This window comes from Mobula hypostoma, chromosome 10 (genome assembly GCF_963921235.1).
Source record: "Mobula hypostoma chromosome 10, sMobHyp1.1, whole genome shotgun sequence".
In the NCBI taxonomy this organism is placed as follows: domain Eukaryota; kingdom Metazoa; phylum Chordata; class Chondrichthyes; order Myliobatiformes; family Myliobatidae; genus Mobula; species Mobula hypostoma.
In genome coordinates this window covers 25,980,207-26,052,295 of record NC_086106.1, presented here as the reverse complement: position 1 = coordinate 26,052,295, position 72,089 = coordinate 25,980,207, and the positions used below count along the sequence as shown (strand labels likewise).

At 45.1% G+C, this 72,089-nt stretch overlaps 4 non-coding genes across 4 annotated transcripts; all 4 read right to left on the bottom strand.

The window, feature by feature from the left end:
• Positions 1–12,293: 12,293 nt before the first annotated feature.
• On the bottom strand, positions 12,294–12,376 carry trnal-uaa (transfer RNA leucine (anticodon UAA)). Its single transcript has one exon. It is a non-coding gene; the product is annotated as a tRNA-Leu (tRNA).
• Positions 12,377–16,613: 4,237 nt separating this feature from the next.
• On the bottom strand, positions 16,614–16,696 carry trnal-uaa (transfer RNA leucine (anticodon UAA)). Its single transcript has one exon. It is a non-coding gene; the product is annotated as a tRNA-Leu (tRNA).
• A 36,891-nt stretch (positions 16,697–53,587) lies between these two features.
• On the bottom strand, positions 53,588–53,670 carry trnal-uaa (transfer RNA leucine (anticodon UAA)). The gene has a single exon. It is a non-coding gene; the product is annotated as a tRNA-Leu (tRNA).
• A 12,338-nt stretch (positions 53,671–66,008) lies between these two features.
• Positions 66,009–66,091, bottom strand: trnal-uaa (transfer RNA leucine (anticodon UAA)). Its single transcript has one exon. It is a non-coding gene; the product is annotated as a tRNA-Leu (tRNA).
• Positions 66,092–72,089: the final 5,998 nt, after the last annotated feature.

The following is a 72,089-nucleotide window of genomic DNA, read 5'->3' as shown; positions in this document are numbered from 1 at the left end:
CGTGTTTTTCATGTTCAGTGCGATCCGGCGCCGCTCACACACTCTGGGATTTGTTACAGGTACGAGTGCGGCAATCTCGGTGACACAAGATCGGAGGGAATTAATGATCGAGGAAGGTCAGACAGCGTCGCTGAGCTGCAGCTACTCGGAAACAGGCAGTGCCTATTTCTGGTACGCTCAACATTCTGGAAAATCTCTGAAACTATTGTTAACAATATTCAGCTCTGGAAACGCGGATCGGCCTGAAGGCATTTCGGACAGGGTTTCAGGTTCTCTAAACAAAACTGGCCAGCGGTTTTATTTAAGTATTTCCAAGACTGTTATGCCGGATTCCGCCCTGTATCTTTGCGCCGTGGAGACCACAGTGTTCCAGAGTGACGGCGGATCAGGACAAAAACTCACCCTGAGTGTAGTGGGCTCTCGCTGTAGAGGGCGCCCTGAGTCACACTCACTACATCAAATAAGTTCCTTCCATGGTACCCTGTCAAAAATGTACCCTCCCCGGTGTGGCGCTATTGAAGTCTGCAGCGCCGAGCAGCAAGTGATTCAATACCCTCACTAAACCGCTCCGACCACTGCCGAGCAAAGACGTTCCCATTTCCCTCTGTCCTCAGTGGCGTGTCCCTTACTTTCGGACTCGGCGGGGAGGAAGGCGAGACATGTATATTACGTGTGGATAGCGTTCTCAGAAAGAGCGATAGTGCAGTGGAAGATGGGGTGAGATTGTGATGATGTATGGCGGGATAGAGAGAGCGAGAGAGAGAGAGAGGGAGAGAGAGAGTAGTGTAAGTGAAATATGGCGGCCCAGAGGGCAATGAAGAAGTGAGAGAGCGAAAGGAATGGTGGCCAAGTGAGCAATACGCTGGATGAGAGAGAGGGAGGGAAGCGGAAAAGCAGCGGAAAGAGAGTGCGAGCAACTGAAATTGAGTGTGGGGGTACAGAGAGAACCCGAGAAATGGAAAAGGATAACGTGGAAAGAGAGGACGAGAGCGTGAAGGAAAAAGCAAGGGAGAGCGATGAAAGCGTGCAAAGTAGTGAGCGATGAAATAGGAAGAAAGAAAAAAAAGTGAATAATGGATAGTTGGATGGAAAGGAACGAGATAGAGAGCAGGAATGGGAGGGGAAAAGGATTAAAAACGGGAGGGAATGAACGACAAAGGGGAGGAATTGAGAAAAGGAAGGACAGCGATGAATAGTTTAGTAGAATGAGTAACGGAGGTAGTTAAATCTCGTGCAAGTAGAAAGGAAGGAAGAGTTAGGGCGACGAACATGGCGACTGTGGACACAGTCTGTGAATCAATGCGGTACGGACAGGGAGCGATACTGTGTGTGTGCTTGTTTGAAAGAGGGAGAGAGAGGTAGACGACGAGAAAGGAAGAGGCAGATGGTTGTCTGCGTGAGAATGAGTGAGTGAGATTGCAGATAAGTGGATGTAGGAGAGACAAGGCAAGGTGCAGGATCGAGAGAAAATAGGTTGTAAAGACTAACAGAAACAGGCAGACGAAGTGAGGCACTACTAATTCTGATTGGGAACCGGAGCTTTTGTTCACACCAATAAATCGATTGACTGAACAACGGCCCGAGTATTACACATGCTGAGACGGGTAGCAGGACTAATCTTATTCTGCAATATCGGTGAACGTAACTAACTATTTGGAAGTAAGCTGCTTTTCAATCGACACCATGTGTTCCGTCCGTTCTTTGGATTATATTGGTTGCCCTTTTCGTGAAGGAGCGAGTGGGCAAGATTCAGTGACTCAGCAGTCGCCTGAATTAACGTTTGAGAAAGGGCAGATCGCAGGACTGATCTATAATTACAATGGCGTCAGTGCATTGTGTTTGATACATTTGTCATCTTGGGGAAACTCCAAAGTACTTGCTGAAGTTATATACCTCCGGATCTCCAGAAAGTCCAGTGAGATTTACCGCTGCTTTGTAGAGAGGCAGAAAAAATGGCTCATTTTAATATCTCTAGAGGTCTTGTGTCAGACTCCGCCGTGTACTTCTGTGCTATGGGGAACAATGCATGGCAAGGAGACTGTGGCTTCCAATAAAATATGTCGTGGTGTGATGCAGTAAGAGGTCGTTGGAGGACGTCTTTCGCTAGAAAATTGGAAGTGGCGCACCCAAATATTTGCGAGGGTCATGTGTTTGATTTACGAGGACGAAACTCGGTAGCAAAAGACATCGGTCAGGATTTCAGGTTGTTTGGACAGAAATGGCCACTGGTTCCATTGAAATATCTCCAGCGGTTTTGAGCCCGATTCCGCTGCGTATTTTTGCTCGGATCAGCACTCATTAATGCAGAGCGACGGCTCGGGCCAAAGGCTCATCCTGCATATATTAGGCGCATTAGAAGGCACCCTCGCCCCACCATTTCCTGTTGAACATCGAACACCATCCCATTCAGGCGACAACACAGCTCCTTGCTCAGAGGCTACTGGAGGTTGCAGGGGCCGAGGGACAAGAATTAAAGCACACCCAGAACCTGGAATAGCAGTGTCCTTTGAGGAGTGGAGATCAACTAATTCGTAGATAATGTTTTGCGAATGAGAAATAACTGCAAGTATCCGAGCAAAAGGGGAAATAGATAGGAACAGTAATCTGGCGGGGGAAAGATGGCGGTACAATTGATGGAGAAGGTTAGGGAGGGAGTAAGTGAATGAAAGAGTGAGACGTGGAGAGCAATGAGATAGCGAGAATGATGTTGGTTGAAAGAGCAGTATGTAGAGCGAGAGAGAACGCGAGAGAATAAGGTTAAAATTATATCTTTTCGTCGAAAGGAACTATACAATTGTCTTATAACAGTTGTCACTGAGCCTGGTGGTGCGTGATTTCAGGGTTTCAGGGGTTGTATCATATGCCAACGTAAAAGAGTCAGAAGAGAGAATGGCTGGACGGAGTGAAGTCTTTAACTATTCTGTCTATTTTAAAGAAGCAGTGAGAGGTATAGATAGAGTTTAGGGAGGGGCGTTCCGTGATGTGCTGTGTTGTGTCATCGACAGTTTGCACTGGAACCCCAACAGGGAGAGCTCTCTGCCGCCTCTCTCCACACCCACGACTGTGTGGCTGGGCACAACTGAAATACCATCTATCAGTTTGCTGACGTCACAACTATTGTTGGGAGAATTTCACATAGTGACGAGAGGGCGTCCAGGAGAGGGATATCTCACCTCGTTGAGGTGTCGCACAGCTACAAACTTGGAGTCAACTACAGTAAGTCCAAGGAATTGATTGTGGACTTTAATGAGTGGACATCACGAATAGCAACAGGAGTAACGCATACCAGTCGTCATAGAGGAATGAGAAGTGGATAATTAGCAATTTGAACTTCCTAGGTGTCTATATCTTGCGCCCAGCATATCGATACGGCTACAAAGAATGCACGATAACGGCTAATTTTCAAGGACTTTTGGTATGTCACCAAAGAATCTCGCAAATTTCTATAAATCTATTGCGGAGAGCATTCAAACTGGCAGTATCACTGTCAGGTGTAAGACCACAAGACATAGGAGCAGTATTAGGCCATTCAGCCCATCGAGTCTGTTCCGCCATTCCATCATGGCTGATTCCAGATCCCAATCAACCCCATACACCTTCCTTCTCGCCATATCCTTTGACGCCCTGACCATTCACGAAATGATCAACTTCCGCCTTAAATATACTCCCGGACTTGGCCTCCACCACAGTACATAGCAGAGCTTTCCATAGATTCACTTCCCTCTGCCAAATAAATTCACCCTTACCTCTGTTCTAAACGATTGTGCTGCATTTACGAGGCTCTGCCCTTTAGTTGTGGATACTCCTTACAATAGGAAACATCCTCTCTATATCCAGCCTATCTACTCCTTTTAGCATTCCGTTTCAATAGATCTCTCCACATACTTCTAAATTCCTGTGAGTACAGACCCAAAGCTGCGAAACGCTCCTCAGATGTTAACCACTTCATTCCCAGAATCATCCCTGTAAACCTCCCCTCTTATGACAGCACATACTTTCTGAGATATAGAGCCCAAAACTGTTGACAATACACTAGGGTCTTATAAAGGCTCAGAATTATCACTTCGCTTTTATATTCTATTAACCTTGAAATAAGTGGCAACATTGCATTTGCATTCTTTACCGTAGACCTGACCTGTAAATTAACTTTCTGGGAGTCTTGCACGAGGACTCCAAAGTCCCTTTGCAGCCCTGCTGATTTGAAACTTCGCCCCATTTAGATAATGGTCTCACTATTGTTCATTTTACCAAAATGCATTATCATACATTTCCTAACACTGTGTTTCATCTGCCAATTTTTTTTTTTAATCCATTCTTCCAATTTGTCTGTCTGCTGCAATCGTATTGCTACCTCGGCACTTCTACTCCTCCACCTATATTCGTATCATTCTCAAACTTTGCCACAAAGCCATCAATTCTATTATCTAAATCACTGACAAACAATGTGAAAAGTAGCTGTCCCAATACTGACTCCGAGGAGGAACAAAACTCACCGGCAGCCAAACAGAAAAGGCCCCTTTTATTCCTACTCGCTGCGTCCTGTCCGTCAGCCTGAGATACCATGCCAGTATCTTTCAGTCACTTCTCTTGGATTGACAATCCCTCATGAGCACCACAGATCCTGGTGTGATGTTTGACCTACTGGACGTCCATTTCCTTCGTAACTGCAAGGTAAACAAGTATCTGTCCCAGAAGGTACTGGCGAGGCTTTGCACCTGTCGCCACTGTCTCGTGTACAGGTCCTTGCTGTCGAACTCACCTGGAGGAATGGGATAAGGGCCGCTTTTCTGTGTGAGCAGCGTGGCAAGAGTGAGAATGAATGGATCTACTGCATCTGTAGACACGGGCACTAGAGGCCTATTGTTCACAATGGCCATCACCTCGGCCATAAAGATGGTGAGCACCTCATGAGTGAGTCTAGAAGGCCCTGGATGGAGAAGTATGGAGTTCAGGATTTTGAGGGTGATGCCGATCATTCTCTCCAAAGCACCTCCCATATAGGAGGACAGAGGCTGAATGAATGTCCAGGTACACCTCTTTTCTGAGAGATACCTCTTCACCGTACCTTCATCAACATTGGAGGAGATTCCTAGATCTTAGCACGCTCCGATGAAATTCGTTCCCCGGTCATAACGGATTTCCTTGACTGGCCCACGGATCGCCAGGAACCTTCTCAGGGTATTTATAAAACTTGAGCTGTCCATTGTCTCTATGACCTCCAGGTGGATAGCTCTGATGCTTAAACAGGTAAATAAAACTGCCCATCTTTTACTTTCGGCGTGCCACCCCTCCTACGGCGCACAGAGATGGTCCAGGGTCCAAATACATCAACACCAACATGCGTAGCAGGCGGTTCCATGCTGAGTCTATCAGGAAGGAAGTCAGCCATTTTCCGGACTTCACATGTCCCCCGAAGCTTACGGCAGGTGATGCAATTGAAGATCAAGCTGCTTACACACTCTTTGGCACCCGGATTGCAGTAGCCATAGCCATCTGAGCGGACAGCGCTCTCGGTAAATTAGCGTCCTTGATATTGTGACTCCACATGGTAATATTGCACAAGGAGGGATATAACATGATGCCGTCTGGGAATGATTAGGGGCCTCTTCTATTCATGTCCCAACTATTCACTACAAATGTAAAAAGAAAGAATCACGGCTGTTGCAACATTGGTAAGCCATTTCGCTATCACAAATACTCCTGAGAATACAATCACTTTATTATAATGAGTACACAAAATATGCTATGCGGGTAGAGCATCAGCATCGACATGATCGAAAACCGACATACGTGCAAATGCAAAGCATAGAACGGTGTATGTATGATGCTTTATAACCTTCTTAAACCTGTCCTACCATACAGCCCCCATCCTGCCTGAGCATGCCTGGACACGGTAGAAAACTTTTTCAGCTTACATGATGTGCAACATTTTAGTTGATTTGAGTTGTGAATTGAAATAAAAATACAGGTGCTTTCAAAAGATGTTGCCTTCCAGGGAAATTTGATGATTGTTATTGTCAGCAGCTCAAAATATGTATGATACATGCAAGTGTATTCAGGAAACATAATCATTGACCAGTGCAACTGGATCATTTTAGGTATAGCACAATGATTTTATCTAGTTCTGTTATAACTGTTGAATGTTGCGTTGTCAACTATTTTTACCACTTTCCTCCCCTGTGCTTTTGATCTGCACAACACCTCCCACTGGTTTCCAACCTCCTTCCTTTTATTCAGTAGTCCACAGTTCAATCGTATTATATTTCCTTCTCCTTCAGTCCTTCTTCCACTAATCACCCCCAACTTCTCAGCCCCCTTCCCCCATCACCCCTTCCCCCTTACCTGATGTAACCTACCACCTGCCAGTTTCTATTCCACCTCACCCACCTTCTTATTCTGCCCTTTTTTCCTTTCCTTTCCAGCCCTGATGAAGGGTCTCAGCCTGAAACATCGAGTGTTTATTTCCCCACATAGATGCTGCCTGACCTGTTGAGCTCCTCCAGCATTGTTTAGGTGGAAAAGAAGAGGAAGCGTATCTTCACTCAGAGGTTGTTTAATCTTTGAAGTGCTCTTCCATGAGGCCTTGGGTTCTGAGTTCCTTGCAAGCCGAGGGTTCTGCACCTGGAGGAGTACAGGGAGGTCAACAGAACACCATGGGAATCACAAAGAGTTGCACAGCAGAGAAACAGCCCCTTCGGCCCATTGCCGCAGGGTTCATCATCTTGTCTATCTATGTGATGGGGCAATGACCATTTGCCTGGTTGAGTGCAGCTTCAATGACTCTGGGTAATTAGATTAATCCCACATGTGTTTAATCCTCTTGAAGTTTGTTACTGTTACTTCTCCCACCAGCCACTCTGGCGGATCATCCCAGTTTCCATCTACCGAACTCAGGATTGAACCAGGTTCACTCGAGCTCTGTGGCAGTCGTGCTAAGTACTCAGGCGTTCTTCTGCTTTTATTCTCCTTATTCCTTCTGCACATCACACAAACCAATCTTCCGTCCTTGGACTCACTTTACACCACACGCTGTCGGAGCAGTGCTGCCAGAATAATCAAGGACACGACCCACCCAGCCAACACACTTTTCGTCCCCCTTACCTCCGGGAGAAGGCTCGGGTGCCTGAAGACTCGTACGGCCAGATTTGGGAAGAACTTCGTTCCAACTGTGATAAAACTGCTGAACGGATCCTGACCCGGATCTGGGCCGTACCTTCCAAATATCCGGACCTACATCTCGTTTTCTTTGCACTACCTTACTTTCCATTTTTATATTTTCTATTTATGATTTACAATTTAAATTTTAAATATTTACTATCGATTTGTAATCTAAGGAGTGGGAAGCGCAGAATCAAATATCGCTATGATGATTCTAGTATCAATTGTCTGGCGACAATGAAGTATAAAGTATAAAGTATACACACACAATCGGGCAACTTACAATAGCCAGTTAAATTATGCTCGGCCTAAAAGTTGGAGGCAATGTTTTCAGTAGCAGAAACACGGACAGTCAAATAATGGGACATTTCTTTCCCCTTGCCGAGCAGTCAGAATAAGACATGGAGCATTACCGCAGCTGCTCTCCCTTGGAATGAGCAGCCCTCAAATGTTTATGAAGAAGAGACATCCTAATTTTTTAAAATTAAGTGGCTTACCTTGGCAGTAGTTTTGCTGATGCTGAGAGTAAAGTGAACCAATTGTCATTACACACGAGGGATACAGTTGACAGAAATCCTCTTGAAATCCAGCCAAGTGTTCCCCATCCTACACTCTCTGCCTTGATATAAGTTTCTCTGCCAAACTTCAGCTGGTACTTTGGAGCTTCCAGTTCATAATGAAAGATCTGATAAAAAATGCTACAAAATTAATTAATGTTCTATGTTATTACAGGTTTATCCCCTGTGATTCCCTTGAATCATCTTCCTTCTCACTTTAAACCCTCCAGTTTTAGACAACAACACCATGGGAAGTAGATGCTTAGCTCAATCTATAGCATCCACAATGTTATAAAACTATCTTGTCACATCTGAGCCTCCTTCACTCACCTGAAAATGATCCCAGTCTATCCAGTTTCTCTTTATAACTCAAGCCCTCCAGTGCCGGCAACATCCTGGGGAATCTCCTCTGCGCTCTCTCCAGTGCAATGCTCCCTCTTTCCCCCTTTCTCTCTCCACCTTGAATCTTTTCTGACCCTTTTCCAGCTTCACAATATCATTCCTGTCGCCATTTCTCTCAATAGATGCTGCCTTATCCTTTGACTTCCTCCATATTTTTTCATTGGCGGCCCGTTCAATTTTGCCTCATAATCCAAGCACTCCCTTCCTAGCAACATCCTTGTGAATCTTTTCTATACACCGGCCAGCTCAGTGAAATCCTTGCTATAGCTGGGTGACCAGAATTGCACACACGACTCCAGATTTGGTCTCACCAAATTCTTGTACAGTTGCAACGTGTCATCCCAACTCCTGTATTCGGTACCCCATGCAATGAAGGTAAGTGTGTCTAATGCCTTCTTCACCATCCTGTCAATCTGTGTCAGTTTTAGGATAGAATGTATCTATACCAGAACGCTTGTTTCCTCTACAATACTCCTCAGCATTCATCGCCCCTCCCCAGTTGATGTTCTGAAACTTTATCATTTCTCACCTTTATGTCTGAGATAAATTCCACGTACTATTCCCCAGCTCGCTTGTCCAATTGACCAATATCCCATTGTAACCTTAGACAACCTTCTTGACTGTCTACTACACCACCAATTTAGAACATGGAATGAACAGAGAACAGTGTAGCACAATACAGGCTCTTCACCCTATGATATTGTCCCGATCTTTATTCGACTCTATGATCAATCTGACCTTTCACTCCCAATCTGCCCATGACTCTTTCTATTTTTCTTTCATTCCTATGCTTATCCAACGGTCTCCTAAGTGTCCCTAATGTATCTGCCTCTGCTACCATTCCCAAAAATGTGTTACAGCCACTTATCACTCTCTGTGTAAATTCCTACATCTGACATCTGCACTCAACTTTCCTCCACTCTCCTTAAAAGGTTACTCTCTGGTATTAACCGTTGCTGCTGTGGGAGAAATATAGGCTCTGACTAGCCACAGAATTGAATCCTCTTGTAATCTTCTACACTTTCTTACTTTGCTCCAAAGAGAAAACTCCTCAAATTTGGGTTCATCTGCAAGCTAATCACACTTCCTACATCTTACTCAAAACCATTCGTGTATATGATGGATGCAATGAATGTGCAGGATGTGGTCTTTAAAAGCAAAGGTTCTGAGTTTGTTCATGATCGTTGCTCAGACATCCAGAGTCTGGGTGAAATGCAGGATGAAATGTTCCACTTTGGAAGCAAGCCGTGAGCACGAATCTTTCTCTTCAGGTCATGGACCTGTAGATATTCATCTTTGCCTTGACCCCTGCTCCATACTGCTTTTTGAGGACTGAAGAGTTCATTCGCTAGAGATGATGACATCCCTGAATCATGAAAAACTCTCATGTTATATTACCTACTTAAATTCCTGAATTACCAAGGCAGAAGAGCAATGGGCTAGGCTGCTGAAAATGGTTCCTAACTGCAACTGCAAACAAGAGAAAATATGCAGACGCTGGAGCTCAGCAAGACTGCCAAAAGGTTTTGGAACGAAACGTCAACAGTCCTCTTGTCCATCAATGCTGTCCGGCTTGTTGAGTCCCTCCTGCATGTTGTGGGTGTTGCTTCTCTGCAACGATTCATGCGGATAGAAACTTGATGCTTGATCATCATATGGTAGGCAGTTTGACTTGTTTCGGTGTTGTATAATCAGAGTAGACAAACACTTAGACAAGCAATTGACAGTCAGTTGGACATGTAGATTTGGTTTGGTATTCCATGTTCACAGGAAGATCGAGAGACCGAAATAGAGGCAAAGACGCTGTGAATGAGAGAGGCCAAGAGAGATAAAGAGATAGAGTGAGAAAACAAAGAGGATGAGAAGAAGTAGAGAGAGGAATAGGGACAGAGTGACAGAGTCAGTGGCATTGGGAGACAGACAGACTTTAGTGTAATATCTTTTTCATGGAGGGATTATGTCCTCTGCAGGGGTGGGGTGTGGGAGAGTTGAGAGACAGAGATAGACTGGTGGATAGATAGATAGACAGATCTCTCTCTCTCTCTCTCTCTCTCGCTCTCTCTCTCTCTCTATATATATATATAGAGCGAGAGAGAGAGAGAGAGAGCGAGAGAGAGAAAGGGAGGGAGAGAGATAAATGAATCACTGGAGATTCTGCAGATCTTTGGAGAAACCAGAGCAATACACACAAAATGCTGGAGGAAGTCAGCAGGTCGGAAAGAATCTACTGAGGGGAATAAACAGTTCGGGGCCGAGAACTTCCATCAGGACAAGATTCAGAAACAGACTTATTATCACTGACATATGATGTGAAATTTGTTATTTTTGCGGCAGTAATAAATTTGCTGAGCCTTAAAATTACTATAAATCACAAAACAATAGATATAAAACGAGGAATTATGAACTAGCGCTTATGGGTTCATGCATCGGCCAAAATTCAGATTGCTGAGTGGAAAAATCTGTTCCTGAATCGTTTAGTATGTGTCTTCTAGTCCTGTAGCGCCTCCCGATGGTAGTAACGATAATCACACACAAATTGCTGGAGGAACTCAGCAGGCCAGGCAGCATCTATGGAAAAGAGTAGTCTCTCGGCCCTTAACGCTGTTTGTACATGTTGAAAATACACAGGGTGAAGTGCATGGGCGTCATCCCTCTAATTATGTTTTTACAGCTCTGTGGACCAACCATTAATATGAGTAGGAAATTTTTACATGGCCTGGAAACTGCAAGGCATTTAATTTATTTTTGTAATATGCATAATATGAATATTTGGAATGAAAATTGAAAAAAATCGCGTTCTTTTAATTTAATTGATTAATTGAAGGGTATAATGCAGCACAGCAAAGAAAACTTACATTGTCATTATACAAAAGAAAATATGTGCGCGGGAGCATTTCAGTTACTGCGCGGCCACATACCTGTTCCCCAAAGAGGAAATAGTGGCCTCATGCCTCTCTTTTCATTGGCTATGTGGAAGAGTCCATGTTTCAAGCTCTCCAAGGTAATGTTCCCAGCTCTTTCTGCGCTACGTTGATGGCTGCATTGGTGTTGCTTCATGAGTCCATGCTGAGTTTGTCAATTTCATCAACTTTGCCTCCAACCTCCACCATGCCCTTGCTTTCACAGTGCATTTCAGGCCCCTCTCCCATTCCTCGATCTCTCTGTCTCCATCTCTGGAGACAAACTGTCTACTGACATCTTTTATATCCCAAGGATTATCTTAGCTATACCTCCCGCTAGCCTGTCTCCTGTAAAAACGATATTCTTCATCTCCGCTGCATCTGTTCCCAGGTGAGGCGCTCCTTTCTCGGGAATCAGAGTATCGAGGGCATTGGATACCTCTATTTACCCAGATCTCCCGATACCCTGAATTGGTGAGACCCAATGGACATTGAGGGACTGCTTTGTCTAACACCTTCACTTCATCTGCCAAAACCAAAAACGGAACTTCCCGGTGCCAACCATTTTAATTCTTATTCTCATTCTTTTTCTGACATGTTGTACTGGACTGTATGGTCTCCTCTTCTGCCAAGGTGAGACCTCGGTGGAAAAGCACCTCATAATCCGTCTAGGTAGGCTCCAACTTAATGCATAGACATTGATTTTTCCTTACAGTAATTGTTTCCCCTCCTGCTCCTTCCGATTTCTTCTATTCCCCACTCTGGCTCTTCTCCTCACCTGCCTACCACACCCCCATGGCGTCCGTCCATTTTCCCTTTCTCACATGGTCTACTCTTCTCCTATTAGATTCCCTCTTCTCCAGGTTTCCACCCACCCAACTTCACCTGTCATCTTGTCACTTATCCTATTTCTTCTCTGGCTTCTTCCAGTTTTCTTTCCAATCCTTATTAAAGAGCCTCGGCCTGAAATTTTGACTGTTTATGCATTTCCATAGTTGCTGTCTGCAGAACTCCGGTCCAGCATTTTTTGCGTTTTACTCTGGATTTTCAGCATCTGTAGAATCTCTCGTGTTTGGGGTAACGGGAAGCAGTGAGAGTTTAACCGGATTGAGGAGTTTGCGGGCTTTTTTTCATTCCAATGAGTTAACGGGGCAGGGCGGTGGAATGCGTGGGATGTCTCTGGTCCCAAACGGCCCCCCACCTGTGTGTGTGCGGAAAATATATGCATCGAAATGCCTTTTACAATGAAAAGTTCGGTGCGGGACTGATAATCAATTACCAGGAGTGGGGTTCGAACCCACGTGAACATTTGTTCACTGGAACTTAAGTCCAACGCCTTAACCACTCGGCCATCCTGGTCTGACAGAAACACAAAGGCGTAAACCCTTACTTTCAAATTGAAAAACTTCCCCGGAATTCCTGCTCGGATAGTGCTGAATGTACCCATGTGTACTCGCATTGCATTCAAAGAAATATATTTTTTTGCTTTCCTAATGTTCCATCTTTCAACATGTCATGTAGTGTATTACGTGGGCTATGCCACACATGTAAAGCTATACGATTAAAACCGAAAGGGAGAGGAATGAGAAATTATTTTACAATCGGAAGTGATGGTTATGTTTATTTTTACACACAGCGTGGTTAATATCAGGAATTGCCATGAAATGTTTTAATCAGATGCAATCACAGAACTTAGGTGGCAATCTGACAGGGAATGGAATAGGCAGTCCCTGACAGGATGAGATAAATAGATATATAGTAGATATATAGAGATAGAAAGAGAGGAGGTGCAGAAAGACTGGGAAAGAAAGACTGACAGAGATTGAGATCGAGAGAGAGAGAGAGAGAGAGAGAGGAAAGAGATAAATGGAAAACATCAAACATTGATTGGCAGAGTAAGTGAAAGGAATAATGAAAAAGTATGAATGAGAAAAACAATAGAAAGACGAGGGACAACAAAAGAATGAAACTGGGAAAATGAGATGTAGAAATAGAACGGGGTGGGTTTTGAGGGAGGGAGAGGGGGGAACAGAGAGGCAACGGCATTGAAAGAAAAAGATAATGAGATACATAGGTAGATAGATAAAGAGATAGAGAGGGAGAAAGAGAAAGAAAGAGAGAGAGAGAGAGAGAGAGAGAGAGATAAAGTGGCAAGGGAGTTGGTGGTAGCTCTTACGACAGTGGATGGATAAGAGAATGCGTACATATGAGGCAAATCGACACAGAAACAAAAGCGTCATTCCCCGGAAAAACATTGACATTTTAACAAGAAGGGATACAATTTGAACCAAAAAATGAAGCCCATTTTCGTGCAAAGTGATCAAAATGGTCACACTGCTCCAAACTCTGGTTAATATGGTTTTGCCGGTTTGTGGTTGGTTCAAAGACGAATTGTTGAAGTAAAGCAGCTGTTCTTGAACCCGGTTGTATAAGACCTCAGGCATGTCCAATATTTGAATTGCCCAATTCCTGATAGCCTCGCCACCCTTTCTTCACTTCCCTCCCTGGTATTTGCTCTCTCCACAGCTGGTACTACCTGTCCATCATCCCTACTTCATTTAGTTCCAATTACCACCTTTCAGTCCTGTCCTTATTCTTTCATCTGCACTTCCACACCTGGTTCATCTGTCCATCATTCCCTACCCGTTCGATTCAACTTCTCACCTACCATCCACTGTCTTTTCTTCACTTGCTCACCCAACTTCATCTACCTACTGATGTATATAAGTGTGGTTTCTAATCGCCGGCTGCTGTCGGAAGAAGGCCACTTCACTCGAGCGATCCACCCTCTCTCTCTCCCTCTTTTGATGGAGAGTGACAGCCTGTTATTCCTCGACACGGGCAATTGTAAATGCAACGTGGAAGGTTGTAGCATCGGAACAGCTGGTCTCCGCTCTCGCTGTCTCACCGTCGATGGAGAGACAGAGCCTGTCTGAGATGCTGACTGGGTGCTTGATCAATGAGCGATCATTAGCAAAAAGAGAAAGACCTGGTCATTCAAGAATTCCAGATTCCCTCTTCACTCTTTCATTTCTTTCACCCGCTTTCATTTTTTCGAGTCTCCATATACATTGTCGCGTAAATAATTTAAAATATAAATATCTCCTCTGTGATATTAATCGACTGTACTTCCAAAGCAACAAGAGAAGCTAGCCACCAATTCCTTATGGAAGTTAGATCTTGTATCCTTGTATACTCACATCAAGGGATCTTAGTGCTGAAATGTGGGACAGAGAGAAAGAGAGAGAGAGAGAGAGAGAGAGAGAGAGAGAGAGAGAGAGAGAGAGAGGGAGAGAGAGAGAGCGAGCGCGAAGAGGGAGAATGAAGGAGACGGGGAAGAGAGAAAGGTAAATAGAATAAACTGACAAAAGAAAAAGGGAGAAAATGAAAAGAGAAAGGAAGAGGGGAAAAGAGAAGGGGGGAGAAGGAGAGACAGGAAACAGGTGAGAAAAACCGACTAGAGAAAGTGTTGAATAGAGAGGAGGAGGAAGTATACAGCTGCAAAAAGAAGACGCAGGAGAGAGGACGATAGTGAGAAACTAAGAGGCTCTTTTAACACATGCTCTTTCTGATTGGCCACCTATTTTCCATGGAATGTCGGATGACCCTGCCGTCAAGCAATGAGCTTCTCTTGTGTCACATTTTCGAAATGTCCTACTGTTGATTATAATTCAAATACCATGTCTCTCCTGCTTTGGTTGCTGATCCTGACGACTTCTCGTCCTGCTGGGTCTCTGTCTAATTGCCAAGTGCTTGTCCTACGTGATCAGTGTCATCAGGGCCGCTCTCAAACTTCTGTGTTACAGGTACGAATGCCCCACAGCTCTTTCTAAACTACCCTGACGACGGCATTGGAGCTTCTTCATGCACCTCTACTGAACTTGTCAATTTCAACTTTGCATCCAACATCCACCATGCCCTAACATTCACTTAGAGAATTTCTGATACCTTCCTCCCATTTCTCGATCGCTCTGTCTCCGTCTCTGGAACCAATTACGCCACCATTTTCTTTTATATTCCACGGTAACTGGACTATACCTCTCTCTACCCTGTCTCCTGTAAAATGCTCTTCACTTTTATCAGTTCCTTCGTCTCCTCTGCATTTTTTCCCAGAAAGAAGCTTTTCTTTCTGGGGCATCAGACTGCTACGAGCTTCGGGTGCCTCTGTTGTACCCAGTGTTCCTGATACCCTGTATTGGTGAGACCCGAAAGAAATTGAGGGATTGCTTTGTCGAACACCCTCACTTCATCTGCCAAAAGCAGAATTTCTCGGTTACCATTTTAATTCCAATCCCCATTCACTTCCCGACATGATTGTCTGGACTCTGTGGACTCCTCTTCTGCCACAGTGAGGCGACTCTTAAGGTGGAGGAGTTACACCTCATCATCCGTCCAGGTAGGCTTCAACTTGATCGATTTCTCCTTATGGTATTTTTTTCCCCTCCTCCTCCTTCCGTCTTCTTCCATTCCTCACTCTGACTCCAAATTCACCCCACCTGTCTATCACCTCCCCCGGTGCCCCTCCTTCTTCCCTTGCTCACATGGTCCACTCTCCTCTCCTATCAGATTTCTTCTTTCCAGCTCGTTGCCTTTGTTTGGCAGATTTCTGAGTCTAGCACATGTAGCAATTAACGTAACTGACTTCGGTCACTGGCCTGCAGATTCGAACATACATTGTAGATTTAATGTAAAATACAGCTCTGAACAATAGGTTCCCAAAAGCTTTGTATCACGGGCCAGAGAATGCTGATTAAAATTCATTTAGATGTCTGTGGTGTGAGTGAAAATTGGGAGGTGTATACTTCCAAAGAACGCATTATGGATGCATTGTAAATATGTAATTGTCCTTTGATGTTTAGCACATAAAATATCGAAAGAGTCGATTTAAAGGGCTTCAATATGATGCCTGCTGTATCTTGTTTTGTCAAATATAGTAGTTGCTTCAAACCGACCAGTACTTTTCTCCAGTCATTTTCTTCTCCCCCTTACCTCTTCTTCCGTCCTCCACTCTGACCTCTTATCTTTCTCCTCTCTTGTCTATCACATTCTCCTGGAGCCAATCCTGCTTCCTTTTCTCACATGGCCCACTCTCCTCTCCCATTAGATTTATTCTTCTCCCGCTCTTTACCTTTCTCACCCACCTGGTTTCACGTATCAACTTTTGACTTGTCCTCCTTCCCCTCCGTCACCTTTATATCAGGGTGTCATCCCCTTTCCTTTCCAGTTCTTATTAAGGGAGTCGGCCCGGAACGTGGGCTGTTTATTCATTTCCATAGACGTTACCGGACCTATTGAGTTCCTTCAGCATTTTGTGGGTTTTGCTCCGGAATTCCAGCATCTGCAGAATCTGTTGTGTTTGGGGTAACGGGAAGCAGTGGGGTTTGCAAACTGATTGAGAGATCGCGGTACTTTTAGGCCTTCTGTCCTGTTTTCGCTCTAACGAGATCACGGGGGCGGGTGGTGGAGGAATGTGTCGGAAGTGGGGTCGCCCCGGCTCCCACCTGAGTGTTGTGGAAAATAAATATATATTTTAAATGTAATAAACGTGGAAATACTTCTGTGCCCCGAAAACTTCGGTGTGAGCCTGTTAATGAGTTACCAGGAGTGGGGCTCGAACCCACGTGAACATTCGTTCATTGGATCTTAAGTCCAACGCCTTAACCACTCGGCCATCCTGGTGCGATAGAAGCAAAAAAGACTTCATTACTTTTCAATACAAAAAACTGTCCCGGATTTCCTGCTCGGATACTGCCGAATGTACTGGGCTGTCTTACCCCTGTGCACTCGCATTCCGTTGACAAACAATATTTCAACTTTCCTAATATTTCAACTTTCAACTCCACTTGTTATTTCATACGTGGGCCATACCATATATGTAAGTTTATAAGTTTAAGTACTGAAGGGCATAACTTTAAGAGGAGAAGAAGGAGATTTTTCTTAAAACGACGGGATTTTAGCGACAGTTTCTTTTAACACACAGCGTGGAACTGTCGCAGGTTGGTGGAATCAGATGTAATCAGTGAATTTAGGGAGCAATTCCGGCAGGGAAACAAGAGGGTTGTACAGAAGATTATTTGTTTGCACGATTTTTCCCGTGCTATTCTAATATGTATAACATCGCTCCGAGAGGATGTTGGACAATTTATTCCAGTTAAAAGAAATGGTTATAAAACCCCACCCTGTCCAATGCAGGACCGCTCAGGCTTCTAATCCGAAGGTCACAGAATCGAACCATTGGGCCCATAATATACAAACTCTGTGCAAGACCGACCCACACAGCCCGAGCGATCCGGTATTTTTTTCACACTTCCTTTTCATTTCTCAATTCGCTTTTTAAAATTACTTCTAGTACTCGTTTTCAGCTCTCTTTCATACGGACTACACTCTGCCAGAAAATCGTTCTTTTGTATTTCCCACTTTGAGAGAGAAAAAAAGTCGCCGTTTTGTGCTCCTGTGCCCGGGTGTGCTTGTGCCTCATTTTGCAAGGATCACAATCTTTCCTAATTGATCGCTCTAGATTCGGTGTTGCCGAAACTACAATCCCAGTGGCTTCAAACTCTGCCTTGCACTCTCATCTCCTACCACCACATTCCTTCATCCTGAAGCAAATGATCGATTGTTGCATAAGCATATATGAGCAGAAGAAAAAAAAACACAATAAAAATACACTGCTGGAAGATCCCTGTGGGCGAAGCAGCGTCCGAGGAGGTAAAAGAGTAGCTGTCGTGCAAGATGGAAACCATGGAACGGGACTGAGAGTGTAGAGGGCTGATAGCCAATATACACAAGTGATGGGGACGGCATGTAGCCGAAATGGAGGAGGGATGATGGGCAGATAGAGCCAGGTAGAGGTGTGCGATGAATCAAAAAAACCAGGAACGTCTCCTCATATTCACCTTGAGTACGCAACAGTCCAGCTGCGCGAAAGCTTGCAGTCCAAACTATTTTTATCATGTGCACACGCACGAGAGAGAGAGAGAGAGAGAGAGAGAGAGAGAGAGAGAGAGCGAGAGAGAGAGAGAGAGAGAGTTAGAGAGAGAGAGGAAAGAGAGAGAACGAGACAGCGAGAGAGAGAGAGAGAGAGAGAGAAATGCGGAGACGGGAGGAGAGCGTGAGCAAGTGAAATTGAGAAATTGGGGTACAGAGGAAGTAAGTGAAAGGGGAATGGAGAATGTTGAAAGATAAGAAGAAGAGAAACGGAATGAAATAGCGGTGGAGAGGAATGAGAAGAGGTAAAGTAGTGAGCAACGGAATAGGAAGGAAAGAAAAATGGAAATCAAGAATAAGAGGAAGGGAAGGAACGAGACAGAGGGAAGGAAAGTGAGGGAAAAGAAAGAAGGAAGGAAAAAGCGATGAAGAGGACACAATAAGAAAGGGTAGGATAGCGATGAGATTAGTCGAGTAAGAAGCGAAGATACAGCAATCTCGTGCAAGTAGAAAAGAAAATAGAGCATAGGGCATAGAACAAACAAATCTACAGCACGTTACAGGCTATTCGTCCGCAGTGTTGTTCCCTGAACATTTGTCACATTTCTGTCGCGCCTTTCCCTGAGAACATACGCGCCCAATTTATTTTCTGAAGGTTCTGCCTAATAGCATCATATTTTCTCCCTATCCAATTACGTTATCTCAAATTGACTACTCCTATCGCTCTCTAGCGCGAGATCGTGCTGTGATCACTATCTCCAAACTGTTCTCCTAACGAGATCTGACACCTGGCCAAGTTCATTTCCCAATACCAGATCAAGTACAGCCTATCTACGCATTGCATCAGGAAACCTCCCTGAACACACCTGATAAACTCCACCCCATCTGTACACCTTGCTCCAAGGAGATGCCAGTCAATATTAGAAAAGTTAAAATCTCCCATCACAACAAACCTGTTATTATTGCACTCTCCTATCTGCTCCTCAATGTCTCTGTTACTATTGTGAAATAGGGGGTGGGGGAATTGGCTGTAAAACACCCAGTTGAGTTATTACCCTCCTTTCTTGTTCCGACTTCCACCCACACTGATTTAGTAGATAATCCCTCCATGACCTTCTCCTTCCTGCAGTGGTGACGCTATCCCCGATAAGCAATGTCATGCCCCAGTTATCTTGCCTCCGTCCCTCTTCTTTTTCAAACATCTAATGCTTGGCACACTCAGAAGCCGTTCCTGCCCTGACACAGTCTCTGTAATGGCAACAACGTGATAGTTCCAAGTATTGATCCGCCTTGTTTATGATCCTCCTTGCATTAAAATAGACACATCTCAAACAATCAGGATGAGTGCTTCTTTGCTCTATCATCACCCTAACCTTCTTCACAAGCTTCCAACAAGCTGTCACTACTTGTGCGCCAATGGCCTCATCCTCTGCCTCTTCCCTTTGGTTCCCACCCGTTGCAAAGCTAGTTTAAACCTTCCCCAGCAGCATGAGCAAACCTCCCCGCCAGGATATTGATCCCCGTCGGATTCAAGTGCAGCCCCTCCTTTTTGTACAGGTCACAGCCGCGTCTAAAGAGTTCCCAATGAACCAGAATTCTAAATCACTGTCCCCTGCTCCAATCCTTCAGTCACCCATTAATCCGCCAGTTCATTCTATTCCTATTTTCCAATTCGCGTGGCACAGACAGCAATCTCGAGATTACCACCCTGGAGGCCCTGCTTCGCAACATCCTTACGCCCTGTTATTCTCTTTTTCTTCAGGGCCTCCTCCACTTTTCTACCTATGTCGTTGGTACCAATATGCATCCCGACTTCTGGGTTCTCATCCTCACTTTTCAGGATATTGTGGACACGTTCAGCATCAACTCTGGTACCTGGGATCCAAACTACCATCCGCGTTTCTTTTTCTCGCCCACAGAATAGCCTGTCTGTTCCCCTAACTAAAGAGTCCTCATTGACTGATGCCATCCTCTTCCATTCCCTACCGTTCTGAGCCACAAGGCTAGACTCAGTTCCAGAGGCACGGCCATTGTTGCTTCCCCCAGATAGGCACTCCCCAACAGCACTCAAAATGGAGTACTTATTGTTAAGGGGGACGGCCACTGAGATATTTCCCATTACTTGACGCTCGCCCTTCTTCTCCTGACAATCATCCACTTATCTGTCTCCTCTGGCCCGGGTATGACAACTGCCTGTAGCTCCTATCGATCACCCCCTCACTGTCCCTAACAAGCCGAAGTCATCGAGCTGCAGCTCAATTTCCTTAAATCGGTCACTAACGAGCTGCAGCTCGATGCAGCTGGCGCAGATGTGGCCACCAGCGAGGCTGGAAGCCTCCCGGATATCCCAGGTCTGACAACCAGAGCAGAAAACTGGCCTTGCAGTTATTACCGCTATTCTTAAGTTGGAGGGAAAACGCGATATGAACGCAATTTATCGCCTTACCTCGCCTCGGCCTCCCTCGCCGAGGCTCCGATCAGCCAAAGCACCGCTACTCTGACTCACACTGCTCCGACGGTCACTCCTTCGACGACCGCTCCGCGACGCACTGACTCCCTTATATCCTGATCCTGCTCAGCCCCTTGCGCGATGATGGGCTACTGAGTCTGTGCACTTCGCCAAACTGAAAAGGGAGGGAGACTTTGAATGGGAGATATAGGTAATGAGTACAGAGGCTGTGAAGAAATGCCGGAGAGGCAGGGAGAGATGATGAGACAAAGAGAGAGAGAGAGAGAGAGAGAGGGAGAGAGTGAGAGAGAGAGAGAGAGAGAGAGAGAGAGAGAGAGAGAGAGAGAGAGAGAGAGAGAGAGAGAACTCGTAGAACAGAAGCTGAATGGCAGAGAGTAGAGTGCTTGGTAATGATTGCAAATGAGTGAAAGTAGAAGAGACAACGGTCGGAGAAGATCGAGAGAGAATGGGCTACAAAGACAAATGGAGACAAACACACAGACGGAAGCAAATCCCATTCTGATTGACGACGGGAATTATTGCCCTTCTGCTGAAGTCAGAGTGTCACAAACTTATTGACATTGCTTTGTCTTGATTCTGTTCACCAGGCGAAGTGTCCACTCGGCAGTTATCCTCTAAAATCCTCTCAATATCCTGTATGTCGAACAATACTTATCCAGCTAATCTCCAATCCATATAACCATATGACCATTAACAATTACAGCACGGAAACAGGCTATCTCGGATCTTCTAGTCCGTGCCGAACCCTCACTCTCACCTAGTCCCACCGACCTGCACTCAGCCCATAACACTCTATTCCTTTCCTATCCATATAACTATCCAATTTTACTTTAAACGACAACATCGAACCTGCCTCAACCACTTCTGCTGGAAGCTCCTTCCACACAGCTACCACTCTCTGAGTAAAGAAGTTCCCCCTCATGTTACCCCTAAACTTCTGTCCTTTAACTCTCAACTCATGTCCTCTTGTTTCAATCTCCCCCACTCTCAATGGAAAAAGCCTATCCACGTCAACTCTATCAATTCCCCTTATAATTTTTAACACCTCTTTCAAGTCCACCATCAAACTTCCACGCTCCAAAGAATAAAGACCTAACTTGTTCAACCTTTCTCTGTAACTTAGGAGATGAAACCCAGGCAACACTTTAGTAAACCTCCTCCATACTCAATTTTATTGACATCTTTCCTATAATTCGGTGACCAGAACTGTACACAATACTCCAAATTTGGCCTTACCAATGCCTTATACAATTTCAGCATTGCATCCCAACTTCTATACTCAATGCTCTGATTAATAAAGGCTAGCATACCAAAAGCTTTCTTCACCACCCTATCAACATGAGATTCCACCTTCAGGGAACTATGCACCATTATTCCTAGATCCCTCTGTTCTACAGAATTCTTCAATGCCCTACCATTTACCATGCATGTCCTATTTAGATTAGTCCAACCAAAATGTAGCACATCTCATTTTTCAGCATTAAACTCCATCTGCCATCTTTCAGCCCACTCTTCTAACTGGCCGAAATGTCTCTGCAGGCTTTGAAAACCTACCTCATCATCTACAACATCACCTATCTTAGTATCATCTGCAGACTTACTAATCCAATTTACCACCCCATAATCCAGATCATTAATATATATGACAAACACCATTGGACCCAGTACAGATCCCTGAGGCACACCGCAACACACCGTCCTCCAATCTGACACACAGTTATCCACCACTACTCTCTGGCGTCTCTCATCTAGCCACTGCTGAATCCATTTTACTACTTCCATATTAATGCCTAACGATTTAACCTTCCTAACTAACCTTCCGTGTGGAACCTTGTCAAAGGCCTTACTGAAGTCCATATAGACAAAATCCACTGCTTCACCCTCGTCAACTTTCTTAGTAACCTCATCAAAAAATTCAGTAAGATTTGTCAAACATGACCTTCCACTTACAAATCCATGTTGACTGTTCCTAATTAGACCCCGTCTATCCAGATAATTATATATACCATCTCTAAGAACACTTTCCATCAATTTACCCACCACAGACGTCAAACTCACAGGCCGATAATTGCCAGGTTTACTCTTAGAACCCTTTTTAAACAATGGAACCACACGAGCAATACGCCAATCCTCCGGCACCATCCCCGTTTCTAATGACATTTGAAATATTTCATATGAGCCCCTTTTATTTCTGCACTAACTTCCCTCGAGATCTAAGGGAATATCTTGTCCCGACCCGGAGACTTATCCACTTTTATATTCCTTAAAAGCGCCAGTACTTCCTCTTCTTTAATTGTCACACCTTCCATAACCACCCTTCTTGTTTCCTTTACCTTACACAATTCAAAATCCAGAACCATACCGTTCAATCGACATTTTTTTTTCGGTATATAAACACTCAGCCCTATAAACACCGAACATAAATCCTTAAACGGACAGACACATCACCCAAAATGAAGGTTCTGTGTATATCCTCCGTCATGGATTTGCACCTAGTCTATTTATATAAGGGAACCAGACCACAATGGAGGTCTCTCCTTTGTCCTTTACCATCTTTGCGGTGCTCCATACTCTGATTAGTGAGTATGCGAGACATGACGATCACACTCTTGATGGATGAACCACAGTTACAGATGATAGCAACAAGAGAAATATTGGCTATTGTATCAGACCAGATACGTTCATTATTCTTTAACATTCGTCGTCCCGTAATTGATCCTTGGGACAGTCACAGTGTGTAGCCATTATTATGGAAGCTCTCTGCTTGCATGTGGGAGGAAGAGTGAGAGAGACAGAGAGACAGACAGGTAGACAGAGAGAGAGAGAGAGAGAGAGAGAGAGAGAGAGAGAGAGAGAGAGAGAGAGAGAGAGAGAGAGAGGGAGAGAGAGGAGGGAGAGAGAGAGAGAGAGAGAGAGAGAGAGAGAGGAGGGACAGAGAGAGAGAGAGAGAGAGAGAGAGAGAGAGAGAGAGAGAGAGAGAGAGAGAGAGAGAGAGCAAAATAATTTAGAGAGACAGAAAAAGCAATAAAGAGACAAAGGAAGGCAGAGCAAGGAGAGGCCGGAAAGTGGATAGCGAGAGGGATGGAGACATTCAGGAAGTGGGAAGAGGGAGGGAGAGGAGAGAGTGGAGAAAATGAGTAAAGAGGGAGAACAAATAAAGAGAAAGGTAAAGAGAGGGATTGAGCGAAAGGGAAGAAGAGTTAGAAAACAGGTAAGAATGAGAGAAAACAGACAAGAAGGAGATGTGCAAGAACGGTCAAGAGCGAAAAAGTGAGAGACTCTGTTAAAACCTGCTCATTTTGAAATATGCCATAAGACCATAAGACCATAAGACATAGGAGCAGAATTAGGCCATTTGGGTCATCGAGTCTGCTCCGCCATTCAGACATGAATGATCCATTTTCCTCCCTCCTCAGCCCCTCTCTCCGGCCTTCCCCTCGTATCCTTTGGTGCCGTGGACAAACAAGGACCTATCAAGCTCTGCTTTAAATACACTCAACGATCTGGCCTCTACAGCTGCAGGTGGTAACAACTTCCACAAATTCACTACCCTCTGGTGAAAGAAAAAATTCTGCATCTCTGTTTTAAATTGACGGCCCTCTCTCCTGAGGCTCTGCCCTCTTGTCCGAGAATCACCCACTATAGGAAACATCCTTTCCATTTCTGTCGTCTCGGACATTCAGCATTCGAAACGTTTCAATGAGATCCCTCCTTATTCTTCTATATTCCAGTGGGTGCAGACCTAGAATTGTCAAAGTTCCTCTTATGATAACCCTTGCATTCCCCGAATAATCCTTGAAAACCTCCTCGGAACTCTCTCCAATGGCAGGATATTTCTCTTAGATGAGGAGCCCAAAGCTGTTCACAATACACAAGGTGAGACCTCACCAGTGCCTTTTAAAGTTTCAGCATCACATCCCTAATCTTGTATTGTACCCTCCCCCAACCTTCTTTATAGGGCCTCTGCCCCTTCCCTCTATGGTCCTGACGAAGGGTTCCGACCCGAAACGTCGACCGATCTTTTCCAACGATGCTGCCCGACCTGCTGAGTTCCTCCAGCGTGTCGTGAGTGTTGCTTTGACCCCAGCATCTGCAGATTATTGTGTGTTTACGATTCTACACCTCTTGAAATGAATGCTAATAGTGCTGTTGCCTTCTTACCGCCGACTCTACCTGCAAGTTAATCTTCTGGGTGCTCTGCACAAGAACTCCCAAATCCCTTTGCATCTTTGCATCTAAGAGTTTTGGATTTTCTCCCAGTTTTGGAAATAGTCTGCACATTTATTTCTTCTACCAAAGTGATGACCATGCATTATCCAAGTTTGTATTTCATTTGCCACTCTCTTTTCCATTCTCCTAATCTGCCTAAGTCCTTCTGCAGCCTACCTGTTTCCTCAACACTACCTGCAGCTCCACCAATCTTCGCATCATCTGCAAACCTGGCAACAAAACCATTTATTCCATCTTATAAATCACTGATATTCAGCATAAAAAGAAAAGGCCTAACACCGACCCCAGTGGAACACCACTAGCCACTGGCAGCCAATCAGAAATAAAGATCTTGTATTCCCACTCGCTGTCTCCCACCAATCATGCAATGATCTAAACATTCCAGTAATAACATGGGCTTTTATTTTGGTAAGGAGCCTTCTGTGTGGCACCTTGTCAAAGGCCTTTTGTAAATCGAAATGTACAACATGCATGCCATGTTTTTTTAAAATCTATCCTTCTTGTAATCTCCTCAGAAAATTCCACCGGGTTCGTCAGGCAAGATTTTCCCTTAAGGAACCCATGCTGACTTTGTCCTATCTTGTCCGGTGTCACCGAGTCCTCTATAAAATTATCCTGAACAATTGACTCCAGTCACTGAGGCCAAGCTAACTGGTCTATAATTTCTTTTCTGCCTTCCTCCTTCCTTAAAGTGTGGAGGGGCATTTGCAATTTTCCAGTCCTCTGCCACCATGCCAGAGTCCAATGATTTTTGAAGGATCTTTACTAATGCCTCCACAATCTCTATCGCTACTTGTCACAGAAACCCAGTGTGCACTTCGTCTGGTTTGGATGACTTATTACCCTTAGATTTTTCGGCATTTTGAACAGATTCTCCTTTGTATTTGTAATTGCATTCACTTCTCTTCCCCGCACCGTTTAACAGCTGGCACCTGCTATTGTCTTCCACAGTGAAGACTGATGCAAAGAATAATACTCGCTTACTTCCAAGGAAAACGGCTAGAAGTGTCTCCGAACAAATGAGAAAGGAAAAGAGAGGGGAAAATAGAAAATAGAAAGGAGAGAAGAGTCGGCAAACAGTTGAGAAATTGATTAAGGGAGAGAAAGAAGGGAAGGAGAGACGATGTGCGAACGGTTCTGACGACAAGATGAAGACGGGCGAGAAGGACCGAGAGAGAGAGTCCGTTAAGACACGCCTGTTCGGATTGGTTTCATAATCCTTTATCTTGCGTAAGTGACAAATGAGGTGCGAGAGACACGCCTCCTGTCTCCCATTAAGTCCCTGCTGGTCCAGACGTGAAGGTATTACCTTCTCTCAAGTCACAATTTCATAAATTGTATTGATTGTAATGCAGACACCATGTCTCCCATGTATTGGTTGCTGATTCTAACGGCTGCTCTCCCTGGTGAGTCTCTGGTTAATCGGATAGCGCGTGTTTTTCATGTTCAGTGCGATCCGGCGCCGCTAACACACTCTGGGATTTGTTACAGGTACGAGTGCGGCAATCTCCGTGACTCAGGATCGGAAGGAATTAATGATCGAGGAAGGTCAAGCAGCGTCGCTGAGCTGCAGCTACTCGGAAACGGGCAGAACCTATTTCTGGTACGCTCAACATTCTGGAAAATCTCTGAAACTATTGTTAACAATATTCAGCACAGGAGACGCGGATCGGCCTGAAGGCATTTCGGACAGGGTTTCAGGTTCTCTAAACAAAACTGGCCAGCGGTTTTATTTAAGTATTTCGAAGACTGTTATGCCGGATTCCGCCCTGTATCTTTGCGCCGTGGAGCCCACAGTGCTCCAGGGTGACGGCGGATCAGGACAAAAACTCACCCTGAGTAGTGGGCTCTCGCTGTAGAGGGCGCCCTGAGTCACACTCACTACATCAAATAAGGTCCGTCCATGGTACCCTGTCAAAAATGTACCCTCCCCGGTGTGGCGCTACTGAAGTCTGCAGCGCCGAGCAACAAATGATTCAATACCCTCACTAAACCGCTCCGACCACTGCCGAGAAAAGACGTTCCCATTTCCCTCTGTCCTCAGTGGCGTGTCCCTTACTTTCGGACTCCGAGGGGAGGAAGGCGAGACATGTATATTATGTGTGGATAGCGTTCTCAGAAAGAGCGATAGTACTGTGGAAGATGGGGTGCGATTGTGATGATGTATGGCGGGATAGAGAGAGCGAGAGAGAGAGAGAGAGGGAGATAGAGAGTAAGTAAGTGAAATATGGCGGCCCAGAGGGCAATGAAGAAGTAAGACAGCGAAAGGAATGGTGGCCAAGTGAGCAATACGCTGGATGAGAGAGAGGGAGGGAAGCGGAAACGCAGCGGAAAGAGAGTGCGAGCAACTGAAATTGCGTGTGGGGGTACAGAGAGAACCCGAGAAATGGAAAAGGACAACGTGGAAAGAGAGGACGAGAGCGTGAAGGAAAAACAAGGGAGAGGGATGAAAGCGTGCAAAGTAGTGAGCGATGGAATAGGAAGAAAGAAAAAAAGCAAATAATGAATAGCTGTATGGAAAGGAACGAGACAGAGAGCAGGAATGGGAGGGGAAAAGTTTTAAGCGGAAGGGAATGAACGACAAAGAGGAGGAAATGAGAAAAGGAAGGACAGCGATGAATTGTTTAGTAGAATGAGAAACGAAGGTAGTTAAATCTCGTGGAAGTAGAACAAGAAGGAAGAGTTAGGGCGACGAACATGGCGACTGAGGATACAGTCTGTGAATCAATGCGGTACGGACAGGGAGCGATACTGTGTGTGTGCTTGTTTGAAAGAGGGAGAGAGAGGTAGACGACGAGAAAGGAAGAGGCAGATAGTTGTCTGCGTGAGAATGAGTGAGTGAGATTGCAGATGAGTGGATGTAGGAGAGACAAGGCAAGGTGCAGGATGGAGAGAAAATAGGTTGTAAAGACTAACAGAAACAGGCAGACGAAGTGAGGCACTACTAATTCTGATTGGGAACCGGAGCTTTTGTTCACACCAATAAATCGATTGACTGAACAACGGCCCGAGTATTACACATGCTGAGACGGGTAGCAGGACTAATCTTATTCTGCAATATCGGTGAACGTAATTAACTATTTGGAAGTAAGCTGCTTTTCAATCGACACCATGTGTTCCGTCCGTTCTTTGGATTATATTGGTTGCCCTTTTCGTGAAGGAGCGAGTGGGCAAGATTCAGTGACTCAGCAGTCGCCTGAATTAACGTTTGAGAAAGGGCAGATCGCAGGACTGATCTATAATTACAATGGCGTCAGTGCATTGTGTTTGATACATTTGTCATCTTGGGGAAACTCCAAAGTACTTGCTGAAGTTATATACCTCCGGATCTCCAGAAAGTCCAGTGAGATTTACCGCTGCTTTGTAGAGAGGCAGAAAAAATGGCTCATTTTAATATCTCTAGAGGTCTTGTGTCAGACTCCGCCGTGTACTTCTGTGCTATGGGGAACAATGCATGGCAAGGAGACTGTGGCTTCCAATAAAATATGTCGTGGTGTGATGCAGTAAGAGGTCGTTGGAGGACGTCTTTCGCTAGAAAATTGGAAGTGGCGCACCCAAATATTTGCGAGGGTCATGTGTTTGATTTACGAGGACGAAACTCGGTAGCAAAAGACATCGGTCAGGATTTCAGGTTGTTTGGACAGAAATGGCCACTGGTTCCATTGAAATATCTCCAGCGGTTTTGAGCCCGATTCCGCTGCGTATTTTTGCTCGGATCAGCACTCATTAATGCAGAGCGACGGCTCGGGCCAAAGGCTCATCCTGCATATATTAGGCGCATTAGAAGGCACCCTCGCCCCACCATTTCCTGTTGAACATCGAACACCATCCCATTCAGGCGACAACACAGCTCCTTCCTCAGAGGCTACTGGAGGTTGCAGGGGCCGAGGGACAAGAATTACAGCACACTCGGAACCTGGAATAGCAGTTTCCTACGAGGAGTGGAGATCAACTTTTTCGTAGATAAGTCTTTGCGAATGAGAAAAATCTGCAAGAATCCGAGCAAAAGGAGAAATAGATAGGAACAGTAATCTGGCAGGGGAAAGAAGGCGGTACAATTGATGGAGATGTTTAGAGAGGGAGTAAGTGAATGAAAGAGTGAGACGTGGAGAGCAATGAGATACCGAGAACGATGTTGGTCGAGAGAGATGGATGGGACGCGGGAGAATAAGGTTAAAATTTACATCTTTTCATAGAAAGGAACTATGCAATTGACTTATAACGGTTGTCATGAGCCAGGCGGTGCGTGATTTCAGTCTTTATATCATATCCCAATGTAAAAGAGTCAGAAGAGGGAATGGCTGGAATGACTGAAGTCTTTAATTATTCTGGGCATATTACAGAAGCAGCGAGAGGTATAGATAGAGTCTCGGGAGGGGCGTTCCGTGATGTGCTGTGTTGTGTCCTCGATAGGTTGCACTGGGACTCCAACAGGGAGAGCTCTCTGCCGCCTCTCTCTACACGCACGACTGGGTGGCTAGGCTCAACTGAAATACCATCTATAAGTTTGCTGACGACACAACTATTGTTGGAAGAATGTCACATAGTGACGAGAGGGCGTCAAGGAGAGAGATATATCACCTCGTTGAGGTGTCTCACATCTACAAACTTGGACTCACCAACAGTAAGTCCAAGGAACTGATTGTGGACTTCAATCAGTGGACTTCACGAATGGTAACAGCAGTAATACACACCACTGGTCATAGAGAGATCAGAAGTGGGAAATCAGCAATTTGAACTTCCTCGGTGTCAATATCCTGCGCCCAGCATTTCGATACGGCTACAAAGAATGCACGATAATGGGTATATTTCAAGGAGATTTGGTATGTCACGAAAGAATCTCTCAAATTTCTACAAATCCTTTGCGGAGAGCATTCAAACTGGCAGCATCACTGTCGGGTGTGAGACCATAAGACCATAAGACATAGGAGCAGTATTAGACCATTCAGCCCATCGAGTCTGCTCCGCCATTCCATCATGGCTGATTCCAGATCCCAGCCAACACTATACACTTTCCTTCTCGCCATATCGTTTGACGCTCTGACCAATCTCGAAATGATCAACTTCCGCCTGAAATATACTCACGGACTTGACCTCCACTGTAGTCCATGGCAGACCATTCCACAGATTCACTTCTCTCTGCCAAATAGATTCCCCCTTACCTCTGTTCTAAATGATTGTCCTGGAATTACGAGGCTCTGCCCTTTAGTTGTGGATACTCCTTACAATAGGAAACATCCTCTCCATATCCAGCCTATCTACTCCTTTTAGCATTCGGTTTCGATAGATCTCTCCGCTGGCTTCTAAATTGTGAGTACAGACGCAAAGCTGCCAAACGCTCCTCATATGTTAACCACCGGATTTTCAGAATCATCCCCGTAAACATCTCCTCCAATGACAGCACATACTTTCTGAGATATGGAGCCCAAAACTGTTGACAATACACTAGGGTCTGATAAAGGCTCAGAATTATCACTTTGCTTTTATATTCTATTAACCTTGAAATAAGTGCCAACATTGCATTTGCATTCTTTACCGCAGACCCGACCTGTAACTTAACTTTCTGGGAGTCTTGCACGAGGACTCCAAAGTCCCTTTGCACCACTGCTGATTAAAACTTCGCCCTGTTTAGACAATGGTCTGCACTATTGCTCATTTTACCAAAATGCATTATCATACATTTCCTAACACTGTGTACCATCTGCCACTTTTTAGCCCATTCTTCCAATTTGTCTGTCCTGTTGCAATCGAGTTACTTCCTCAGCACTTCTACTCCTCCACCTATCTTCGTATCATCCTCAAACTTTGGCACAAAACCATCAATTCCATTATCTAAATCACTGACAAACAATGTGAAAAGTAGCGGTCCCAATACTGACTCCGAGGAGCAACACATAGTCACCGGCAGCCAACCAGAAAAGGCCCCTTATATTCCCATTCGCTGCTTCCTCTCCGTCAGCCTGAGATACCATGCCAGTATCTTTCCTGTAACGCCACAGGAGTTTAGCTCGTTAAGCAGTCATGTGTGGCACCTTATCGAACGTCTTCTGAAAATCCAAGTAACTAACTTCCGCCGCCTCTCCCTTATCCACCCTGCTTGCTACTTCCTCAAAGAACTCTAACAAGTTTGTTAGACAAGATTTCCTTTCGCAGAAACCATGCTGATATTGATTTATTTTATCATTGGTCTCCAAGTACTCCGAAACCTCATCCTTAATAATAGATAACAGCTCATTCCCACCTCTGAGGTTAGGCTAACTAGCCAATTATTTCCTTTATTTTGCTTTCCTCCCTTGTTATACGGTGGTGACATTTGCATTTTTCTGGTGACTCCTGAAAGATCACGACCAATGTATCCGTTATCTCTTCAGCTACATCTGTCAGGAATCTGGGATGTAGTCCATCTGGTCCAGGTGACTTATCCACCTTAAGATCTTTGAGTTTTCCTATCACTTTCTCCTTTGTAATAACAATGGCACTCACGTCTGTTCGTCCTTCCCCTCTTTATAGCTTTTTTTTTTTGCCTTTCCTTGGATTATAAAAGTTTCCCAATCATTCAACTTCCCACTGATTTTTGCTACTTTATATGCTCTTTCCTTGGCTTTTATGCAGTCCTTAACTTCCTTTGTCAGCCAAAGTTGCCCGCCCTTGCCATTTGAGAACGTCTTCCTCTGTGGAGACATATCTATACTGTGCCTTGTGAACTATTCACAGAAACCTTAGCCATCTCTACTCTGCCGTCATCGCACCTCCTCCAAGGGTCCAAATTAAGATCTGGGTTATTACACAACGCCCAATCTAATATAGCTTTTCGCAGAGTGGATTCAAGGACAAGCTGCTTTAAAAAGCCATCTTGTAGGCATTCTACGAATCCTCTCCTTTACGATCCGACACCAACCTAATTTTCCCAATCCCGTTGCATATTGAAGTCCGCCATTATAATTGTGTCATTATCATTATTATATATATTTTCCATCTCCCTCTGCAATGTCAACTCTACATCTTGGCTACTATTTGCAGGCCAATATCTGATGTCCATAATGTTTTTGTTACCCATGCAAATTCCACATCTGTCACCTAGAAAAGTCATCCAATATTCTCTCAAGATTTCAGTAAGAAATAAGGAATGGAATTACCTAATTAACTTGTCTCCTCCTGTAGTCGCCGAAGCCCTGTTGATCCAAAATATTATTACTCTGCCCCAGACTACTCCGACGTTGATCACTCCTACGATAACAGATCCGCTAGGCAGTACCTTTCTTTTATAGAAAGTGGGATTTTATTCTCTTTGCCTGACCTGTTGCGTCTGCGCAGTATTCCAATCAAGGATGGTATCGGGGCTACTGCAAAGGAACGAAATAAGCTGTATGGAATTGCAGATTTAGTCACGGGCTCTTGCCACCGTCATATCCAGGACATCTTCATGGAGTGATACCTCAAAAAGGAGGTATCAATCATTAAAGATCCCCATGAGATAAACATTGGCGAAGCTCGAAGAAGATATGCCGATCTTTGTCAGCCTCCCTAGGAGGTAGAGGTCCTGCTGAGTTTTCTTGCTCGTGGCGTCATCTTTGTTGTAGAAAGATAGACAATTGATGATTTTCACTCCAAGGACCTTGAAGCTATGAAGATTCGCGATCCCAGCACCCTGTATTAGGACAGTAGTATTTTTCACTACAGCTGGTCAATGAGCTGCTCTTTTGTATTGCTGACATTTAGGGAAGTATTATCTTCATTGCACTAGGACACCAGGCTCTCTATCTCCCTTCTGTACTCTGACACATTGATATTCGCTATTAGGCCCACTACCGTGTTTTCATCTGCAAGTCTGCAGATGGAACCTGAGAGAACCTAACCACGCAGGCATGGCTATATAGGAGAGTAATGTAGATGAATGATAATTCTAACTTGTGGGGCGCCGTTGTTGGGAATAATCGAGCGAGAGGTGCTACTGCCGATCCCAGCTGATTGCAGCCTTTTGGTCAGGATGTCGAGGATTCAGTTACAGTGGGAAGCATTGACTTCCAGGTTTCGGGGTTTGGTGCTGAGTTTGCTTTGAATTATAGCATATCAGATGGAGCTGAAGTCAGTAAACCAAAGTTTAAGTTAGGTGTCCTTCCTGTTCAGATGCTCCAGGGATGAACGTAGAACGAAGATGATTACGTCCAACATGGACCACATTCAGCAGAAGGCGAATAACATGGGTCGAGGATTTTCGGGAGGCCGGTGCTAATGTATGCCATGGTAAGACTCCCGGAACCCTTCTCTACATCCGGTCGAGATGACGCCGTGCTGCGTTCCCCTTTCAGGTCGTGGCTCAGATGTAGTTTTTCTTTTACTGTTGTAGGGAAGGTTCTGGCGGCAAAGTGGGGAGTTCTGGATCAGGTTAGGATCCAGTGAAATTGAATCTGGCCGGAGAGCCCGGGATGGAGCTCTCCTTAGAACTTCGAACTCCGCAGGAAGCCTGGAGTTCGCTTTCCCGTCTTTGCCGAGTCTTGGGGTTCATTTTGAAGGTCTAAGGCCGAAGTATGCGATTCCAGAAGTAGAGGTCCGATTCAAGAAGCCCAGGGCAAGTCTCTGGGTCCAATGGGGAAGTTGGAGGCTCGATGTCTTCGAGCCCAGTAGAGGTTCAAGCCTAGAGGTGGTCTGTTCTGGGGTTGGAGGTCTCTCTGAATGTGAGTAGGTGTGGGAGGGCGGCAAGGTTTAATTTGCTGTTGTTTGGTTGCTGTTGCCGTTGCTTGAGTGGTGCTGAACATTATGAGCACACTCTGTGGCACTGGAATGCGTGGCAGCAAATCCTTATCTTGTGTTAGTTGTTGACGTAAACGATGCCTTTCAGTATATGTTTCGATGGGTAAGGGATACATCAACGATCTGACCTGATTGCGGATGTGAAGATATTAGGGCGGTAGTCACAGACACAGACACGTAAGAAACAGGCGAACCTGTAGACTCTAAAAATTCTTGAGGAACACATGGAAGATGCCGAAGGAGCTCAGGAGGTTCATCAGCACCATGGGGAATGTTCATAGACAGTTTCCATCGGTCCATGGATCCTGCTTGGATTGATGAGTTCCTCCAGCATTTTCTGCGAGTTGTTAAGGAAGGTCATGTTCTTCGGGAACGTGCTGTTAGATGTCTTCTCAAAGCAGGTGGCAACATCAGGTTGAAGCAGAGAGAGTTAGAACTGTTTGCAACATAGTGAAGTGTATTGAGGACGTCAACGTTATTAAAGACACCTCAGCGACAGCAAAGCCGAAGCCATGTATGACGGTAGAGGACTGCGCGCGGGTGGCGGAGAAATCAGAATGCTGCCTTCAGATCGGCAGGGGAAGGGTGTGTAAGTCAGCTCTCAGGTCAGCAAGAGCTGCACTTTCCCGCGCCATCGGGATTATACACAGAGAATGTACAGCCATTTCTGTGACACCTGAGGGAAGAGGAGAACGTGCCGGCGCTTTCAGTCCATAACGGACTCCACGCCCACCCTGAGTGTCAAGAACAGTGACGCTTGTCTTCCTGACAGGCTGAATGTCTTCTACGCTCGATTTGCTGCACGGAACCAAATACCGGCGAGGAAAGCGCCTCCCGCCCCCGTGGAGAAGGCCCGCAGCTGATGTGAGGAATACCCCAGCTAGGGCTAACCCACGTAACGCTGCAGAGTCTGCTGATATACCAGATCGGTTGGCTGAGGGATAGTTCATCCCAGTTAACTAATATCCATTGAGAAACTTTTTATAGATCGCATTAAATCTCATCATCCTGTTGAAGTGGACCATTTTCAGGATACGTAGCTCTCACATATGCCCTTTGAGGATGCCACAGCCTCCGCATTCCACTCCTGACTGTTTTACCAAAAAATGGTGTGCCGCAGACGTCAGGATACTGTTCATTGACTTCAGCTCGACGTTTAATAAGACCATCCCTCAGCAGCTGGTGGGTAAGTTGCCCTCGATGGGTCTCAACACCTCTCTCTGAAACTGGATACTGGACTTCTTGATAGAAAGGCTACAGACAGTCCGTGTTGGCAGAATCACCTCCAGCTGCATCACGCTGATCACCGGCGCTGTCCAGGGTTGCATAAACAGCCCGCTTCTATTCACCCTGCTGACGCATGTCTGAATTCCTATGTCCATTTCAACCGAGTCATAAAGTTTGGTAATGACAGAATAATGGTTGACCTCGTCAACGGCGACGATTATTTGGCTGGTTGAAATGTGAGAACACAGCAATTTGAGTCTCAAGATGGAGAAGGCCAAAGAGATGATTGTGGACTTTCGGAGGGTGTTGGCTAACAACTCCTCATTGCACATGGACAAATCCACCATGGAGAGAGTCAGGAATGCCAAGGCTCGGGAAATGCACATAATGGACGATCTGAACTAGTCCCTCAACACTACCTCTATGGTCAGAAAAGCATAAAAAGTGTCTTCACATCCTGAGGAGATGAGGCGTGCGAGGTTTCCTCCGCCTGTTTTAACCATTGTTTACAGAAGCGCCATGGAGAGTGTTCTGACGAGCTGCATCCCCAACCTGCATATGGGAATTGCAAAGCACCTGACTGAAAGTCCCTACAAAAGGTTGCAAGCACTGCGGAGAGGCACATCGGCGCCTTTTTTTCATTCAATTTTAGATATCAATGAGGAAGCTGCACCTGGGCTCTTTGCATTGTCAATAATCCCTCCCATCCTCCCAACGATCTCTTCAACCACCTGTCGTCATGGATATGTACCGTAGCATTACAAAAGAACTGTTAGAATGAGAAAGACCTTCTTTCTCCAGGCCATAAGACTATTGAGCTCCCTGGCACCACGTAAGCATCTCATCGTCCGGTCTCATTACACCAGTAGCATTTTACGCGTCAACCTTTGAGTTTGTATCGTATATTTATTAATTCATTTGTAATAATATTACTGTATGTGTTATATGTGTGAGTAATATGTACCTCGTTGTGCACCTTGGTCTGTAGGATCGTTGTTCGTTTGGCAGAATACATGTGCCCAGTTCAATGACAATCAACTGACCTCTAACTTGAAACACGCCTGCAACCAGCAGAGCATTTTTAAGAGTTTACAAGCAGGTCGGCGAAGCTGGTATAAAAGGAAAGCTCCGCGGGCGTTCATACAGTCCAGTGGTCCAATCAGCGTCGGGGAGGAGCACGGCGAATTAAGCAAAGGTAGAGAGAGGGCAAGTGGGGCGGCCATTGTCGGAGCCCCCCATTGGTGACAGTAGGCCAGCGGTGAGAGCAGGAGCGTCGGGCTTGTTCCAAGAGGCTTCCAGGTGAAGAGGTTGAGGTCAAAGACACCGGTGAGAGGATTTTGTCTTGGTCGCCCATTTTACAGTACAGGCAGGATGGCAGATGTGGCAGTGGAATGCTCCACCTGTGGGGTGTGGGAGAGCATGGAGCCTCATTGTCTCTCTGATGACTGCACCTGCGGGATGTGCAGCCAACTCCAGCTCATGAAAGACCGCATCTAAGAGCTGGAGCTGGGGTTGGATGAACTTATGATCATCCGGGAGACAGCGTAATTGATAGATACGACTTCTCAGCTAAAATACAGAATTCGAGGAGTAGATGGGTGAACACAGAGAGAGGTAAAGGAAGAAGGAAGTTAGGGAAAATGCTCAGGAATCATTTACGTGTTTTATTGAGACAGAGAAAGGATAGTAGGCTAAACGAATTATGGTGTATAAAATACGTAGAAAATCTAATTAAGAAGAAAAGAAAGACTACGAAATGCTCAGGAAACTAGGTAATGTTAGAGCTCTGGAAAATTACAAGGGTCCCAGGACGGAGCTCAAGAATGAAATTCGGAGAGCTGGAAGGACCATGAGAAGCTCTTGGTAAGCAGGGTCAAGGAAAACCGCAAGGTGTTCGACAAGCATGTGAAGAGCAAGAGGCTGGGCCATGTGAGAATACGACCAATCAGGACTGAGAGTGGAAACATGTGCATGGACTCAGAGGAGGTAGCGGAGGTACACAATGAATACTTTGCTTCGGTATTCACCAGTGAATAGGATCTTGGCGATTGTGGGAATGAATTACAGCGGACTCCAACGCTTAAATAGACAGGCATTAAAAAATGTGCTGGATCTTTTGAAAGGTATTAAGTTAAATAAGTCGCCAGGATCAGACCTGATAAACCCCAGGCTACTGTGAAAAGCGAGGGAAGAGATTGCTGAGCCCCTGGCTATGATCTTTGCTCCATCAATAGGGACGGGAACAGAACCAGAGGACTAGAAAATTGCAAACATTGTTCCCTTGTTCAAGATAAAGATAACTCAGGAAATTGCAGACCAGTGTGTATTACCTCAGAGGTGGGCAAGTTGTTGAAGAAGATCCTGAAATGCAGGACTTGTGAGCATTTGGAGAGACATAATCCGATTAGGGATAGCCAATTTGTCAAAGACGGGTCATGCCTTATGAACGTGATTTGAATTCTTTTTAACAAAGCGCATTGATGAAGGTAGTGCAGTGGATCTAATATATATGGATTTCAGTAAAGAATTTGCTGAGGTTCCACTTATTCAGAAAATAATCGGGCGTGGGATCGAAGGAGACCTTGCTTTGTGAATCCAGAATTGGCTTGACCACAGAAGGCAAAGGTGGTTGTGTAGTTCGTATTCTGCATGGATGATGGTGACCAGTGGTGATCCGTAGGGATATGTTCTGGGACCAGTCCTTGTTATGATTTTTTAAATGACCTCGATGAGGAAGTGGAAGGGTGGATTAGTAAGTCTGCTATTGACACAAATTTAGAGGGTGTATTGGATAATCTGGAGGGTTATCAAAGGTTAGAACGGGCACCGATAAGATGCAGAAGTGGGCTGAGAGTGGAAGATAGAGTTCAACCCAGATAAGTGTGAAGTTGTTCATTTTGGTAGGCCCATTTTGAAAACAGAATGCAATATTAGAGGTAAGGCTCTTGGTAGTGCGGAGGATCAGCGGGATCTTGAAGTCCATGTCCATAGGACACTCAAAACTGCTGCACAGGCTGACAGTGTTGACAAGAAGGCGTATGGTGTGTTGGCTTTCATCAACAGTGAGAATGAGTTCAAGAGCCATGAGGTAATGTTACAGATATATAAAACCTTAGTTAGACCCCACTTGAACTGCAGTGTTCAGTTCTGGTCCTCCTCGTTGAGATACTTATATATCGATAACTATGTGTATGGGCGTTATAACATTTGGACTGATACATGCAGGCGAACATTTGAGGGGGTTATGAGCTAAACATGGGCAAATTGGATTAGCTCAGGCGAGTTGGGCCGAACAGTGTATCTCCGTGTTGTACAGCACTTTGACGCTACGACTAGAGAAGGTGGTTCCTTCTTCGGAATGCTCTGTAGGTAGTTCGAGTAAAAGGAGCCAGCGGTTTTCTTACGTACCTTGGGGGCAACTTGAAAGACTGGCCCGCGACGGAGGACTCTAGAGAACTGTTGTCGACAGACCATGTCCCAGTAGTGGTGATGGAGACTTCAGTAAGTAAGTCTCACCCCCCTCCACTCATCAATCCACACTGAACAGCACCTTAAAGAGCACAGCTGAAACTCAGTTGATAAGCGCGAAGAATGAGACAATTCAGTCTATCATGGTTGTATCTGAGTCTCAGCGTGAATCCAGGCTCTGCTCAGTCTTTGGCCTCCTCCACCGTAAGGATGAATTCCAATGCAAATTGAAGTGCAAATGCAGGCCACGTTCACCCAGCGGTGACTGTAACCTGACGGCACCCCGCTTCTCTCCCTCTCTCCTCTGTTCCATCAAATTACCTTTCCCCCTCACCATTCTCCAATCACCACCCAGCCCAATTACTTCCTCCTCCTTCACCCTGTCGACAAAGTAGGTTTCCTATCCGCTTCGCTCTCCATCGTCCCATAATTTCTACATTATCTTCTTGCACTCACCTCTTTCCTTTCCTATCAGATCTCTCCATCTGAAGCCCTTTGTTAGCTCGACACATCACCGCCACCCCGCCACCCCAGCCCGCAGCATCAGCCGCTATCCGTACACATTCTCTTTTCTAGTAACCGATCTGCACATAATACGTCAAGTGTGAGTTAGCCAACATTTTACATTTTCGCAATATAAGTATCTTTCATATTCTCAGCTCTGAATTATGAAGTGTCTCTGTATCCTATCGTTATCTCTTTGTCCTATCTGCCCCAAGAGTCCTTTGAGCAGTTGTCCTCAAAAGCGCTTTTAGTATCCTATAGGATTGAACACAGACATTGCTTATCCTTCTAATCTTTAATATAAATCACAGACTGTTAGATCGATATACTGTATCATTTCCGTAGAATATTATCCCAGCCCTATAAACAACGACTTTCTTCAATATTCTGCTCAAAGGACGGCTACTTCACTCCCAGTGTAAAGAATTCATGAATGTACTTCGTGGCGTGTATGAATTTTCTTGTTTCTTTAAGGAGCACACAAAGAACGAAGGTTTCTCCTGTACCCTTTGCGATTGCTGGAGAAGCTCCCTATTATGTTTACTGTGTACACAAAAGGCGTCACCTGTATGGTTGATAATGAACAGTAATCCGCAGTAATACGGACTGCTTACAGTAATACGATCATTAGCAGAGGGGAAAAGCTAGACCACTTAATCAATCAAGATTTCGTTGCTATTGTTTGATATCCGTTTATATGCAACACACACAAAATGCTAGAGGAACTCAGCAGTCGAGGCAGCATCTATACTTATGATATCCGTTTCTTTTGCCTTTTTCTGAAGTCTGCACGTATCCCCTACTTTGAGTTTCATAATGTAGTCTATGCCGTCTCGGGACTCGGAGGGAAGTCTTCTGCAGTTGTAGTGGTGCAAAATCAGTGAGGGAAGGACAGAGGGAATTGAAGAGAGCTAGTTTCAGAAAGAGAAAAACAGAGAAATAAAAATTTAGATGTAGGTAGAACAGAGACAAAGACGGGGGCAGGGAGTAGGAAATAGGAAAGGCGTCAGGGAGGACAGAGGAAGAGATAGAGATAAGAGAAAAAAGCAGAAGAGACATAAGTAGGAAAAACAGAGTTAAAATGGAGGGGTGGGAGGTGGGAGGAGGGAGTGAGGAAGAAGGAAGTGAGAGAGAATAAATAACAGAAGATAACAGATAGGCAGATACAGAGAGAGAAAGAGAATGAGACAGGATCCAGGGATAGGTATTGTGGAGAGGTTGGATGGTCAGGCAGTGGGAGAATGTTAGCGAATGAGAAAATCAGGAAGAGAAAGCATCGGAGAGAGAGGATAAGCAGAGAGGGATGGAGGCAGAGGAAAAGGAAGAGAGAGAAAGTTGGAATGAAATGGCAAGAGGAAGTGAGAGGAAGAACAAAGAAAGAAATATTGAGAGAAAGAAAGGGGAAGAAATGTGAGAAAACGAGGGGAGAAAATTGACAGCAGGAGGAGGACGTGTGAAAAGAGTCGACTGGGATTGTAATATTATATGATTTATCCTATTGGTCCCATAATCCCTTCTTCATCAGACAATTCATTCTGTCCCTATTGCCCTTAGCGTTTCTGTTGGTACTGATGTGAACTCATTCTCTTCCATTGGGGGTTCGCTATGTTAACATTAATGCGGAGATAAGAACAGAAGAACTAAGAAATAGGAGCAGGAGTAGGCCATGCGGTCCATCGAGACTGCCCCGCCATTCAATAAGATCATGGGTGATCTGTCCGTAAACTTAGCTCCATTTACCTGTCTTTTCCCCATATCCCTTAATTCCCTTACTATGTAAAAACCTATCTAACTTTTTATTAAATATATTTAGAGAAGAAGCCTCAACTGCTTCCCTGGGCAGAGAATTCTACAGATTCACCACCCTCTAGGAAAAACAGTTTCTCCTCATCTCCGTCCTAAATTTTCACCCTGAATCTTGAGGCAATGTCAGCTTTGTTACCAATGGAAACAACTTTCCTACTTCTATCCTTTGTTACCAATGGAAACAACTTTCCTACTTCTATCCTTTGTTACCGATGGAAACAACTTTCCTACTTCTATCTTATCTATCCTTTCCAAAATTTTGAATGTTTCTATAAGATCCCCCCTCATTTGCCTGTGCCAAAAAAATTTACGACCCTCTGCAGCTTCTTTCACTCCTGTGCAGTAGACCTCCCCCCCCCCCCCACCGTACCAGACAGTGATGCAGTCTGTTAGAATGGTATGGAAGTTTTTGAGTGTTTTTGCTGACATATCAACTCTCTTGAAACTGTTTATGGCCGGCATAACGTTGTGGCCCGAGGAGCCTGTAATGTGCTGTAGATTTCTATGCAGTATGTACTATGTTCTTAATGAAGTATAGTCGCTGTCTTGTCTTCTTTATAACTTCAACGGTATGTTGCGACCAGGTTAGGTCCTCAGAGATCTTTACATCCCGGAACTTAAAACTGCTCACTCTCTCCAATTCTGATCTCTCTATCTGAATTGCGTGTGTTCCTTTGTCTTACACTTCCTGAAGTCCACAATCAGCTCTGTCGTCTTTCTGATGTTGAGTGTAAGGTTGTTGCTGCCACTAGTTGGCATATCTCGCTCCTGTACCCCTTCTCGTCTCCATGTTAAATTTTACCAACAATGGTTGTATCATCAGCAAATTTATAAATGCTATTTGAGCTATGCCTAGCTACACAGTCATGGATATAGGGAGAATAGAGCAGTGGGCTAAGTACACACCCCTGATGTACATATCCTCGCTCCCAATTGAGGGAGGTAGAGAGGCCCAGGTTCTGTGACTTATCAATCAGTAGTATGGGAATGATGGTGTCAAATTCTGTACTAAAGTCGGTGAACAGTATTCTGTTATAGGTGTATGTATTGCACAGGTGGTCTGTGTGAAAGGCCGTGTGAAGAGCCGTTGAGATTGCGTCTGCCATTGACCTATTGTGTGGGTCCAAGTCGTGGCTGAGGCCGGAGTTCAGTATAGTCATGACCAACCTCTCAAAGCATTTCATCACTGTAGGCGTGAGTGCTAAAGGTGATAGTCATTAAGGCATCTCACATTATTCTTCTTAGGCATTGGTATAATTGTTAACTTTTTGAAACAAGTGGGAACTTTCGCCCGTAGCAGCGAGAGGTTGAAAATGCCCTTGAATACTCCCGCCAGTTGGTTGGCACAAGTTTTCAGAGCCTTACCAGAAACTGCTCCATATTATCCTGAAAGAACAACCAGAGTGAAGCTTCTGTGAACGTCCTTTTTGAGAGTGTGTACCATACCTCTTAAATAAGGGGACCATAGAAACCATAGAAAAAACTACAGCACAGAAACTGGCCTTTTGGCCCTTCTTGGCTGTGCCACACCAAACTGGATGTTTCTCGTTTGCTCTTTACCATCGTTGTAGAAGCTCCCTAGTCTGTTTAGTGAGTATGCCAGACATGGCGATTAGATGCTTTAACAACAAATCATAATGACAATAACCAGGAATCCAAGTACAGTGTTACGATCATTAGTCAAAAGAGAAAGGCCAGGCCATTGGATCATTCCAGACTCCCTCTCCATCCTTTAACATATACTTTCACTTTTCCAAATTCTCCATAAACTATAATTCGGAATTCTCTAAAAGTACAAATGATTTGTATTCCTTCTCTGTGATTTTTAGCGACTCAATGCCCCCAAAGCTGGTTAGCGCGGTGGAGGTACATCTTTACCAAAGGTGGTGTAAAGCGCTTCTTCCCTCAGGTAGTCAGCAGGTGACCCTTGGGAAATGCGTACTTGCTACATTCTGGAAAATCCTGATCAAGGTCGCGTGAAGCGATGGGAGCAGGTGATGGATAGACGTATGAGCAGATGGTGCATATCACATATCTTGGCTATCCAACCACTTACCGCAGGCAAACAATCTCTGAAGCGTATTGATAATAAGGGGAGTCCCTGTTTCTAAAGACACTGCCCAGAAAAAGGCAATAGCAAACCGCTTCTGTAGAAACATATGCCCAGAATAATCCTGTTCGTGAAAAAATACATTATTGTATATGCCATTCGACACGGCAAGTAATCGAAGAACGGACCTCCAAAACAGCCTGCAGGAGAGCAATACTAGTCAACAATCTCTTATAGAATTTCAGCATTGTTTGGATTATTCAGTAAGTTCATTATGAAGGGATGAAAGTGGAGGGTAACAGAATGAGATCGTGAGAGGGAGGAATAAAGAGAAGAAAATGGGAGAAAGTGAGGGAGAAGAAAAAAAGTAAGGGAGAGGGAAAAGAAAAAGGAAGCAGATGAGGAAGGGTGATTAATGAAGGGAATGAAGGGAAGGCGATAGGGTGTTGGAAGGATACAGACAGCAAGATCGTCCGCGAGCAGGGCCGAGAGTGAGAAACTGAGGGACCCTGTTATACTTGTTCACTCTAATTGTTTTCGTGATCAGCTCACCTTCAGTAAATTACCAATTAGGTGTGAGAGACGCGCTACATGTCCCCCTGTGAGTATCTGCTCATCCTGACATGCTTTACGATCAGATTTTCATAATGTCGGATTGTTGATTGTAATGCGGACACGATGTTCCCCTGTGGTGTTTGCTGATCGCAGCGACTGCTCTGCCTGGTGAGTCTCTGTCTAATCGGGTAACACGTGTTCTACTTGGTCGGTGCGATCCGTGCGCTCGCATTCTCTGAGATTTGTTGCAGGTAGGAGTGGGACAATCCGTTGACTCAGGATCGGAGGGTGTTAATGATCGAGGAAGAAGAGGGAATGCCATTGAGCTGCAGCTACTTGGAAGCAGGCAGAGATTATCTGTGTAATTGCTACATTCTGGAAAATCTCCGAAAAAAGCCCTGGAGGTGCGAGTCGGTGTGATGACAGTCCATTCAGGTTTTCAGGTTCTATGGACGAAACTGGGCAGCAGTTTAAATAAAATATCTCCGGTTTCCTGTGCCATTGTCTGCCGTGAACCTTTGCGCCGTTGATCCCGCGGTGTTCCATGGCGACGGCGATCCTGGAGGAAAGCTCACCCTGAGTGTAGTGAGCGTTCGTTCCAGGTAGCGCCCTCGTTTCCACTCTGAACATTCAGCAAGGCCCGTCCACAGGAACCGCGCAACAAGGCACACTCTCTGGAATGAGGCTGCAGGGACATGAAATTCAAAAGCCTCACCACACACACCTTGCCCGCCCAGCAATACCGAGCAAGTATTTTCCTCTTTCTCCCTGTCCTGTGGCGTGTTCCTTATTTTCGGATGTGGACGGAAGTAAGGCGAGAGATAAAGATTATGTGTGAACAGCATTTTGGCATATAGGGCGTGTGATGTGGAAGTCGGGGCAAGGGAAGATGGCGGCGAGGGGTGAGGTAGAGAAGGAGACTGAGGGAGATAGAGTGGGAGAGAGTTAATCAAAGATGGAGATGTAGACAGCAATGAAGACGTGACGAACCAGAGAAATGGTGGTCGGGAGAAAAGCGAGATGGAGATGAAGGTAAATAGATAGATAGAGAGAGACGGAAGATGCGCAAGTGGAGGAGAACAAGAGCGAGTGAAATAGAGAGTGCGGGACGGTGAAAGCAGGAGAGAGGAATGGAAAGGAAGACCGGAGAAAGGGAACAAGAATCCATGAAGGGAATAGCGATGGAGTGGAATGCGAGCGTGCAAAGGAGGGAGTGACGGAGTAGGAAGAGAAAAGAAGGAAATAAAAAAATAAGAGGAAGGGAAGGGACGATATATAGGGAGGAAAGAGAGGGGAAGAAAAAAGTAATGAAAGGTAATAAGGAAGAAAGAGCGACACAGATAAGAAAACGAGAAAGGAAAGGATAGCGATGAGGAGCCTAATATAGTGAGAAGCGAAGATAGAGAAATATTGCGCAAGTAGAAAATCTAGAGAGCCGGAGTGAGGGACATAGAGATTGAGGAGTGAGTCTGTAAATGAGAGACAGAGAGCGAAGAGGGACAGAGAGAAGTAGCAGATCAGAAAGGGTGAGTCAGAAGGTAGAGTGCGTGGAAAGCAGTGAGCGAGATTGTAAATGAGTGGGAGAGACAAACGAAACCAAACCCCATTCTGGTTGGTGACTGGGTTTATTGCGCTCACCAATAAATTGCCTGACAGAGCACCGCCCACCCCCCCCAGCATTATACCAGTTGAAAGGCGTCGCAGCTCTGATCTTACTTTCCAATATCTGTCAACGGCCTGCAGTTATTGGAAGTAAGCTGTGTTTTGATCGAACTTGAAGCCAGACGCCATGTTTTCCCTCTGTTCTTTGCTGATTATGTTGGCTGTTCTGCCCAGTGAGTATCCGCGCGAACGGCGTCTATCTGTTCCGTGTGCCCTGTCAAGACCGAGCTGTTCATGTATTCTCATCTTTTGTTTTTGGCAGGAGCGACTGGGAAAGATTCAGTGACCCAGCGGCCGCAAAAATTAACGGTTGAGGAAGAAGAAACCGTAACTCTGAACTGTAATCACAGTGGCATTACTACTTATGTTTTTTGGTACATTCAGCATCGCGGAGAATCTGTAAAATACTTGCTGAAATCATATGCTGCAGAAATATCTCCAGAATCTCCAGCGCGGTTCACTGCTAGTGTGCAGAAAGACAGCAAGACAGCGAATTTGAACATCTCTGGTGTTCTCGTATCGGACTCAGCCGTGTACTTCTGTGCCATAGGGTACACACTGTTGCAAGGAACCGACGGCCCTGCACAATATCTGTTTTCGGGGTGATACGGTGAGCCGTCGCTAGAGGGCGCCGGTTGCTGGAAAAAGGGAAGCGGCGCGCCCGAGTATCTGCGAGGATGATGTGCTTTCCTGAAAGTGGGTAAAATTCAGTAGCAAAAGATACCTGTAAGGATGTCAGATTGTTTGGGCAAAAATGGCCAGCGGCCCATTATATAGCCCCGAGGCTCTTCTGTCGGATTCCGCTGCATACCCAGAGGCAAAGACGTCCTCTGTCTGCTTCAGTGGCTTGTCCATTATTTGCCGGAGGAGTGGAAGGCGGAGAGCGATGTGTATGAGTGTGCATAGCGGTTTGCGAGTGGGGAACAAAGGGAGTGAAATCCAGTGAAAGAGGTGGAGATCTTATATGGTAAGTAAAATGGAGTGAGAAAGAGGGAGTTTAGGAATGAGCGAGTAAGAAAGTGAATGAATAAGGGAGACGTAATTGCAATGAGGAAGTGAAGGAGCGAGAGAGATGGTAATCGATGGATTATTAAGCAGAGCGAGAGAGAGGGTGGAGAAAGAAACAGGGAAGGAAAGACCCAGAGGAAGCAGAACATAAGGGTGTATTGACGTCTAGCCACGGTAACGACAAGCAAGGGAAGATAATTTTCTGTATAGCATTTTTGAAACCTTAGGCAGTTCGAAGTGCTTTACATAGAACTCAAACATTAAATTTCAGACAATGTAATAAAATCACATAAAAGATACGATGAATAGATTAAAAATGGAATACAGGCTACAGTACAGGATATTCTAATTAAAAGCTACAAAGGCAAAAAAAAGTTTTAAGCCTCAATATAAAAGAGCTTAAAATTGGGGTAAACCTCAGATCCTGTGGAAGGTTATTCCGGATAAGTGGTGTATAGTAACTAAATACTACTTCATCATGTTTAATTTTGACGACGGTGTCGATATGTAGAACCGTCCCAGATGACTTGAGAGCTTGGGAAGGTTTATAATGCAAAACGAGATCGGAGATAAATTTTGGTCCGAAATCATTCTGTGTTTTATAAACCGGCAGCAATATTTTCAAGTCAATCCTCTGATGGACAAGAGGCGATTTAGGTGATCTGAGAGCTGGGTTGATGTGTTCTGCTTTCTTGGTCTTGGTGAGGACTCCAGCAGCCAGCATTCGGAATGAGCTGAAGCTGTTTGAGGGATTTCTACAGAGACACGTGAAAACGGAATTAGAGTAGATAAGCTCACTAAAATTAAAGCATGCGCGAGTTTTACTATATGAAAGAACGAGAGAAAGGGAAGGAGCAAGACAGAGGGAAGACAGAGAGAAACTGAACGAAGGATGGATAGAATAAAAGAGCAAGAGAATGAAAAAATGAAGGGTGGAGTTGAGTAGGATGAGAGGCAAGAAGAGAGAGAGAGAGAGAGAGAGAGAGAGAGAGAGAGAGAGAGAGAGAGAGAGTGACCAACATGGAGAAATCCGATGAAAGTGCAAAGGGGAGGGAGAGAGCGGGTAGAGTAATAGAGATGGAGCAAGCACCGAGCAGAGGTTTGGAGCAAAAATGCGGGATAGTCAGGGGACATTGATGATGGTATGTGTGAGAAAGTGGGATAGAGTGATAAAGGAAGAATGGTACAGTGGAACAGAAATAGAGATGGAGAGGGGAAGGAGCATGGTAAAGAGTGACAGAGACCACAAATGAGTGAAAAAGGAGGAACAATCGGAGTGGGGAAAATGGAGAGTGAATGGATCATGCATATGAGGGAAAACAGCCAGCAAAGCTCATTCTTATTGTGCACGGATAGAATCAGTTCGGTGCTCACAACCAATCAATCCGTTCGCAGGCAGCACCCTCAGATATACACAAGGTCGAATGTGCCGCAGATATGATTTTATTCTCTCTAATGTCGGCCAAGGGTGTCAACTTATTGAAAGTAATCCGTCTCTCAGTCGCAATGGGGTACACCACTTCATGGAAGCTGCCCTCCAAGCTACTACCTGTGCCAACTTGAAAATATCTGTGCGTTCCATCGCGGCCAGTGGGGTAGAATCACGGACATCTTTCTCTAATGGTATTGCCGATGCAACCCGCACCTCAAGGGCTGCAAGAAGGCAGCAGACTACTCTTTGTCAACGGAAACGAGACATGTGCAATAGAATGGCGCTACAGACTATGAAGCATATATCCCTCAATTTAATCTGAAAGAGGCCCGCTCTGATCGGTAGAGTTTTTGAACCTCTCACCACCTAACACATCAGCCAGCACAATATGCAACTAGCAGGACAGGCTGCATCTCCCCTGTCCGTTACGAGGCGCTCCCAACTACGCTAGCTTCCGTTATTTAAAGGCCAGGAAACTGCTCAGTACGGGTAATTGTCATAGTCTCTTTCAGGACGTTACCTTTAATTGATAATCAACTTTTGGGCAGTAAAGTTAGCTTTGAGAAATAGTGTCACTGGCTGGAGGGAGCAAGAACCATTTAATTCTTTGGAATGACCAGAAGATCCTGACGTATATTCATGCAGCCAAGGCACTGAATTCCAGGCAGACCAGGTGGTCTTTTTTAAACGGATTAATTTCACCTTGATCTATCGAACAAATTCTAGGAATCAGAAGCTTGTTGCCCTGTCCCGCCAATTTGACAAGCCGAAACGTGAGGGGTAGCTAGCATCATTTTGCCCCAATCCAGGGTGGCGGCGTAAATTCATAGGGAAATCGACGCTCTTGTTCAGAAGGCCCAAGCGCAAGGGGAGATTCCCGAGAACGGTCCTGTTCGTTCCGAGTTCCGTCTAGCCACAGGAACAGTAATGAGGACATTCATCAAGAACGACCGCACACGCAGGGATTTCCAGGACGCTCAAATTTATCGGCAGGCATGGAAAGTGTACGCCCGGATCATCGATCCCTTTACCCGATCCCAAGGGCTACTCCAGCCCACACTCACGTTCCGCAGGACCTTGGGCATACATATCCATGGGTTTTTCTAAAGGCACTTAACATCCAAGAAGAAGTAGGATATGATCTTCATTGTCGAACGGTCTTTGAAAGCCTGCAATTTGATTTCCTTGGAGAAGCTATCTTCCGTGGCGGAGACGGCCGAGATTGTTCTGGACCAGGTCTTCCTGATCCACTGATTCCCGGGGTGAACATTGTTTCTGATCATGTTCCACAATTCTTATCACATTTCTGGAAGGCTTTCTGTAAGCTGATAGGGGCAACAACAAGCCTTTTGTTTGGGCTCATCGGCAGTCCAATGGCCAGACGGAGTAGACCAACAAAGATCTTGAATGTATCCTGAGATGCTTGGCCTCGAAAAGATATGAAGGGTGGTGTGACTATTTAACGCGGGCAGAGTTAACACGAAACATCTTACACTACTCGGCGCATGGGACGTCTCCGTTCGAGTGTCAGTTTGGTTATTCTCCGCCTCTCTTTCTGAAGCAAGAAGTCGAGGTTGAAGTCCCTGCGGCACAAGATCTGGACAACGCTGCAAGGAGAAATGGATGACGGCAAAATAGATTTTTCTCTACTCGGAGAGCGAAGAACAAGGCAAATGGAACCAGAAGTCTGGGACTAGGCAACGGGTCTGTCTGTCCATTCATGATTTGCCTCTGCGAGTGGAGGGTAGAAAATTGGCGCCCAAGTTTATTGGTCCTTTTAAGAACCCAAGGAAAGTAAACCCGGTGGCTTACGCCTTGCGGCTCACCAAGACCTCACCTTCCACATCTCTGAATTAAAACTTGTCTGCACCGGCCCCTTAGTCCCACCAACTTCGGCCCACATCTATTGAGGGGGAACTGGTTTCATGGTGAAAATACTTTATAACTCGCCCGCCTTTCGAGGTTTTCGACAATACGGAGTGAACTGGAAAGGAATCGGACCGGAAGAAAGGTGTTTGTTGCTGGAAAGAGACATCCTGGATCCGACTCATCCGCGATTGCCATCACCGCCTCTCCGAGCAACCCGGACTGTCAGGAGTCAACCGGAGGGGAAGGTGTCCTGTTACCAACTACGCCGGCTCGAGGTTTTGGACGCTCAAGTGCTCCAGAGTGCAATTATCTTTAAGGAGGAACTTATTTAGCCGGAGGGTTGAAAAGCTATGGAATTTATAGTCTCAAGCTGCTGTGAAAGCCAATTCTTTGGATATTTTTAAAGCGGAGTTAGCTTTTTTTTATGGGCTTGAAAGGTTACGGCGACAAGGCAGGGGAAGGAGGTTGGGAGGGATAATAAATCATCCATAATGGATAGGCAGAACAGAGTTGATTGTCCGAAAGGCCGAATTCTACTCCTTTGTCTTATTGTCTTATCATGTTAAGGTTGGCAGATGGCTGGATATTAAAGGAATTAAGATCAAGGTCAGAGTCAAAGTTCAGTTTATTTTCATATGCCCAGTTGCAATATAAGTTTATCAGCAATATCACGGCCGCATAACATTAGAAAAGCACAATTCACAGGAAAAATATAAGTGAAAAAATTAATAAAGAAAGAACACAATTAGAACAAGGAATATTGTCCAATCAGCTTTTCTATTAAGGTTCAAAGGTACAAGTTAAGGTTCAAAGGTACAAGTTAATGTCAGAGAAATGTATACAATATACATCCTGAAATGCTTTTTCTTCGCAACAATCCAGGAAAAACAGAGGAGTGTCCCAAAAAATGAACGACAAGTTAAATGCTAGAACCCCAAAGTAACCCCCTCCCAACTCCCCTCCCTCACGCGCGTTAGCGGCAGCGAGCAATATCCCCTCCCCCACACCGTCAAAAATAAAGCGCACCCGCTACCAGCACTCATGCGTGAGTAAAGCAATAGCAAACACACAGACTTGCAGTTACCCTAAAGACAACATTGTTCACCCGATTCTTCTACATGCTGCAAGGCTCTCTCTCTCCTAATAAGGGAGAAAGAGGTGACTCCATTTTTCAACGAGCGAGCAGACAGAATAAACAACGCGCTGGTTTACGATGTTAAAAGTCCGTAACGTCTCTTTCCTCGAGCTCTGTGCCGGAGGATCGTAAAAATCCCTGGTCCCCAGGCATACAGAAGATGTTCCGACTCCCTCAAGGACACACGGGTCTCCTGTGGCGACACGGACCCTTGATCAGCCCGTCTCCAGTTCCGCGAGATCCCTGGCGTCTGAGTCCGTGCGAAATCTTAGGAAGACTTCGGCATGCCGTATAGCGGCCGATTGTGGAACCCCAAGAGCGGGACCCATTCCCGCAAAGAACCATAGTAAGCATGTATTAGTTGAAAAATAAGTATTGTCCACTGCCTTGGGAATGACTTACCACGCCCTCCATCGAATACTGCAATGGGATATTTTTCCCTGTTTATTCATGCATTCAGCATGCGAAATTTGCACTATCTGCAGACAGCATCTTTTTGAAATTCTTGATTCCACAGATTATTTTGTTGTTATGATAGACAACTTGAATATGAACACAACTATAATTTCTGGCTACTGGAGATAGAAGAAATTTAATTTTATTGAATATGATGCATTTTATTTGTAATGGTTCAATAGTTCAATTCAGCTTTGTTCATTATATTCGTTTGTACTCAGTGACTAAGGCTTCTCGCCTCAGCGTCCAGCAGTAATCAGCCAGTAGTGATGGATTTCAGTTACACTGCTGCCGTTTCTCCATGACTACAATGTCCTGGTGAAATTTTTCACCAAGCTCGTCACTGCCAGTGCTAAGATTTTGAGCAAGGAAGTTTAAATGGGAATTCAGAAAACGAATCTTGGTTTTGTATTCTTGAAGCATGGTGTGAAATATCTGCAAATGCATTGGTGGTCTATAGTTGTCAAGAGAAAAATCAACAACATCCTTGATTGCTTCCATGCAATTTTCTCCGGTCCCAGTAGAATGTCTTTGAATTGCCTGTCATTGATGACCTATTTGATTAATAGACCAACATAAAAGCCTTCCTTAATCTTGGCCTTGGTTATTCAGGGAAACATTTGTCTCAAATATTGAAATTCTTCACCTTCGTTGTTCATTGCTTTTGCAAAAAATTTCCTAAGCCCTGGTTCTATATGAAGACAAGGCAAAAACATTGTTTGTTGGATCTACATGTGGCTTACATGGTACACTTTCGTTTCCTGGAACCAATTGCTTCCGGAGTAGCAAATCCTTTTAAATACAATGAGATTCTTTGGCACTGCTGTCCCAGTTGTAAATGAAAGAGATAGCACTTAGTCTACACGAGTTGCATTCCTGGTAGCAGCGACACTGCTTTTCGATCACCACGGATGTTCCAGTTGTAGTTGCTGTACTGTACGTGTCTCAAAAGGCCTTCCAAATTTTGGGAGTGTTCTTTCACATGTGCTGCATAGCCGATTGATATTGAAGGGTGGACATTGCCATTGTGTGCAGCAGCGCAGCTTTCAGCTTCACAATGAATAATCAATACAATGATAACATTGCGTGAGTAACGCTGGCAACCCAAATTCTTCAAAAACCCACGAATGACAATGCAGAAACACAGGTTATCAACCTGACTAAAGAATTGCGTCAGACTTTTTTGGAGCCATACTCCGTATTTGACAATATATCAGAAAGTATTGCGGCTGTCGCAACCTGGTGAGACAATTTGCTATTAGAAATACGCCTAAAAATACAATTACTTTATTATAATGAGTTCGCACAATATGCTATGCGCGTAGAACATGACCATCAACATGATCAGAAACTGATATACATGCAAATACGAAGTATAGCGTAGTGTAAGTGTGATGCCTTATAGCCTTTCTAAAACCTGTCCTACCTTGCAGCCCCTGCCTTGCCTGAGCATACCCAGGCATGCCTGGACAAGGTTAGAAAACCATCAGTTAACATTGTGTGCAAAATTTTTAATTGATTTTGAATTGTGAATTGAAATTATGCATTTAAAAATGTTGCATTATAGGCAAATTTCATGATGATTTTCATCGTCAGCAACTCAAAATACACATGATACACGCAAAAGTATTCAGAAAACACAGTCAGTAATCGGTGTATTTGGAACATTTTAGTTATAGCACAAAGCCTTTAGCTAGTTCTGATATAATTCTTGACTGTCGCCGCTTTGTCATCTATTTCCAACAATTTCGTTTCCTGAGCTTTTGATCTGCCCATTACGTCCCATTGGATTCCAAACTCCTTTCTTTAATTCTGTTGCCCACAAATTCCTCGGATTACATTCCTTCTTATTCAGCCCTTCTTCCACCAATCACCTCCTTGGCTCTCAGACCCCATACCCCATCACTCACCTTCCCCCTCACCTGATCTAACCTAGCACCTGCCAGCATCTAACCTTTATTCACATCCTTTCCAGTACTGAAGGGTCTCAGCCTGAAACGTCGAGCGTTTATTTTCCTTCACAGCTGCTGTCTGACCTGCTGAGTTCCTCTAGCATTTTTTTACCTTTACTCAGAGATTGTTTAATTTTGAAGTCCTCGCCCACGAAGTCTTGGCCTCTGAGTTCCTTGTGGGATGAGGATTCTGCATCTGGAGGAATACCAGGAGGTGAACAGAATAAGAGGGGAGTCACAACGTGTTGTACGTCAAGGAAACAGCCCCTTCGGCCCACTGCTCCAAGGCTGACCACCTTGTCTCTCTGTGTGATGGGTCACTGACCACTTGCCTGCTTGAGTGTACCTTCAACGACTCCCGATGATTGGATTAATTCCACATGTGTATAATCCTCTTGAAGGCTGTCTCCACTTCTATTCCCACCGTCTCCTCCGGCAGATCAGCCCAGTTTCCGACAGCTGAATTTATGATTGAACCAGGGTGACCAGCGCTCTGGCGCAGTGTTGCTAACCGCTGAGCCGTTCGGTAGCCTTTAATCTCCTTGGTCCCCTTGAATGCTGAAACTCTTCTCCCTTAAAAGCCCCCTTTAACTCTCACAATCCGGGCAATTTACAATAGCCAGTTAACTTATTCTGGGCGCAAAACTTGGAGGGAATGCTTTCTCTTCGCAGCAACACGGAGAGCCAGTTATCGGATCTTCCCTTTCTCCTTGCCAAGCAGTCAGAACGAGACATGAATCATTACTTCAGCAGCTCTCCCTTGGAATGAGCAGCCCTCAAAACTTTATTTAGAAGAAACAAACTATTTTTTTTCCAGCATTTGCAGAATCTGTTGTGTTTGGGGTAACGGAAAACTGTGGGGTTTACAGTCGGATTTAGGGATCGCGACACTTTGAGGTCTTCCGTCTTATTTTCGTTCATATCAGATCACGTGGGTAGCTGGTGTTCGAACGCGTCGGAAATGGGATGGCTCCGTCCCGAATTGCCTCGCAACTGCGTGGTGTGGAAAATATATGCGACGAAATATGTTTACTCTGAAAAGAGATCGTTGTAAAACTGATAACGAATTACCAGGAGTGGAGTTCGAACCCACGTGAACATTCGTTCATTGGATCTTAAGTCCAACGCCTTAACCACTCGGCCATCCTGGTCTGACAAATAGAAAACCGCGTAAACCCTTACCGACCAATTGAAAAACTTTCTCGGAATTCCTGCTCGGATACTGCTGTATGCACTGGGCTGTCGTACCCGTGTGGAATCGCTTTCCGTTAAAAGGATAATAATTCAACTTTCTTTATATTTCAACTTTCATCTCTTCTTGTTATTTCATTCGTGGGCCATAACACATATGCAAGTATACAAGGTTAAGATCTGAAGACATAGAATTAAGAGGAGAAGAAATAGATTTTTTAATATAGAGTGTTTAGTGATAAGTTTTTTTTTACATACAGAGTGGAACCTCCGCGATTTGGTGGAATCAGATGCAATCACTGAACTTATGATGCAATCCACCAGGGAAACATAAGACTGGGTGAGGTAGATAGATAGAGGTAGACTGAGAGAAATATTCGCAGATTGGAGCTGGAAGCTTAGAGGGAGATGATATCGCGGCTGCTGGAGTTTGAAACAGTGAGAATTGCTGCAGATCTGGTGCAGGGTCAACTCCTGCCTCCTCGTCCGCTGTGAGTTCTGACCCAGTGACCCCACAGACCGGGTTCGATGCGGTTAAGCACATGAAATTATTGCCAATCTTTCGCGCTAGTGAGGTGGATTCGTAGTCCAGCACCTTTGAGCACATAGTTGTGTCATTGCAATGGCCTAATGATGTTTGGAAGGTAGGTGCCGAGACTAATACAGAGAGAAAAAAGGCAGGTGACCAGAACTGAACACAGTACTCCAAGGGCGGTCGCACCACGGTCTTATGTAGCTCTAGAATTTCCTCACGGATCTTGAACTCAACTCCACAGTTGATGGATGCCAACGCACCATACGCCTTCTTAACAACACTGTCAATCTGCGGTACAGGTTTGAGTGTCCTGTGGATCCCGACTCCCAAGATCTCTCAGTCACGAAGTTCGGCGACCGTTGATGTTGTTCGGTCCATATTTGGAAGACTTGTGTTAGGGGTCCCGTCATCGGTGTGGTAGAGCTCAATACCAAAGATGGCGGCTTGTCTGGAAGTTGAAGACCGATGGTTGATATCCTGGGTCTGCAAGAGTCCAAGTCCAGTATGTCAGTCGGAGGCGTGATGTTTGCGAGCTTGCGAAGGCTAATCTCTGGAACTGTCCTGTGTTGCGGTTGGAATGCTCTGTGTGTGTGAGTGAGTGGGAGGGAGGAAAAGGGCTTGTTTCACTGATGTTGTTTTGTTGCTGTTGCTGTTGCTTGTGATTTGGTGCTGAACATTGTGGCCAAGCTATACTAGCAATGTAATGAGAGGCAGCAGTTACATGCTCCACCCAAAACATCTTTATGTTGCATTGGTTATTGACTCAAACAACGCTTGTCACCAGATGTTTCCGGACACATGAGATAAATTGATCATGGGGAGCAAGGACATGGCAGACCAATTGAATAATTACTTTGGTTCTGTCTTCACTAAGGAGGACATAAATAATCTTCCAGAAATAGTAGGGGACAGAGGGTCCAGTGGGATGGAGGAACTGAGCGAAATACATGTTAGTAGGGAAGTGGTGTTAGGTAAAGGCAGATAAATCCCCAGGACCAGATGGTCTGCATCCTAGAGTGCTTAAGGAAGTAGCCGAAGAAATAGTGGATGCATTAGTGATAATTTTTCAAAACTCGTTAGATTCTGGACCAGTTTGCTGAGGATTGGAGGGTGGCTAATGTAACTCCACTTTTTAAAAAAAGGAGGGAGAGAGAAACCGGGGAATTATAGACTGGTTAGCCTAACGTCGGTGGTGGGGAAACTGCTGGAGTCAGTTATCAAGGATGTGATAACAGCACATTTGGAAAGCGGTGAAATGATCGGACAAAGTCAGCATGGATTTGTGAAAGGAAAATCATGTCTGACGAATCTCATAGAATTTTTTGAGGATGTAACTAGTAGAGTGGATAGGGGAGAACCAGTGGATGTGGTATATTTGGATTTTCAAAAGGCTTTTGACAAGGTCCCACACAGGAGATTAGTGTGCAAACTTAAAGCACACGGTATTGGGGGTAAGGTATTGGTGTGGGTGGAGAATTGGTTAGCAGACAGGAAGCAAAGAGTGGGAATAAACGGGACCTTTTCAGAATGGCAGGCGGTGACTAGTGGGGTACCGCAAGTCTCAGTGCTGGGACCCCAGTGGTTTACAATATATAATAATGACTTGGATGAGTGAATTAAATGCAGCATCTCCAAGTTTGCGGATGACACGAAGCTGGGTGGCAGTGTTAGCAGTGAGGAGGATGCTAAGAGGATGCAGGATGACTTGGATAGGTTGGGTGAGTGGGCAAATTCATGGCAGATGCAATTTAATGTGGATAAATGTGAAGTTATCCACTTAGGTGGCAAAAATAGGAAAGCAGATTATTATCTGAATGGTGACCGATTAGGAAAAGGGGAGGTGCAACGAGACCTGGGTGTCATTATACACCAGTCATTGAAAGTGGGCATGCAGGTACAGCAGGTGGTGAAAAAGGCGAATGGTATGCTGGCATTTATAGCGACAGGATTCGAGTACAGGAGCAGGGAGGTACTACTGCAGTTGTACAAGGCCTTGGTGAGACCACACCTGGAGTATTGTGTGCAGTTTTGGTCCCCTAATCTGAGGAAAGACATCTTTGCTATAGAGGGAGTACAAAGAAGGTTTACCAGATTGATTCCTGGGATGGCAGGACTTTCATATGGAGAAAGATTGGATGAACTGGGCTTGTACTTGTTGGAATTTAGAAGATTGAGGGGGGATCTGATTGAAACATATAAGATCCTAAAGAGATTGGACAGGCTAGATGCAGGAAGATTGTTCCCGATGTTGGGGAAGTCCAGAACGAGGGGCCACAGTTTGAGGATAGAGGGGAAGCCTTTTAGGACCGAGATTAGGAAAAACTTCTTCACACAAAGAGTGGTGAATCTGTGGAATTCTCTGCCACAGGAAACAGTTGAGGCCAGTTCATTGGCTATATTTAAGAGGGAGTTAGATATGGCCCTTGTGGCTACGGAGGTCAGGGGGTATGGAGAGAAGGCTGGGGCGGGGTTCTGAGTTGGATGATCAGCCATGATTATAATAAATGGCGGTGCAGACTCGAAGGGCCGAATGGCCTACTCCTGAACCTATTTTCTATGTTTCTATGTTTGTTTAGGTACATTAATCTGATCTGACCTTACGGCTGATGTCAAGGACACTTGGTGGAAGTCATTAAGGTACATGAGACATAGCAGATCCTGCAGATTCTGGAATACTGAGAATTAATTACGACTGTTAATTTCTCTTCAAAGATTCTGGCAAACTAGCTGATTTCCTTCAGCTTTTTTTGTGTGAATTGTTAAGGCAGGTTGCCTTGGTTTTGTTGGCAGTGAGCTGATAGATGCCTTCTTAAAGCTGATGGCATCTCTAGACTGAATCAGGGAGAGATACAGCTGTCTGCAACTATCTCCCCCAGTTAATCCGAACAGCATCTAAGTACAGATTCCCAACAAATAGCCCTGCTATCCGGGCTAGATGCTTTCCACAGTTGCACTCTGCGGAAGACTAATCTGCACCTTTGAGTAGTAGTGACTTACACGGTGCAGGATTGCGAGAATGAGTTGGGGTGGGGTGTGGTTGTAGGGTGATGGTAGAATTTGGTGCCTCAGGGTCCTCCGGACTTTAATAGCTGCTGCAACATATGTTTGGTGCATTTAGCACCCTGGAGATGGCCTGAAATATTTTCTAAGAATATACGACTGAGAGGAATCCGTAAACATCCCAGTGGACCCAGTGAATTAAGTAGCGATGAGTATAATAGCAACGTGTGAAGACATTTAAAGGTATTCAGATCGTTACATGCGGAAGAACGGAATAATATGGGCCAAGCGTGCACAAATGGGATTAATTTAAGCAATTGGGTCGGAATCGACGTGCTGGGCAGAAGGATATTTTTCATCGTTCTTTGAAGCTCTTTAAGAGAAGAAGTTCCGTCTCCGAGATGGCCTGGTATGTTCTCCACCGCTCTGGGTAAAAGAACGCAAACGCTGCAATCAGATATCTCTCGACTTCTTACTCACGAATCGGCAATGGATTTCTGTTCCAGCGCGTCGGAGATTACAGACAAAAATATTGCACCGAAGAAGCTGCTTCGGGCTCTCGCCTGGGGAGAATTGTTACACCCCTTCCCTTGGTCACTCACAACTGAGCATGCACTAATTGCATATTAAAGACTATAATTGAAGTCCTGTTGATTAGATTAGATTATGAGGACTAGCAGTCCTCTTTTGCTGTCACTTAGTAATGCATGCATTAAGAAATGATACAATGTTCCTCCAGAATGATATCACAGAAACACAAGACAACCCGACAGGAAAACTGACAAAAATCACATAATTATAACATATAGTTACAACAGTGCAAAGTAATGACGTAATTTGACAAAGAACAGACCATAAGCACGGTAAAAAAGAGTCTCAAAATCTCTCAAAAGTCCCACATCTCACGCAGACGGTAGAAGGAAGAAAAAAAAATCCCCCTGCCATGAACCTCCAGCGCCGCAAACTTGCCGATGCAGCACCCTGGAAGCACCCGACCACAGCCGACTCTTGAGTCCGTCCGAATACTTCGAGCCCCCGATCAGCCCTCCGACACCGAGCACCAAGCATCATCTCTGTCGAGCGCTTCGACCCCGGCCCCGGCAACAGGCAATATGCAAAGCCGAGGATCTGGGGCCTTCCGCTCCGGAGATTCACTATCGCACAGTAGCAGCGGCAGCGAACCAGGCATTGGAGAAGTTTCTCCAGATGTTCCTCCGTACTTCTCACGTCTGTTTCCATCAAATCAGGATTGTGCACGGCTTCTACTTAACAAATACGATATTATTTCGGAGCGGCCGCGCGCGCTCCGTCACGCCGCCATCTTCTCCTCCCCTGTGTTCGCACAAAGAGAGAGAAAATTCGGACTATCTTCCGACAGGTGATTGATAAGTTCGCGGCCTTATGTAGAATAAGTCAATTTTTTAAAAACTAGCACATTTATCTATTAACATAGTTCCCTCCTACATTTACCCACAGTCGTGGATCATACTGATCTTGGACCTCCAGAGAGTCTCCACAGCGGGTGATTGATACGTTCGTGGCCTAAGGTAGAAGGAGATGAGTTATACAGCTGTCGTTACATGCATTTGAAGTTAATAACCCATCTCCTTCTACCTTGGGCCACGAACTTTTTTTTTGTAAATTATATTTGTATCTTGTATGATTGGCAGGTTTAATATCCGTGTGCCAACTGGGTTTGTGTTTTCTCCGGAGCTTGTCAAATTCCTCGCTGTAACCCACGTAGAAAACATTCACTGCCTTGCCTCCATCAACTTTCCCCGTAACGTTCTCCAAGAGCTTTCTGATTGGTTAGAAACGACCTATCGCTTACAGAGAGATACTGACTATTCCAAATCAATCCCCGTCTATCAAAACACTCACATATTCTGTCTCTTAGACTATCTTCTAATTACTGGCGCACGACTGATGTCAGTCTCACTTGCATGTAAAATCCCGGTTTATTTTTCGAGTCTTTCTTAAAGGTGGAGAAAGAGATAAGGGGTTGGAGAAGCTCCTTTCCAGCGCTTTATCTATTTCACCAATCGACTTCCAAAATCTTTATTTCACCCCTCCCACCTCTGTCGGTTTCACTTACTACTTTGTACTTCTTTCTTCCCTCCGGCAACCTTCTTACTCTGGATTCTCGTCATTTTCTCCTCCAGTCCTGATGAAGGGTCTCGGCCTGAAACACCGATTGTTTACTCTTTTCCAAAGATGCTGCCTGGCCTTCTGAGTTCCTCCAGCATTTTGTATGCGTTGAAAGCAATAAACTCCGCCTCTGTAATCTGTATAGTGTCCATTTCCCTTGCTGCTACTTTGCCTTGCCTTACTTCTATAGGCGGTTTCCGCCTCCTGAGTAAACACAGAAACAAAAGATCCATGTATGATCTCCTCCACCCCTTTTAGTTCCACGCAGTTACTGCAGTTTTTCATTCTCAGAGGACCATTTTTGTACCTTACCATCCTTTGGTTCTGTTCATATATGTGGGAGCCTATACGATTCTTTCTCTCCTTGTCTGAAAGTGCAACGTTATGCTATCTTTTAAACATCCCAATTTCTTTCTTTAGCATTCTTATGCATTTTGGATACGCCTCAAGTACCTCACTTGTTCCTACCTGCTCTGCACCACCGTTTCTTCTGAACCAGGGCGTCAATATCTGTCGAAAGCCAAGATTTCCTGAACCTATCATCTTTGCCTTTGATTCTGATGTGAATTATGATCACCTGATGGAAAATACTCTCCCTCAAAAACTTCTGTCACCTGCCCTGTCTCAGTTCCTCGTCAACTTCGCATTTAGGAATCCTGCAGATTCAATCACAGTATCTCGTTGAAACTTCTATGTACTGATTAAGGAAATGCTCCTCAGCAGATCTGACAAACTGCATCCCTTCTACTCCCTTTACAGTTTGGTTGTCCTAGTAAATCTACTAACACAAGCTTATATTTCTTGCACCAGTCTACGATCTCTCTACAAATTTGTCCCCCTAAGTCCCGCGGACTGTTAGCTGATCTATAATATAGCCCTATGAACGGGGTGATAAATTTCGTATTTCTCAGGTCCATACATAAAGCCTCAGTAGTCGAGTTTCCCAGTCTAACCTGGCTGGGCACTGCCGTAAATCCCCAGCGAGTAGGTGGAAAACGTCACTTCCGTGCAGTTCTCACATTCCCTAGAAGAAAGTCCAATGATCCAAACATCGGAAGCCGTCCCTCCTCCATTAACATGTCGCCACATGTTATTCTGTTAAGATCATCCCATTTCTGGTCTCACTCACACGTGGTATGAGTAGCAATCCTGAGATCACAACACGGAGGTACTGTCGTTTAACTTAGTACCTAACTCCCTGAACTCACTTTGAATTACCTCATCCCTCTTTCCACCTTTGTCACTAATACTGACGTAGACCACGGCTTGGTACTGCTTACCCTCCCACCTAAGAAACCTCAGGACTCAATCTGATATTTCCCTGACCGTGGCGCCAGGGAGGCAACATACCCTCCCGGAATTCCGTTATCGTTTGCAGAACTTCCTTTCTTTACTGCTAACAATGGAATCCCCTTTAACTAAAGCTCGCTTCTCCTCTCCCACTCCGAACTGAGCCACAGATCCGGACTGATTGCCAGAAACCGAACTGCTGTTTCTTTTGCTCGTTCATAACGTCGAACAGTATCCAACGTGGATTACTATAGAACTACTGTGCACTGGTTGTCTAACCTACTTCATCCTCCTGACTGTCACCCTGTTTCCTGTATCCTGCACCTTGGGTGTTACTAAATGCCCTGTTGATCACACCTTTAACTTCCCAATTTTACAGAGTTCATCCAGTTCCAGTTCCAACTCCTCAACGAGTGTTAGAAGCTGCAGCTGGATGGACTACTTGCAGGTGAAGTCATCAGGGACGCTGTAAGTCTCTCTGTCTCTCACATTCCACAAGAGCACTATGCAACGATCTTTCCTGGCACCCCTCACACGGACGCGCTCGCAGGACTAATTAACCCGGATGAAGAACTAGAACGGTGGATTAGTATATTCGCTGATGACACAAAGCCTGGGGGTGCTGTGGACACTTTGGAGGGGTGTCAGAGTTGCAGCAGGACACCGGTGGAATGCCGAACTGGACTGGACTGAGAAGTGACGGTTGGAGTTTAAGACAGATAAATGTGAAGTGGTTCATTTTTGAAGGGCAAATCTGAAAGCAAAATATAATATCAATGATGACTCATGGCAGTGTGGAAGATTAGATCGATCTTGTAGTCTCTGTCCATAGGGCATTCAAAGCTGCTGCACAGTTTCACAGTGTTGTTAAGAAGGTGTATGGTGTGTTGGCGTTCATTAATCGCGGGATTGAGTTCAAGAGCCGCGATGTCAGGTTACAGTTATATAAGATCTTGGTTAGACCCCAATTGCAGTACTTGGTCAAGCATTCAGGCCCGCTCTCAAACTTATTTGTTACAGGTTCGACACGAGCGAATTCGTTGTGCTAGGATCCGAAGGAATTAAAGTTCAAGGAATCTGCAGCTACACAGAAACTGGCTGAGACTATTTGTGACACGCCTGAAATCGTGGAAAATTGCTGGAAATTTGTTGACAATATTCATCACTGGAGATGCTATTCGGCCTGATGAAAGACCGTTCAGGATGTCGGGTTCTCAGGACAAGAATGGCCAACTGTTGCCATTTAAGTATTTCCGGGTTCCATGCCGGTTTGCACCGTGTAACGTTCTTCGAGCGCAACGGCAGATCTAGATAAGAACTTAATCTGATTTCAGCATGCTCTCGTACCAGAGGGAGCCTTCAGTCCGCCGTCATCATACATTACAGGCCCGTCCAGTAAACGCAGGCAGCAACACAGAGGGTACTCTAGGCTACAACACCAAGGGTCGAGATATTCAATGCCCCGTACCACCCACAACAAAGACATTCTTCATTGCTGTCCCTTATTTGCAACTTCGGACACGGAACGGAGGAAAGTGGAGCATTGCAGATACGAAGAAAACGTTTTAATGGCGAGAGATTGACCTCGGCGGATTCTTCATTCGCAGGGCGATGCCAACTGCAACGTGAAGAGACTGCACCCCTTGTTCCTCGGGGAATCTGCGAAGCGACGGCATGAACTTTCCATTCTCCGCTTTCAAATATCTCTGCCTTTCTGTTCTCTCTCCAGCTGATCCATCCATTTCCCTTGGACAATCCCTTCTTTGAAAATACCGCCCAAGTTTTCACCCTGTTTCTTTCCCCCTCTTGATCCAGGGCTGCACGCACTGTACTCAGTTGGTCATCTATCTCGACCCCTTTCGCAGGAACTGTTCACATCGGCCCCCCATCCCTCCTCTATCTGCTTGCACACTGTCTCACTTTCCTATCAGATTCCAACATCTTCAGCCCGATTTCAGAGAATAATGTCTCTCAACCCCGTCGACGTCCCTTTGCCCCAACACCTTTCACTGGGGAAAATCTCCCCCTGGCAGTTACGAGCATAAACCCCCTCAATATCCTGTATATCTAACAATGTTCATCTCTCTTATTTCCCACAGAGATTCACAACGTTGAATCTATAAGTTTTTTTGGTTGACAACCTCTTCAGTCCTATAAGCAACGAACCTACTGAAACATCTGCTGACATGACAGCCACCTCACCCCTCGTGAAGCTCCTTCGTCGAGAGTATGCCACTTTCCCTTTTAAATGAGGGAAACACACAACAGCAGAGGTCTGCCCTTTGTCCTTTACCATCATTGCAGTGTTCTCTACTCTGTTTAGTGAGCATGCAAGACATGTCGATCAGATGCTTCAACAATGAACCATTGATTCCAACGTCCTCCTCCATTCCTTAACAATCGCTTCCACATTTCCGTTGTCTGCTTATAACCTCCTCAATCCCTGTGATTTTAATCATCTCATGTCTCCAGACACATCGCAGAAGAGTAAAACCAGTCACCAACCTTTTCTGGAAGTTCAACACTGTACAATCATTATAATAGAAATTCTGTGTTTGTATGTTGCAGAGAGAAAGAATGTGAGCATGTTGCGCGTGCATGTGTGTGTGTGTGTGTGTGTGTGTGTGTGTGTGTGTATGTGTGTGTGTGTGTGTGAGAGAGAGAGAGAGGGAGAGAAGGGGGGGGAGAGAGAAAGGAGACAGAGTGATAGGGGTGTTGAAGATTTGTGGATGGCTGGACGACAGGGGAATGAGAAAAATAAAGATAATGAATAACAGAGAGGAAACGACAGGGCGAACAGAGAAAATTGTGAAAAGACAAAAGGAGACAGAGCAAAGCGAAGACCGAAAGGGTAAAGCGAGAGGGAAGCAGGTAGAGAAGTAGAGAGAGAATGCGAGAAAGAGAGAGAGAGAAATCGAGATAGGAAAATAGCTATAAGAGAGGAAGAACAAAAAAGAGGAAGAGAAAGATAAGGGAAAGGAGAAAGGGAAGGGTCAGGAAAGAGGTCAGAAAGAGTGACTAAAAGAGAGGAAGAAGAGAAGGAGAGGGTATGAGGGAAATATTGTGTGTAAGAAGACGCAAGAGAAGAGCTGAGAGTAAAATAACAGAGAGACTCTGTTAAAACACGCTCTTTCCAATTGGTTCCATAATTCTTTCATCTTTCAGTTGGGAGGCAACAAAGAGTTTGTGCACGGGAGCACTTAAATTACTGTGTGACCCCTAAAGGCTTTGCCTGCCTTTTGGGGGCTACGTGCAACTATCCATGTTTCAAGCCTTCAAAGTAATGCTCCTCAGCTCTTTCTGCGCTACGTCGATGGCTGTGACTGGTGCTGCTTCATGCACACATGCTGAGCTCGGGAATTTCAACATTTTACCTCGAACTTCTTCCTGCCCTGAAATTCATGGTCCATTTCGGACAACTCTCTTTCTTTCTCGAACTCCCTGTCTACATCTCGAGAGACAGAATATCTACCGATATTTTTTAATGCATGGTCCCGGTAATGTCTGCCTTTTTATTGGCTACGTGGGACAGTGATGTTCCAAGGCTTCCAAGATAAGGCTCCCCAGATATTTCTGCACTACACACTTTCGACAGTATTAGTGTTCCTTCGTGCACCCATGCTGAGCTCGTCAATTTCATCAACTTTGCCAGCAATTTTCCACCATGTCCTAACATTCACTTGGATATTTTCTGACAGCTTTCTCCCTTTTCTCGATCTCTTTCTCCATCTGTGGAGATAGCTTTTGTATCCCATGTTTACTTTTTTTTATACCTCTCTACTCTGTATCCTGTAAATACTATTCTTTTTTTTTCAGTTCTTCGACTTCTCTGCATCTGTTTCTAGATGACGCTTTTCTTTCTAGGGCATCAGCGTATTGAGAGCATCAGTGCTCCCGATACGATATATTGGTGAGACCCGGCAGATACTGAGGGATGCTTTGCCGAACACCTTCACACCATCTGCGAAAAAAAAACGGAATTTCTCGCTGGCCAAACATTTTAATTCCAATCTCCATTCCCTTTCCGACATATTGGTCTGAACTCCATGGACTCTACTTCTGCCACGGTGAGGCCACTCTCATGTTGGCGGAGCAACACTTCATATTCCGTCCAGGTAGGGTCCAACTTGAATACATGGATATTGATTTCGCCTTAGGGTATTTGTTTTTCTTCCTCCTCCTTCCATCTTCTTCTATTCCTCACTCTGGCTCTTATCTCTTCTCCTCACCTGCCCATCACCACCCCCTTGGGACACTCCTTCTTCCCTTCCTCGCATGTTTCACGCTCGTCTCCCGTCAGATTTCTTCTTCTCCAGCTCCTTAACTTTGTTGAAGGGGTTTGTAGGTCAAGCGCAGGTAGCAATTATCTTAACTGTCTTCGGCCACTGGCCTTCAGATTCGAACATGCATTGTAAATTTAATTTAAAGTGAAGCTGTGAATCATGATTTCCCCAAAACCTTTAAATCACGGACCAGACAATGTTGATTAAAATTCAGTTGGATATCTGTTGTGTGGGTGTAAATCGGGAGTTGTGAAGTTTGCATGTAGTTCCCAAAAACATTGTGACTGCAGTGTAAATATGGAGTTGTATTTTGATGTTCAGCACGTAAAATATCAGGTAACGTGGGCCAGCGAGACTTCTCGACTGAAAGGGCCTCAACATGAGTTCTACTGTATCTTATTTTGTCAAATAAAGAAGCTGCTTCATACCGACCAGTACTTCTCTCCAGAAATTTTTTTGTTCTGTTCTACCTTCCCTCTTGTCCTGTTCCCCATTCAGGCCTCTTATCTTTTTTTCTTCTCCTGCGTATCACATTACCCTGGTGCCCATCTTCCCTTTTTAAAATAGTCCACTCTCCTCTCCTATCAGATTCCTCCATTTCCAGGGCTTCACCTTTCTCACCCACCCGGTTTCACTATCATCATCTGACGTTTCCTCCTATTTGTACCCCTGTTTTTTTTTAATCAGGCGTCTTTCCCCCTTCCTTTACAGACCTTATTAACGAACTGTCCCGAAGTATCGATTGTTTTATTCATTTCCATAGACGTTGCCGGACCTACTTAGTTCCTCCAGCATTTTGTCTGGTTTGCTCCGGATTTTGAGCATCTGCAGAAAGCAGTGGGGTTTACAATCGAATTGAAGGATCGTGGCATTTTTAGGCCTTGCGTCCGCTTTTTCATTCTTCTGAGATTGGCGAGGTTGGCGACGGTGGAATGCGTCGGAAGTAGGATGGCTCCTATCATGATTGGCCTCCAAACTGTGAAAAATATATGCATCGATACACGCTTGCTCATAAAAAGTCAGTGCGAAACGGGTAATGAGTTACCAGGAGTGGGGTTCGAACCCACGTGAACATTAGTTCATTGGATCTTAAGTCCAACGCCTTAACCACTCGGCCATCCTGGTCTGATAAATACAAAACGGTGTAAACCCTTACTGACCAATTGAAAAACTTTCTCGGAATTCCTGCTCGGATGCTGCTGTATGCACTGGGCTGTCGTACCCCTGTGCACTCGCATTCCGTTAAATAAACAATACTTCAACTTTCCTCGCATTTCAGCTTTCAACTCCTTTTGTTATTTCATACGTGAGCCAGAACACATAGGTAAGTTTATAAGATTAAGACCCGAAGGTCATAGATTTAAAGAGAGAGGAAATAGATTTCTTTTAATATAGGGAGTTTAGTGATAAGATTTTTTTACACACTTAGTGGAACTGCCGTGATTTGGTGGAATCAAATGCAATTATTGAACTTATCAAACAGCTCTATTTCTACCTTTAATATCTTTATTTTTCCCTTTCAGGGTTCTTTGGAAGACCCTGACCTGGAGTTAGACGCAGGCTTCGGCTCTTTGCGGGAATGGGACTCGTTCTCGGGATTCCACAACTGGCTGTTATTCGACATGCTAAGGGTTTGGCTTGAGAATCTCGATCGTGTTTGAGAGCTTAAGATCTCGGGGCTGTGGAGACGGGCGGACTGACGGACAGTGCACCGCAGGAGACTCGTGGGTCGTCGAGGAGGCCGGAAAATCTTTCGCCGTGGGCCCGAAGATCCGAGGTCTTTGGGATCTTGGGACACAGAGCTTGAAAAAAGCGACGAAACGGACTTTTGAAACCAGAGGTTTGTTATGCCTCCCGCTCGCTTTGAAAATGGGGGACACCTCCCTCTCCCTTGCCAGGGAGAGCGAGAGAGAACCTATTGTAGCCCCCCCGGCCACCCTCAGGGTCGCTCGGCTCGCTGTCGTCTAGGGAAACAGACTTGGCCCCGGCAAACTGGGTAATTCGTTTGTGTGGATGCTGTGTGAGGTACCCCACCACGCCAAAATAACAGACAATACACCAGATGCAATTAAATGATTTACAGTTTATAGATATTACTGGAACTATATAATTAAAAGAGAATAAAATATAAAGGGAAAATAAAAGGCGCCACACTTATCAAAGTTCAATCTCTTCGTGCACAAAAACCGTTGGAGCTCAAGGACCTTCTTCTTCACCCTGCGACCCCCTCGGACCACCTCGACCGGCCGCCTGGGACCAACAACGGTGGTCGACCAGACCCTCCACACGAGTCCGTCTCCGTCTCCTCGCCGAACGTCCCGCTCGGGGTCCAACCCCGTTAGCGGACTCACAGCACCTGGTCCATCCTCTGTCTCGCTCTCCCACCTTCTGCCCCAAAACCCTGCGCATACAGTATGTTCAAATACACCAAAACCATAATAACTATCCCAATTGGTTAATAGCACTTACTTATCACACTCTAGAGGAAAAGCAAGCTGCTAGCGCAAAATTTCTCAGCGTTTAACACAACAAAGCCGCATTCCCCAGATTAACATAACAAGACGCCATTTTAATTAGCCTCCGTAGTAACATAAAAGTCGAAACCCCCTTACAACCCTTGTCGAATTTCGGATGAAATGCGAAGCTTTTCGGGTAACTTTGGTCTGTGTCTTTGCTATTGCTTAGCACACGCTTGGGCTCGGTGATGGTACCGATGTCCGTTTATTTTTGCTGGTGGGGTGAGTTGGGATCGTTGTTTACTGCCGCTTGCGCGCGGGAGCGGGGAGCTGATGGGGGGGGGGGTGACTTTGGGGTTTTCGTTCATTCTTTAAGGCACGTCTCTGTTTTTGTAGATGTTTGCGAAGAAAAAGCATTTGAAGATGTATTTTTTAAAAATCAAACACGAGGAAATCTGCAGAAGCTGGAAATTCAAGCAACACGCAAAAAATGCCGGTGGAACGGAGAAGGCCAGGCAGCCTCTATTGGAAGAGATACAGTCGACGTTTCAGGCCGAGACCCTTCGTCAGGAGAGAGAGAGAGTGTCTCTGGACTCTGGGCTGTTCTCGGCGGATTGGAAGATGGCAGATTTCACGTCACTGTTCAGAAAAAAAAAGATGTCTATAGACCAGTCAGTTTAACATCTGTAGTTGGGGAATTGCTTGAAGCTATCGTTAAAGAGGAAATGGATCACCCAGGCAGACGCAGCATCAGTTCAGCAGAAAATGACAAACTTCCTGCAGTTATTTAAGGTTATAACGAGCGCAGTGGAAAACAAATTGTGCGGAAAATACGGTGTGTCTGCAGAGTGATACAGATAGGATAAGTGAGTGGGAACAGTCCAGCGGATCTTGGCAAATATCGGTAACTATTGGTAAATACAAGGTCACCCACTTTGGAAGGGATAATGGAAGAGCGAATTATTACTCAATCTGTAAAAAAAAAGCCTCATGCTACTGTGGAGAGGGACTTGGGAGTATTTGTGTAGGAAACAAAAAAAGCTTGATTTGCAGCCGCGCTGGCTATCAAGAAGGCAAATGGAATGTTCGCCGTTTTTGCTGATGTGAAGGTGTTGAAGCAGGGACCCAGTCGCTGACCGAGTACTGTGCGCACTGTTCTATTTATTGAGTAACCAATCCGGAGGTGCAAACAAAGTCAGCATCAAAGTTCAGGCAGAGATGAAAACATCCAGAGAAATAAAAAAAAAATCAGAATAGGAAAACTCACTGGCGCAATCTGGCAGGAAACGGGTAAAACACAGGACCAAAATACACTGAACAATATACAGAGATGCAGATGATAGGTGGAGCACAATGAGACACGGTAGCAATAATACAGGCAATAATGCGAAACAGGTAACGGTGGAGTACTCAGTGATACAGAGGCCAGAGTAGAGCAGGGGCGGGGACAGGAGCACAAACAAGAGAACAAGACTGCAGAATGACGGCCAGGATGAAAACACACAGAGTTCAACTGGAGGTACTGGCAAGGGATTGAATTTAAGAGCAGGAAGGTTATGCTGCAACTGTATAGGGTATTAGTAAGGACACACCTGGAGTACAGCGTGCAGTTCTGGTCTTCTTACTTAATGAAGGGTGTACAGGCGTTGGAGGCAGTGCAGATGAGGTTCACCAGTTTGATTCCAAAGATGAGGGGGATAGAATATGAGAAAACTTTGAGTCTTCTGGGACTGTACTCGCTGGTATTCTGAAGAATGAGAGGTAATCTTACAGAAATACATAAATTATGAAAGGGATAGATAAGATAGAAGCAGGGAAGCAGTTTCCACTGGTAGGTGAGACAGGAATAGGCGGACATAGCCTCAAAATTCCTGAGAAAAGATGTGGAACGGAAATGAACAGGTGCTGCCTTTCCCAGAGGATGGTGAATCTGTGGAATTTTCTGCCCAACGAAGCAGTGGAGACTGCCTCAGGAAATATATAAAAGAAGAGTCTGAATAGATTTTTGCATAGCAGCGGTGAAGGGTTGAGGAAAAATGGCAGGTTGGTGGAGATGAGTCTAAGGCCAGATCATCCGCAGGTTCGATGGGCCAGATAGCTATTCCTGTAGAGTGGCATGCAAAAGCTCGGGCACCCCGGTCAAGATTTCTGTTACTGTGAATAGCTAAGCGAGTAAAAGATGAACTGATTTCGAAAAGGCATAAAGTTAAAGATGATACATTTTTAAATATTTTAAGCTAGAAAACTTTTTTATTTCCATCTTTTACAGTTTCAAAATAACAAAAACGGAAAAGGGCCCGAAGCAACCGTTTGGGCACCCTACATGGTCAGTACTTAGTAATACCCAATTTAGCTGTATCACAGCTTGTTAACGCTTTCTGTAGCCAGCTAAGAGTCTTTTAATTCTTGCTTGGGGGATTTTCGCCCATTCGTCTTTGCAAAAGGTTTCGAGGTCTGTGAGATTCTTGGGCGGTGTTGCATGTACTGCTCTTTTGAGGTCTATCCACAGATTCTCGATGATGTTTAGGTCAGGGGACTGTGAGGGTCATGGCAAAACCTTCAGCTTTCTCCTCTTGAGGTAGTCCATTGTGGATTTTGAGGTGTGTTTAGGATCATTATCATGTTGTAGAAGCCATCTTCTTTTCATCTTCGGCTTTTTTACAGACAGTGTGATGTTTGCTTCCAGAATTTGCTGGTATTTAATTGAATTCAGTCTTCCTTCTACCAGTAAATGTTTCCCGTGCCGCTGGCGGCAACACAAGCCCAAAATATGACCCCCGTGCTTAACAGTTGGAGAGGGCTTCTTTTCATGAAATTCTGCACCTTTTTTTTTTCTCCAAACAGACCTTCTATTCAAAAGGTTCAAAGAAACATCTAAACAAGCCCGATGTATTTTTGGAAACAAGTCTTGTGGACTGATGAAGTTAAAATAAAACTTTTTGGCCGCACTGAGCAAAGGTATGTTTGAAGAAAAAAGGGTACAGAATTTCATGAAAAGAACCCCTCTCCAACTATTAAGCACGGGGGTGGATCGATCATGCTTTGGGCTTGTTTTGCAGCCAGTGGCACGAGGGACATTTACTGGTAGAAGGAAGAACGAATTCAATTAAATACCAACAAATTCTGGTAGCTTCCTACTCTTCTAACCATGTAGGCGAGACATGGCGACTAGATGCATTACTAGCTCGCAGTAACCAGGAATCCACAATTACGATAATCAGGAAAAAGTGAAAACCGATCATTCCAGATTACCTCGCCTTTAACACCGGCATCTATTTTTCCAAAGTCTCCACCCACTCTAACATGTAATTCTTTTAAAACACAAATATCTTCTCTGTGATTTCAATCGACTCAAATCCTCCGAAGTAGCGTGCAGGAGTGCATTAGTATTTACTAATCACTTAAAAAAGTTCGAACTTGCTTAAACATTATCAAGGGATCATTGCGCTGGCATATTGGATAAGCAGAGAGAGAGAGAATGAGAGAGGGGAGAGAGAGAGAGGCGGAGATGTTAGACTAAGTGAGAGAGACATGGGGTGTTGAAGTGTTGTGTACGGTTGACGGCAGGATGCGATGGTATGAGTGAAGGATAGAATAGATTTACTTAGAGACAGAGACAGAGAAAGCGATAAAAGGACAGAGAAAGACAGAGCAAAGAGAGAACCGAGAGGGGAAGGCAAGAGGAATGGAGAAATTCAGGAAGTGGAGATGTGGTGGGAGAGAGAGAGAGAGAGAGAGGAATAAATGAGAAAAAGAGGAAGAACAAAAAATAAAGAGAATGGTAAAGAGGGCGGACGAGAGTAAGGGGAGATGAGTCAGGAAACCGGTGAGAAGGAGTGATTAAGGGGGAGAAAGAAGAGACGGAGAGATTGCGTGGCAAGGTTACAAACTGCAAGGAGAAGACACGCGGGAATGGCAGAGAGCGAAAACGAGAGTCTGTAAGCACCTGCTCATTTGTAAAGATAGCATAAGGCTATAAAACAATAAGACAGAGGGGAAGCCACATCAAAACTGCTCCGCCATTCAATCATACCCTCCTCAGTTTCACTCCCCATGACTTTTTCCCGTAACCTTTGATGCCGTGGCCAATCGAGAACCGATAGTGCTCTGCCATAAATGCATCCAATGACCTGGCCTCTACAGCTACTTGTGGTAATACATTCCACAAATTAACCACCCTCTGGTTGAGGAAATTTCTCCGCATCTCTTTTTCAAATAGGCATCCATCTATCCCGAGGCTCTGCTCTATTGTCCTAGACTCCCCCAACACGGGAAACATCCCAACCATATCTACTTTATCTAGACCTTTCAACATTAGAAATGTTTCAATGAGATTCCCCCCTCCTTCCAAATTCCAGCGAGCACAGACCCAGGACTATCAAACGTTCCTCGTATGATAAGCCTTTCATTCCCGGAGTCATCCTTGTGAACCTCCTCTGAACCCTCCCCAATGCCAGTACATCTTTCTTAATTCAGGTACCTAAAACTCTTCACAATACTCAAGGTGAGGCCACACGTGTCTTATAAAGCCTTCGCATTAATTCCATGCCCTAGTATTCTGGATCTCTTGAAATGAATGCCAACATTGCATTTGTCTTCCTCACCACGGACTCTACCTGCACTTGGATCGTCCAATTCCCTTTGCATCTCAGATTTTTGGATTTGCT